This window comes from Marmota flaviventris, chromosome 7 (assembly GCF_047511675.1).
Source record: "Marmota flaviventris isolate mMarFla1 chromosome 7, mMarFla1.hap1, whole genome shotgun sequence".
Classification (NCBI taxonomy): Eukaryota; Metazoa; Chordata; class Mammalia; order Rodentia; family Sciuridae; genus Marmota; species Marmota flaviventris.
The window spans coordinates 54,803,097-54,875,185 of NC_092504.1; the positions used below are offsets into that span (position 1 = coordinate 54,803,097).

Sequence of the window (72,089 nt, forward strand, 5' to 3'; positions counted from 1 at the left end):
AGTAATCATGGGACAGGACCAAATCACAGTTGAGAAAAAGGAGATGTCTTATGATTTTCTACATCCAAACCTGGCTTGAGTATCAACTGGGAGAATGGAAAATGATCTCCAAAACAAACAACAGCAACAAACAAACAGACAAACGAAAAAAAAAAAAAAAAAAAAACATAAACTATAAAACCCCACATTAAGAGACTGATTTTACAAAATGAGAAAGAAAAAATGGTTAAAAATGGCCTATGTATGAGGTTTTGCCTTTCAAGCTCCAAACAGTAGCTTTCCTTACTCCTTCACTTTCTGCCAGATCTCTGTGTCTCCAAGGCTTATATCTGAAGTGTAAGCTACAGAGGCAATTGTCCAAAACCTGTTTGGGACCAAAGGGGGTTGGGGGGAAGTGTCACTTTTAAATTCAAGCTTCTGCAGGACCTAAATGGCTCTCTTATAGACTTTTGCACTCTGTGACTTTGCTGTCTTATGATCTCATATGTGCAAGCCTTCTTTACCATGAGAATCTTTACCTGAGGATTTTAGGGCTCTCACTTTCTTTAAATATTGGGACTGACTTTAATCTGACCCAAAAGTGCACTCTGATCTGATGAAGGTGCTTCACATGCTCCTTTACTAGAATAATTACAATCATGCCATTTTTTTAAGGACCCTGCTGTTCTTTTTTAAGTTTATGTATTTTTAAGCTCTAATGTCATCTGATTTTGTAAAATACCATTTTATTGACATAGCCTCTGTGTTTAGTACAGATACCTTTATTTCTATTACTTAGGGCTAGATGTTCATACTATCAAACACAGATTAAACCTGCCCATGTAAGAGGCTAAGAAGATTTGAAGTCCTAAATTGACTTAAAACAGATTTTGACTCTGATAGTCTCTTTTGATAGTAATCAAACTCTCCTCTATATTAATCCCTCCTTTATAGCCTCCAGACTTATTTACTCTGTCACAAGTGTACATCTTATGTTACACTAAAAGAACTATTATCTTTTTAAATGCCCAGGAATCACTGTGCTTTGGTTATAACTTTCTTGCCTGATGTTTACAATTAAGCTAGAAAAATTGATCTTGTTCCCACCTACTATTAGAAGTCAGCTGAGATTCCTCAGGGGGTAACTCTTGGGAACTTTGGAGAAGCCTCTCAGCTTTAGTAGTGCCATCTGCCAGGATAGATCAAGGTCTTGCTGATGATGTGGGGCTTCCCTAGAAAGCATTAGGGATATGCTACAATGACCTTCCTCATTGTAGCATGTGCACTGTTTGACTTTCTGGTCTCCATGTTCTCATTGATCCTCATGTTCAGAAGGTCATGTGGCCCACAATTGCAAAACCCTTAGAGAAGTTACCTCATTCCCTGGGTTTGAGCTAACCTCAGAAGACAAGAGCAAAACATTGGCTATTTTCTTTCTTTCCCCTTTCACTTCCTAATTTTAGTCTCTAAGTTCTGGTTTTAAACATCTGGAATGCCAGTTTTAGCATTCCTGACATAGGAGTACTGGGTTTTAACTTTAATTTCTATAATTTTATTGTTATTTACCCCTTCCATTTAGATGGGATTGGTATTAGAACTGGAAGTTAGCCTTATGTGTATGCTATAGGTAATGGCCTGTTATCTCAAATTTACTCAGGTTGTTATATTAGAATTTGTACTTATGTAGAGCACTAAAACACAACAGTTATAGAGTTTATCAGGAAAATGCAAAAATGTAATTAACAAAACCAGTAACATTTATTTTGTATAATAGCTATGAATGAAGAAATATAATTTTTAAAATCTCAAATCTTTAATTCAAACTTTAGTTTGAATAACTTTAGCTTGGTAAAATGTTCTTCTAAACCTTATATTTTAAAGACTTGTATACTTGGAAGTTTGAATACATTGAGTATACAAAGAAACCAGTAACAGCACCACAACTATACTGATGTTCTTATATAAACCACATTTCTCTTTTAAAGGAAAATTCAGAATACATAGTGTAGTATAATACTCTAACACTTGTTGTTTAGCCAGAGTTGTACAAATCTTACTTTCTTTAAGACTACTTTCTCTGAATAATAGAACTTAACAGACATGAGAAATTATTTTATTGGATAAGATTAGATTAATGTTTTAAGAAATTTTTGTTACTTTAACACACAGAGAATTAAACTTTTGTTTATATCCATACATTAATATTTGACCTTTGGAAAACCTGAAATGACTAACTTGTTGTTTTAATTATAGCCAACTTAGTCACAAACAAACTTTTTGAGATTTACCCTCCACAAACCATGTGTAACTTAGACATTCTACAACTTTTTTCTTTGCTATATAAAAGATTTTTCATCTAGAAACATTTCTTTTTCTTTCTACTTTTAATATTAAAATATATTTCCATACCTAGAACATGTTTATACCTCATTCCTAGTTATTGACTCCTTTCTTAAAATTTACATTCTGAAACAATCCTTATAAAATTTCTGAATTTAGATAATTTATGTCACTTTAATAAGATAAAATATTTTGTTTTTATAGTCCTTTAGCTAAAATTTACTGAAGGATTTTGACTCTTTGTAGGTAAAATTAATCTTGATAGAACTTATCTCTTACTAACCTTATTTTTAGTGAAGACAAAGAAATAAAGCAATCTCAAACTCTTTTCCATTTATACTTTAAAAATACATATTTAACTTTTAATATATTAACATGAAATTTAAGCAATCAAGAGTACTTAATTTTTATATTTAGCAGTTGATGTTTTAGCATTTTAACTTTGTAAGTTAACCATATGTCTTCTCTAACAAACACATTTGTGAAGATTAATCCCATTGGATAGTAATTCTAATTTTATTCATTTTTAACTGTAAAAACCCAGATAGAATAAAAGTGTAGTTAACAGTATTAGCCATCTCTTTCTTGTTGAATTAAAATCCTAGAAGCAATGACTACTACATTTTAGATATTTTATATAAACCAACATTGTATTGTTGACTACCTAGAAAAACTTGTGAGTTAGTCATTTAAAAGACATCTTTACTTTCATCGTTTACCTAATTAAAATGGAAATTTTTTTGAGTTACATGAACTAAAAGTTATTTGGATCCACTTTTTTATGCCAAATACCCATAACTCTCCAAAGACTTGGGGTTTTCCTTCCCTAGACATCACCAGAAGCAGCCATAACAAGTTGATGCCCAGATACTCCCAAATACTCTAGGGGTTCAGAGTCCTTGAAGGGTAAATATAAGGACAAATAGATGAAGTTGGTGGGAACATGAGGTTAAAAGAATAATTCCTCAAAATGATCTAATTTTTCTGCAGCCCCGCCTGACCTGAAAGGTCAGAAAATGTCGCATTCCTCAACAAACTGAGGGAGGGGCATGTAAAGAATAATAATAATAAGTAGAAAGAGAGACAGACAAGGTGCAGAGGTGAGGAAGGGGGCAGAGTGGCCCTTTGTCAAAGTGGCCATGTTTATTTATAATAATAGACTACATTATGTCAATAGTAACATAACCACATTATTGTTTAGAATATCAGTAAGGTTGCTTATTCTCCAGTTACATTCCGTAGTAACAATATGCAATGTTAGGAGCTTTGTACACTTCTCAAGAAGGTCCATTTTCTAAAGTTACTGTTAGGCAGGCAGCTCCAGGAGCACCAGAGCTTAGTGAAACATTGTAGTTACCAAGCAAGCAAGTTCCTTTATTCCCAGGAGCTATGTGCTTAAGATTAAGGTCAAAGCTGATAAGCCTCTACCATAGCAAAACTAAACATCCTATGCCTTTGCACAGAAACTTTCCCAGGCACAAAGCATGCCATAGCTATGAAGTCATCAGGGACCCCAATCCCAAACACAGAACCCCTACAGGAGTAGAAGGTTTGGCAGTCAGTATAGGTATTGAATGACAGGGAGTGAGAAATTGAGGACTGGTTATCAAAGAAATGACAATGAGTTGCTAACAGATAACCTTCAGGATCACACTTCCCAGCACAAGGAGTTGCTGACAATTACCCCTGTGCTGTCCTTCCTGCCCTTTGTACAGACATGGGAGAAGAAAGAGAAGGTGGGGGATTCTGAGTCTATAACAGAGAAACACCGACCCCTAAGGACACCCACCTAGGTAAAGGGGATGCAGTGAAAATCAAAATAAATGAGTCTTTGTTTTCATTTAAAAATGTTTATTGATTGACACATATCTAAGAAAAATTAAGCTAGTTGAATAAAATAGATAAGTTTTGGGAGGGAATTATTTAGGGTAGGAAAAGACTATTTTAAGTAAAATAAAATTTAAGCTGAAATTTGAAGGATTACCTGGAAAAGGCATCTCAGGGAAAGGAAATATGATATTAAAAGACCCTTAGAGTTAGTTGTTTTTCTGTCTGGTAGAACAGGGGTCCACTCATCAAGAGAGAGAGTAGTGGGTCAGATGGTCTAGATTAACCAGAGGTTTATCATGCAGAAGGTGCCTTAGGACACAAGATACTGAGTTAGACTATGTCCCTGAAGGGTTTGAAACTGAACAGGGACACATATGATTTAAGATTTAAAATATCACTCTAGTTGAGGACTATGGAAAGGATAGGGCTACTGTGGATGCCCACTTGAAAATTGGCAGTGGATGGAAAACATACTTCTGAAGAGAATCCAAAAGGATGTGATACTTATGGGCATGCAGTTGAAAAATTGAAGGAATGAATGGAAATGAAGGGTATGATGGAGTATTGATATTCGCTACTGAGTAAAAAGTACTATCATTTGGTGTGAAAATTTTAAAAAATGGAAATGTTGATGACCTGAATACTACACAGCAGAAAATCTAGAAATCATATTTTTGTTTCTATTATTGAATAAGCTTAACTCTCCAACAACTTAAGTATAATCCTTTCTTTACTGCTTATCATTACCAAGATATCAAAAATAATAAAGTATTAATGAAGATGTTGATAACTGGTAAGCATTTCATTGCTGGTGGGAACATAAAATAGTGCCACTGTGTAAACATTATGGAGGTTTCTCACATGTCTAAAAACACAATTACCATGTGATCCAGCGATCCTATCTGATCACTAATTTGAAAAACTGAAATCAGTATGCCATAGGTATTATTTGCACTCTCATATTCATTACAGCATTTTTCACAATAGTCAAGATATGACATTAAGCAAAATGTCCCCTGGTGAATGGATGAATAAGGAAATATGGTATATAATTAAAATAAAATACAATTCAGCTTTAAAAAAGAAGCAAATCTTGCCATGTGAAATAGTATGGATGAATTATAACAGTCTTATGCTTAGGGAAAAAGCAACTAGAGAAAAACAAATACCACACAGTTTCACTTAGGTGAGATATCTGAAATGGTCATACCCTGGACTCACATAAAGTCATTTGCCCAAAGGGTCCTTTACTGTCTCTCTCCTGATCCCTACCCTGCATAGACAAAGCAGTCATCAGCTTGTTACTAAGTTTTGGATGAGACTGGAAACTTGACCATAACTATGCTACTTCTCATGGCCATTGTTATAATAAAAATAGAAATATAACTGAACATTGACAATATTCTACTATTAAATTATGAAATATATATATGAATAGGCCTTAACAGTTCCAGAGAAATAAGTAAAGTTTCTTAGCTGACTTAGACTTTCATGGAAACTATTAACGCTTAAAGATAAACCTCAGTAAACCAGCATCTTAGCCTTATGGAGAAAGTCTTTAATAAAAGCAGAGAAAATATTCCAGGACCAGGTATGTATGCCTTGCATTATATGCACAGAGCCCAGGAATTGGTCTTTGATATAGTCCCATTCAGAAATGTCTCTGAAAGTTAACAGTGAAACAAAATCATTCCAACTGGCAGACTATGAAGCACCACATCTGGATAATGTTTGGGGTCCAGTGGGGAGAGCAACAATGGCTTGTTTGTGTTACAAATATATAGAGTCAGGGCAGTGACTCATGGGTTGACTAGTTGAGCAAAGACTTGATATAAAGTGGAAGGTTAATGATAAGAAAATCTAACATAGAATTATGTCAATACACCTCTTAGATTTGGCATAGGTAACTAGGATGTTCACATTCCATGCCACTTCCCACCAAAAGGCGTGAAATCCAGAAAACTGAATCAATAACAAGGTGGATTTATGACCTGTCCAATGGCTGTCGATTTCTTTTTCCTGACCTTCCAGAATTTGGTATAAAACTCATGTACAAATGAACAGTGGTAAACATTGATGTGGCTATGTCCCTGTAGTATGCTGTTTTTAAGTCCTTTGAGAGGGATAGCTGGATCAAATGGTGGTTCCATTCCTAGTTTTCCAAGAAATCTCCAAACTGCTTTCCATATTGGCTGCACCAATTTGCAGTCCCATCAGCAGTGTGTGAGTGTGACTTTTCCCCACATCCTCTCCAACACTTATTGTTGTTTGTATGCATAATATCTGCTATTCTGACTGGAGTGAGATGAAATCTTAAAGTGGTTTTAATTTGCATTTCTCTAATTTCTAGTGTGATCAATTTTTCATGTGTTTGTTGATTGATTGTTCATCATCTTCTGAGAAGTGTCTCTTCAGGTCCTTGGCCCGTTTATTGATTGGGTTATTTGTTTTTTTGGTGTTTAGCTTTTTGAGTTCTTTATATACCCTAGTGATAAGTGCTCTATCTGATGTGTGAAGTGTAAAGATTTGCTCCCAAGATGTAGGCTCTCTATTCACCTCCCAGATTGTTTCTTTTGCTGAGAAGAAACTTTTTAGTTTGAGTCCATCCCACTTATTGATTCTTGATTTTAATTCTTGTGCCACGTGTGTTTTATTAAGGAAATTGGAGCCTAATCCCACATGATGAAGATTAGGGCCTACTTACAATTCACAACAGCTAAACAGTGGAACCAATCTAGATGCCCTTTAATAGATGAATGGATAAAAAAAAATGTGGCATATATACACAATGGAATATTACTCAGCAATAAAAGAAAATAAAATCATGGCATTTGCAGGTAAATGGATAGAGTTACACAACATAATCCTACATGAAGTTAGCCAATCCCCAAAAAAAACAAATGCCAAATGTTTCTTTGATATAAGGAGGCTGATTCATAGTGTGATAGGGAGCGGGAGCATGGGAGGAATAGAGGAACTCTAGATAGGGCAGAGGGGTTGGAGGGGAAGGGATGGGGTATGGGGTTATTAATGATGGTGGAATATGATGATCATTGGCATCCAAAGTACATGTATGAAGACACAAATTGGTGTGAATATACTATGTATACAATCAGAGATATGAAAAAATGTGCTCTTTATATTAATAAGAATTATAATGCACTCTGCTGTCATATATAAATTTTAAAAATTACATTAAAAAAAGGAACAGTGGTGACTGGGATGGGGACTATACAGTAATGTCCAGCATGAATTTTCTCACTAAGGTCATCTGGCTACTGAAGCCGCCACATACTTTATCTGTTAATAGCAATTATCTCCCCATGGTTTCCTAAGAAGTCACTACTCCCTAGAGTTCTAACTAGCCACAAGTAATAGATTGTCCTGGTCATCTTTTAAATTAGAGGATGCATCAGAAGTACTTATAATTTACAAATAATGGATTTCTCTCCCTCAATGTAGCATTGCTGCCATGAAATTCTGTGGACATAAAGAAGTTTTAGTGAAAATCATGGTGATAATCTTAATGCTGAACATGACCAGGTAATGTAGTAATAGGAAAGGAAATTCAACAAAGTCCAATGTCTGCAAAATTTGCAGATTTTTATCAAGTTCTCATTACTTAATGACAATTGTTTGAGATTTTATTTAGGAGACCATACCTTAGTTATTTGAAATGATAAATTGAAGGATATTGTGTATGTTTTAAATCATAGCCTGATATTGATGTCTTTTTATTTTACTGTGAATACATGGGTCCAGAAGTCAAGAAGTTAATAATGAGAATGGGGCCTCTAAGAAGTAGTCTTTACTTTTTCTCTTAGAAAATTTTGTTTTTCACTTTTATAATCTGGAGCTAGAAAGTTGGGGGTATAATTTTAAGGAAAAAAATAAATGACCCAACCCAGGATTTTGGCCATAATTTACTTAGAGTGGAAAATATGAGTGTTCTGTTATTATTTTGAGTTTCCCTTTTCCAAATAGGAAAGACATTGCTGTCTTGTGTATTTGGTGACTGATCCAACTATGTTGCAGAAACACATTGGGACCAGGCAAAATTATGTCTAGTATAAAGCACATTACTTGGATACAACTTAATTATCTGATGTTCAGTAATAAAATACAGTAGAAAGTGTGAGAGACGTCAAGAAGCATGTTATCATATTGATTTGGAATTGATGAATTTTGCTTAATCCTGCCAGTTAACCTTGAGTACTGGAGAAGCTGCCAGAGGATACTCTTATCATATATATGGAATGTATGTGAACAGAATAAATTACCAACTTCAGCCTCTTCTGAATCTCCAAGTGCTATGGAACTTCCCTGGAGGAATTCTAACTGCAGAAAATAACCTGATCATGGAGCCAACATAAAAAACTCTTCTCAAAATACAGTAAAGTTGTAAAACTCAAAACACATCAATGTGAATCACCTTTTTAAAAAATTGTTAAAATTCATCAAATACATTTTCAGCCTTCACAAACAATTTATTTGCATTTTCTGTAATGCATATATTCACAAAGACATACATTGCCACATAGTTATTTTTTTAAATGGAGTAGTTTTCAATAAACTACATTAAAACAAATAAGACTAAGCCAATGAATGTCACTTATATCAATTATATATCAAATACTGAAATTAAAAGAATTATACACACCATTAAGTTTATAAATGTTATTAATTCAAAGATGATTCAAATAGTATTATTTGCCTTAAATAATAAATATTTATTTTAACATGTTCTTATTCAAGCTGGTAGACTCATGTATCTTTAGCATAAGAATTAATAGGTGAATTTAAACTTATAGAAACTGGAAACAGCAATCTTAAATTCTTAGTAAATATTTTTTGGCAGAAAATTAAACTTGATTATAAATAGTGATCATAAATTATGAATATTAGTGATTTAAAATATATGGATTAGCACTTATTAATAGTACCATTACTTAAAAATTTTATAAAATTACTAATTTTGTTCTTTTTCTAATTATATTCTCTAAAAATGATCATTTCGTCTTTAACATATTACTGACTCTGAAAAAAATAATTCATGTCTTCCCTTTCTGGAGACAGTATCCAAATCCTTACAGTAGAGGACAAACAAGAATATTTGTTGAAGAAAAGCAGGAAAAAGACCATGATTATCTAAATGTGTTCAATGAAAATGTTGTAGACCCACCATGATATACCGTCACAGTTATAAATTCATGCTGTAATCACTGTAACAATGGAGAAGCAGAGGAGTGTTTTTTTTTTTCCTTAATTTAAAAATAAAATTGTTAACTAATTTCCTGTGGTGGTTATTTGATTTGTGTGGTCTTTGGGGACTTGTGAATTTGACTCCTGATTTCCTTACAACCATCAAATTCCATTTAAACTTTGTGCTTTCCCTAGGATTTGGTATATTTTTAGTCAGTGCATAAATTGATTTTTAAAAATTTAAAATTACATTATGAAAAGAACATATTTAGACTTTGTAGTGCCCCTGTGTCAGGAAAGTGAGAGGAAGAAAGGAAGAGTGGGAAAGAAAGAATGGAACATACTCACTAGTTAATGGTCATGTTGAGACCTAGGCTTTTCTCTAGACTAAGTCAGAATAATGGGATTTTTGTTTTTCTTTTTTGTGGCACTGGGAATTGAACCCAGTGCATGCTAGGCAAGCACTCTACCAACTGAGCTATACCCCCAGCCCAGAAGGGGATATCTGAAAACAGAAAGCAGAGATGGATTTTCAGTAAGCTTTTTGTGTCTAGAATCAATAGGATTTCACAATTCTGGACTTTGCCAAACTTAGAAAGGTCTGTTTCCTCTTTTCTTGACCTATTCCCTTTTTTTCTTCTTTCCTGTCTTTCCAATTTTTTTACAAGAAAACAAACAACATTTTGTGACCATGAATATAACAGTTGTCACACAGGCCAGCAAGAATCCAATCACATCTAAAGAGTGGTACTGAAACCAGGTGAGGTCATGGGAGGCTGGCCGTAGGTGCTTGGCTCCTTTGTGGCGCATGACAAACTCGATCCAGAAGACAGCTCGGTCCAGGGGCTTTACAGGCTGATCATGATGAATTCTTGATAACCTCATGGCATTTTCTTTATAACTAAAAGGCAAATACATAAAAGTTAGTTTTTATTTTTGTTTTTTACTAAAGGTAAGATCAATATTATACAAGTTAAAACCCATAGATATGTTGAGAAAAAGTTTATCTTGCATGAACTTAGCCAGTTGACCAGGATTTTAAGTCATAAAAGTGTATATGTGGAAGAGATAAATTCTTAACACAACATAGTTTTTAGATATAGAAATGTATATGTAGAAAGAAATAAAATATTCAGTTGTAAATAGATAGCCTAATTTTTCAATGAAAAAAAATTGATATTATGTGAGCTATAGTGTTCAGGACTGTTTTAAGATGAAGATGAGAATAACCCAATATTATTAGATAATATTATTTAAAACATCAATATGCACGGCCACTAACATCTGAACAGATCAAATGACAAACACGGGGAGTTAGTCATCAACTTTGATGACTCATTTTACAGTGTTGAGATCATTGCAGTGTGGTAATTATTCCTTTGCACACATTTGCATATTTGTGGTGAAAATGACAATGTCTTTCTTGGCAATGTCAGGACTGAATGAAAACACTGAGAATTGGCAAATCCAAGTGCATGGAGTTCTTGAAAGAAATAAAACTCTCCCTAGAATTAGAGCCCCCCTAATCAACATGGCACCACAATAGCAAGAATTATTGTTAATAGCTCTAATTGTTTCTCAAACAACACTGGGTAAAAGTCTATGTATTTAAAAGGTAAGATATGTCTTCATTCTGGTAGTTTAGCCAGACTAGTAGGTTCCAGGTTGGTTTGTGCTAGCAGGACATTGTTAGGATTGGGGAAAGGGAATGTGGTCATCATTCACAGGTGAATATGACCTAGAGACAGCAGCATGAGATTATCAACATGCATTCTTTGTGTATAGTGAAGAAGAGCCATCCTGCCATTCACCTGTAAGGTCAAGATAGTAATCACACACACATGTTCATTCTATTGCACTTTAGACAAAAGTGTATATGCTGTAAAAACTTTTTTCTGCAAATCAGATTTTTGTTAAGATTTTCACTTTTTATAGATAAAGATTTAAAATTTTGAATATAAATAAATTTTATAGATAAATGTATACATAGGAATACAGGTAAACTGTTTAATGAATAAGAATAATCAAGGATCATGTTCATAAATGTATTATTTCATATTTTTATGAACTGTTTTATGACAATGATAAAATATTTTGAATAATTAAAATTACTATGATTTATATATTACTATGTAATCTTTTGTGCTTCTTAATTGCTTTTGGGAATAAGATAATGGGATACATGTAAATACATCTATATTCTCTACACTATACCACCCTGTGTTTTCAGAAAATCTCAGAGGCAGTATTAGGTTGAGGATTAGTGTGAATATATTTTAATTAGACAAATTTTAGTATTTACTTGGAAATTTCTGAGTATCTATGATTCTGTTTTCATGAATCAATCATTATAAAATTAAATTAAAATTTAATGGACATTCTATACATTAGAGGTAAAAAGAATTACAAAATCTATCAGCTTTCATGTTTAATAAAATGAACTAAATTATCAGTAATTAACATCCTGGTAAGAAAGAAATTGATTGAACTTCAAGAACAACATTTATAGGGAAAAAAAATCATATCATACTAAAAATTATTGAAGTTCCTAACCCCTAGCTACCTCATAAATTATGATGTCTAAAAGATCCTAAAGCTATTAATGATTCAGAAATAGCTATTAGCAGTGTTTAACAACACTGTTTGACAGTATTAGTAATTATTTTTGAATGTTTAATATTGGGACCATTATCACTTTCATTTTGCACTTAATAAATGGTCTATAATATTTAAATATTTTTATTCATGAAATTAAACAGATTATCCAGAAAAACAATGTAAGTGCTTCTATTATAATTGTGTTTATTTTGAAAAAATGTTAGTAGATTATTTGAAACCAGGTTTTTGTTGTCGTTGTTGCTGCTGTTATATTTTCATGTCAGGAAATCATTTTCACAGTTGGGAATGAAATAAAGGGTTTTACATTTGTCAAGCTATATTATTTGACAATAAACCCATTATGAAGGTTGAGGCAGTGGTACTTTTCTAGGATTACCAATAACATAATCAATGGCAGATAAGTCTTTAAAAGAAGCAGTACTCACGAAGGGTCATTAATGACTGTTCTCAGCACTGAGCAAATCCGCACTTGTCATTGTGTTGAAGTTCACCTCCACAGCTGCTCCTTTGGCCCTCATGTGAGCGATGTTATCAGGTTGATCAGCAAACATGGGGATTCCCACCATAGGGATCCCATGATAAATAGCTTCATAGATCCCATTAGTTCCACCATGAGTGATAAAAGCTTTGGTTTTAGGATGACCTAGTTTGGGGATGGAGGGAGAAGTGGGTATGGATTTCAAGCTAACACATTAGCAAAGTTCCAGAGATGGAAGCAACAAAAAGCTATAGTATATAAGTCACTGAAGAAGGCAACATTTTTTTTTTTTAACAAAAGCTAATCTCATTGAAGACAATGCTACCCTAAAAAACTGTGATCCCAGAAAGAGAATACATTTTTTCATTGTCTGGGAAGGCATTACTAAGGTGGTGTTATCTGAGCTGGGATTGAAATTTGAAATATGATGAGTCTTAACTGAGAATTAGGGGAAGCATGAATTTATGAATTTAATGGCCAATTGTTTAATTACAGCTGCTTTAAAAATGGAATCAAATATGAAAATGTTTAGTTATTAAATATTTTTAAAGTGCACTTGTTGATATTCAATAGCAAGATTATGTGACAACAAACTTACAAAGTAGTGACTTGACTTTTCTCTTATCCAATGATACAACTTTTCTTCCCCCACAGTCTTACCAAGAAGGTCATTCTGAGGTAGCCAATCAAAAATTCGAGTATTGGCTCCTAATGTGGCTGGTTTCTTTCCTTGGTATCTCCATAAGACCTGTGGAAGACAATGCTATCATATTTCAACTACACACAATGAAAGTGTGTTCAGTCTGTAGACTTATTTAGGAATCACATACCTCCATACTACCAGTGATAGCTGATTGAGGGGTACATAGAAGGAGTTTGCAGCTTGCAAATATTGAGGTACATACTGGGACTGTTCATGTATATCTTTAAAGACTTGTATTCAGATTCTATTAAGTATAGTATATTTTGAGGATTATTACTTAAAAATTGTTGGAAGTGATTCTTTAGAGAAATAGGATATAAATAGGACTAGTCTAATAAATCAGAAAATGGAGGTTAAAAACATTGAGAGAAACACAAATTCTGTGTAAACTATTTCATCCTACATGGTATGTTTCAAGTGTAATTTTTTTCAAAAATGTAATTAGCTTTATATTTTTGTTTTTTTTTTCTCTTTTCTTTTATTCTTCTTATTTATTTATTTATTTATTTTGGTGACAGTATTTTCTTCTCCATCTTCCTTCTCCTCTCCCTCCTTCCTCCTCTCCTTTCTCCCCTCCCTTCCTCCCTTTCTCCCCAGCACTCTCTCTAATTTCTTCTTTTTTTTGAGGAAGGATTAGATAACAATTTATATTCTACTTTTCAATAAAGTATTTTATTAGGATATTAACTATTTTTGTACATATTTGTCTTTTGCTAGAAAGGCAAATTTTCAGAGGTACTAGAGGTTGAACCCAGGGTCACTTGACCACTGAGCCACATCCCCAACCCTATTTTGTATTTTACTTAGAGACATGGTCTCATCCAGTTGCTTAGTCCCTCACTAAATTGCTGAGGCTGGCTTTGAACTAGCAATCCTTCTGCCTCCTCCTCCCCAGTCTCTGGGATTATAGGAATGCACCACCACACCCTCCAGAAAAGGCAAAATTGACCCCAGACAAGTATAGAAATGGAAACTGGAAGTTCTATTATGCCAAATTAGCATAGTTACCTTTGTACTTTTCTATGTAGTTTAACTAATATATAAATATAAAAAGTACCAGGATACTTCATAAATAGGATTATATAGAAAATATAAATATAAACTTATAAATATAAACTTAGAATGATATAAATATAAACATATAATGATAAAAATCAAGGTTAATTGAATAACAAATTAAAAATGAATATTGTTTGAAAATAATGTTACAATTTTAATTGCTTTTATCCAGTTTGGAAAAAATAAGTGAATCTAATCTTTTACTTCTAAAGCAATTACACTTTGGTAGAGTTTTTAAAAAACTCAGAAATTCAGAATACACTTTTTAGCATGATTTTTCTGTACCATGTATATAGTCGTCTCTTTTCCTGGACTGTCACAAGCCAGCCATGGGTTGTGTGTGTGAGCTATGCCACATTGGAGTACATGAGGGGTCTGGACTGACATTGCTGCTCTGACTGACGATATGTGTCCTTCTCACTTACTCTGCCTATGATCCCCACACAGCACTTGAGATGGGTGTGGCCTTCCAAGATGTCAGCCAATCTGCTGACCACAAGACATCACCAAGCTATCCCTGAAACCTAATCCCTTGCCTTATTTGGGTGGAACTTTCTCAACTATCTTCCCCCCAATAAATAGGGTTTCAGGCCTGCTCTCTCTCTCTCTTTTGCCTGCCTCTGTTGTCTCCTTAGTGGGAGGTGAGGTCAAGGAGGTATCACTGAACCACAAAAATAAAAGGTATTTTCTGTCTTCAGAAAATTTTCTGTCTACAGAAAATTCTGTACTTCAGAACTGGGAGTAGTCGATGGAAGCCAAAATGTTACAAAAGGCCTAATATTTACACCTCTATTCTGTTAAAATTAAGTAATTACAAAAGTGAGTTCTGATAGTAATGCCAAGGTTCTGTTAGGCAAATGGTCAAATGTGCCTAAGTTCAACATTTTAATATTATACAAATTTTTACCTAAAGCTGGTGTCAGTTATGCTTAGTGTTAATGAGTTTCAACATCCATCTGCAAAGAGTGTGATTAACTATACCGTCTGTCCCATTACTAAGAAGTTACTGACAAGAGTGGCAGGTCATACTGACCTTTTGTGGAATCTGGGCAAGGGCCGAGGCAATGAGATTGGCCTTTTCTTCTGTGAGGTTTTTGACCATTGACCCCAGAGAAAATGCAACAACACCATCTTCCCCTGAGCTCTGGACAAAGTCTTCCATTTCCTGTGGACATACATTTTTTTTTTCTTTTTTAAAGTGCAGCATCATAAAGAAAAAAATGTTCACCTATACTTCTAAGTAGAAAAAGTAAAAACTAATGTCAGAGAAATTGTTAGGCTGATTCTATCTTTTGACATATAACTATCTAGTCTCTTTAAAAGGAAGTATATCCCTGAAACTTATGGCTAATATGTATTGTAAGTAATTGCAAGTACAAATATGAATCAAATCACTATAGAGAAAAATAGCCAATGATGGCAGCTCTTCTCATGGTTAGTGCAATTGTTATTCTCAAGGTATCATTTTACCAACCAACAGAATTATCTACAAACTGATAAAAATATTTCATAGCAGGAAGCCAAAGAAAGGATCCATATCTAGGCTTTTATATTATCAATATGCCTGTTATATCCAAAATGTACCTTTCTATGAGACAAACATTCAAGATAATTTTTTCACAAGGATTCACTTTTCTGATTAATAGGGCTAAGAATAAATTTGTTAAAAATGTTTATATATATATATATATATATATATATATATATGTATAATATAATATATTAATATATTTTGGAAGAAGATACCACAGTTTATCTTCTTATAAGAATAATGACTTTTATAAGATGGTGCATTTAATTTGAGCCTTAGAGCAGTAGTAAAGTACAGATTTCTATATAAATAAAATCCCCTGAGTCATTGCTCAGTTTTGCAAATTGGGCACTGCAAAGTTGAGGACTGGGCCCTTTTACATAATAACCTATGTGAATGCCATCCTCTAAAGTCAATTTATGGCTAGTAAACTTATCAGAGGAGGGCATTGTGTTGAATTAAAGTGCACTGTTTTTCCAGCTTGCTTAATGTCAGGAGAGTGTTTCTGAGGTCCTAATAACTGTTTTCTCTTAAACAGATGCTTACAAAGCAAATAAAGAAACAAACAAACACACACACACACACACACACACACACACACCATGCTGATCTGTATTTTTGACTTAACTGTGTCTATTTTTTTATTCTATTTATTTAGTGTCTAGCATAATTTATTCATCAACTGTAAAAGTTAAGATTGGTAATCATACTGCTCAAAGTCTATATCAATAGGTAATCTGAGATTGGAATTGAATCCAAATTGGAATCTTCTTTTAAAGCATTTCGCAAGTTATTTTTGAGAAATTATACATGTGAAAGGGAGAAAAGGATATATAAAATAGTGTGGTAGGGGTATTATCTAGTGATCATGGACGAGTTGTGTCTCTCTCTGTATATTTATTTAGTTATTGTTTTATTAACTCCTGTACTGACAGTACCTAGCATAACTTTTTTTGCAGCCATAAACTTGACTGTTAAGCATATTCAGAATCTTGAAGTGAAATTTTAAGCTTACATATGCTTTACTTAAGTTAAACAGAAATCAAAACTCTACTGGGCATTCCATTTGACCGGCAGCCTACTAACCAGATTTTCAAAGTTTTGTCTCTTCACTCACACCTATTAATAATTAACAATAATGTTCTTATCATGGTTATCTAATTTATTGTTGGTGTTGTTGTTTCTTAAAATTTATTTATGTCCAAAATTTCTGGCATTCCACGTTTTTTCTTTGAAAACTTTGGAATATGGCATACAATTTTATTTTTTTCTCAAAAAAACAAATACTGACATCATGCTTACAGAAAGCAATATTACATTTGAATTGGGGTGGGTTTCTACCCCATCCCATAACAACTGGCTTTATTTTGGTTTTTGGCCACATCAGGAAGGCCAACAGTCAGAGGGTAAATGTGCATCTCACCATGCAAATAAAAGAAAAAGTGACTGTATTTCCCTCTTTTCTCCCCACAGAACAATTCCCAAGATCGTGAGCATGATTGGTGGGGTATCCCACTCATGGGGAGTGGCTCTCTTCTCTGGTACGATTTCACATTCACTGGCAGAGGCATATTTTATACTTAAATTACTGCAAAGACATTATGACATGAAATTTTCTCCTTTATCCATTCTTCTCAGGCACAATGTTTGAGAAAACTTGACTTCTTATGTTTTCTCAATGCTTCTTCGCAATATCTTTCTTTAAGAGAATTCCATAAGGCCCCAGGCTGCCTCCCACATCTTCCAGGGACAGGGTTGAGACCCTTTTGGGTAGCTGGGAGGAAACCTTGGGGCAGCCACTGCCCAGGAACTGAGGTTCTGCTGTGTCTCGCCTGCTTGCTGAGGTATTTGAGGGACCAAGTGCTGCCTCAGCACATGGACTGGCCTGCAGGACCAAGAAGGAGGGAGAGATGGGGGCAACTCTTCAGCTGGTTGTACCCAGTAACTCATGGAGTGAAGGCTTCGGCCCCTGACTGTCCAGCACTGTGTTGGCAGACAGTCCAGGAAGTGAGGGCCTTAGGCTGAGGCTGGTTTTGAATTTGTGATCTTCCTGACTCAGCCCCAAGAGCTGCTGGGATTACAGGCATCACCCAGCGAGTCTTTCAGTTTAATTATTATTTCCGTATGCTGACAACTGTCAATCTATTTTTCATGCTTTCTACCAATACTGAGACCTTGTGCTACCCCAAATGTTTCCAGAAATCACGTGATAATCCATTTTGATCAAAAACTAAACTCATCATCAACTCTGTGGAGTTTTTTTTTTACCAGCTGTTTCCTATGATACTAAAGGTCACCTCCAGGCAATAATCCCCCGGATTAAAATCTAAGAATGCTACCTTATTCCATGTCTTCCCTTAATACTAATTTCTTCTTATTCATCAAATTCTGTGCAATTCACAAAGAATTCTCACGAAGGTATTTTTCTCAATCAACTGCTTTGGAAAATGTCCCTGGTGATCAGGTTTCACATTAATATCTTAATGTCTCCTTAGTGATTCCATGGCTCTCCTTTCTGTCCTTTTGCTCAGTATCCACACTAAAGATACAGGTATTTTTAGTACACTACTCGAATTATTTTATTCTTCAGCTAAATTCTCAAGTAAAATCCAAAAGACCAAATATCACTCAAAAAAGACCCCTATGATGAAGAAAATAACCTGGGAATGGTAGACTGAAAATATTCAACAACATATCTTTGTTATTGGAGCTGTGAACTTTAAAGGAAAATGGGACAATTTTATCACCATAGACATACCTTAGGTAAAGGTTTGGCAGGTTTACAGTGCAATCCTCCAACAAACTCAAAATTAGGTAAGTATGGACGAGGAAATTCAAAATCCCAATATGTCCGGATTAGCCAAATTTCAGCTTTGCCCATAGTCTCACATAATGTAGTGGGTCTTCCTGGATAAAATGAAGATTTGCATGGAGAAATTTAATACACATATTTGCCATATTTGCTAGGAAAAAACAAAAAATTCATCACTGATTACCTTATAAGCTATTAAGGAAAAGAATGAAAACCTCTAGAATGCTTATAATGATTATATGTTAAAAGGAAGGAAGAAAAGGAAGAAGGGGATAAGGGAGAGAGGAAAGAAGGGAAGAAAGAAGAGAAAACAAAAAAAAGGACTTGGGGGCAATGAAAAACGATTAATAGGTAAGTATAGATTCATAACAGTGAAGGAAACAAAACTTTAACTACAAATATTGAGAGATTTAGTACTTGTTCTTTCTCTTTAATTTAGTGCAGAAGATAAATTAACTCCATCACATAAGCCTCATTCAAGTCACCTCTCAAAAATTTCCCAGTTTTTATTCAGGAACAGGACTGTCTTACAGCTTGTATAGTCTCATTCAAACATATTGTTGAAGAACCCATATCTATTTCAATCCAACTTTTTTTCTGAATCAAATCTTATCACTTAAATTGATTTATCATCATGTTTTCAATAAACAGTTCCTGATTAATTCACACTCAATACCCCCCTTATATGTGCAATACAAATATAAATAGTATTAATATCATATACTTATTCTAGTGTTAACTTTAAATGATGTTTTTTGAAAGGGGCAGATTCTAAGTATTAACTTTAGGAGTTTTGTGGAAAAGAATGAGTATTTGTCAATAAAGTCAACCTTTTCTACATACAAGAAAATGTGTTTTGCAACTGAGAAAAGAAAATCTCAAATAAGAATATTTTATTGCTAAGAATTCTAATCATAATTGGTAAGTATATAATTCCTGGGATAGAAAGCCTCTTTGAATAGTCATTACTTAGTAGTATTTGAAGATATGTGTGAGTTCATGTAATCATTGTCTTAATTTGATAATGAAGAAAGATTGCCCAATGAAACTCAACTTGAAATTTTCAGAGATTGGATGAAAACTTCTCTCCACATCTTCTACATCAAAATGTTTGTGTCATAGAAGTGCCTTTATTTTGGGCTGAGGATGTAGCTCAGTGGTAGAGCCTAGCTGTACAAGGGCCTGGTTTTGATCCCTACACTTCAAGTAATAGATGCTTTATTTCATATGTGCCACATCCTGCCTTCATTATGAATTCCCTAGGTGAAGTTTAGGTTCATAAGTTCTAGAACAAATTTTTAGGAAGACCAAGCTTCTTCAGTAAAATTGTGTTTTTAAAGCAGTGATCACAATTATATACATAGAGTCAAAGAAAAATGAAAATAAATTTGAACAAATGCATACAAAATTGGCAAATAATTTCATAAAAAATTTTAAAAATTATACTGAAGAATTGTGAAATAAAAATACTGAATTAAAAATTACCATCAATTCTTTTATTGTAATTATATTATTTATATAAATAGTTATAAACATTGGGCAATTATGTGATATATAATTAATAAATTATAAAATATGAGCTGTCAAGTGAATATTGTTATTGATTGCATCTATTAATTTAAAACTAAGTCTAATGAGATGGCTTTTAATTTGAAGAACTCCTGTTAGTAACTTGAATTAATTACTACATGCCTGTCTGTAATTTATGTGGACAAGAGAAAAATTTAGTAGGTGGCATTTACCAATCTCTGAGGTGACATGTTAGCTAGACTGACATGTACAGATGATTTCTAGGCTATCTAGGTGTTTCTATTTCCAATGGAATGCGAAAAAATGTATATGCACATTTCTGGGTCACTTTTTAAAAAAAATTAAAAGTATATTCTCCATTTTACCTTTATTTTCTTTCAGGTCAGTATACAAATAACCTTGTCCAATTATTTGGGCAAAAACAGCATCACAAACTATTGTAAGAACTAAGATAATTAGTTCTTGATTCCTGGATGACTTTTTGAGTAGAACTTATTTTCTTCAGGTAGATAGTTACATGAGGGAGAAATAATTTCTGTGCATTTACGATGTTTTGTTGTATATTTTTACTGCAGCTCACACTGTGGAGTCCATTGTTTCATGATAGGCAACACATCATAGTAGCACAAACTAGAATATTGACAATGGATGATATGAGGCTGTCATATCTTACAAATACTTTGAGAACAGAATTGACAGGATCTCCATTCAGATTATTTATGTACTGTAAAAAAAGAGAGTTGGATGTACAATGATCCTAGTTATGTTTTTACCTGAGTCACTAGAAGAACTGAATTTAATTGAATAAAATGGGGAACCCTAACACCTATGATAAAGAGAAATAAAAAAGCAACGACAACACAAACCTCGAAGGTTTATATCTTTTTTACCACAGATGGATCCCAGGGGCACTTAACCACTGAGCTATATCCCCAGCACTTTTTATTGGAGGTAAACTCTTGCTAAGTTACTTGGAGCCTTGCTAACCTGCTGAGGCTGACATTGATCATTCTTGAACCTATGCCTTCTCATCAATGCCTGCCATGGTACCAAACTTCAAACTTTCTTTGTACTTAACTTTCTTACATCTTCCTTGCTAGATACTGAAAAAAAAAATAATACCCATTGTTTGGATTAATCATTAAATTGGTATCCACAGTTACTTACAAGGGAATTTATCAATTCCAAAAATTAAATTAGCAAACAGAAAAGCTTACTAAGCTGTGTATCCATCCAGTCCTGAGCTTTTCTGATCAAAATTCCAATGGCATTCCCCATAGAAATAGAAAAAGGAATCATAAAATTCACCTGAAAAAATAAGAGACCCAGAATAAGTAAAGTAATCCTTAGCAGGATGAGTGAAGCAGGTGGCATCACTATACTAGACCTCAAACTATACTACAGAGCAATAGTAACAAAGACAGCATCGTATTGACACCAAAATAGACTGGTAGACCAATGGACAGAATAGAGGACACAGAGAGTAACCCACAAAACTACAATTATCTTATATTAGACAAAGTTGCCAAAAACATGCATTGGAGAAAAGATAGCATCTTCAACAAATGGTGCTGGGAAAGCTGGAAATCCATATGCAACAAAATGAAATTAAACCCCTATCTCTCACCATGCACAAAACTCAACTCAAAGTGGATCAAGGACCTAGGAATTAAACCAGAGACTCTCTGTTAATAGAAGACAAAGCAGGCCCTAATCTTCATCATGTGGGATTAGTCTCCAACTTCCTTAATAAGATTCCTATAGCACAGGAATTAAAACCAAGAATCAATAAATGGTATGGAATCAAGCTAAAAAGTTTCTTCTCAACAAAAGAAACAATCTGTGAAGTTAACAGGGAGCCTACATCCTGGGAGCAAATTTCTACCACTCACACATCAGATAGAGCACTAATCTCTAGGGTATATAAAGAACTCAAAAAGCTAAGCATCTAAAAAACAAAAAACCAATCAACAAATGTTCCAAGGACCTGAGTAGACACTTCTCAAAAGTGGATATACAATCAATCAACAAATATATGAAAAAATGTTCATAATCTCTAGCAATTTGAGAAATGCAAATCAAAACTAAGATATCATCTCCCTCTAGTGAGAATGGCAGCTATTATGAAAACAAACAACAATAAGTGTTGGCAAGGATGTGGGGGGAAAAGGTACATTCATACATTTCTGGTGGGACGCAAATTGGTGCAGCCAATATGGAAAGCAATATGGAGATTCTTTGGAATACTGAGAATGGAACCACCATTTGACCCAGCTACCCCTCTCCTTGGTTTATACCCAAAAGCCTTAAAAACAGCATACTACAGAGACACAGCCACATCAATGTTTATAGCAGCACAATTCACAATAGCTAAACTGTGGAGCCAACCTAGATGCACTTCAATGGATGAATGGATAAAAAAATGTGGCATATATATATACAATGGAATATTATTCAGCAATAAAAGAGAAGAAAATCATGGCATTTACAGGTAAATGGATGGAGAAGATAATTCTAAGTGAAGTTAGCCAATCCCCAAAAAACAAATGCCGAATCTTTTCTCTGATAGAAGGAGGCTGACTCACAGTGGGATAGGGAGGAGAACATGGGAGGAATTGATGAATTCTAGATAGGGCAGAGGGGTGGAAGGGGAAAGGAGGGGATAGGGGATTAGCAAGGATGGTGGAATATGATAGACATCATCATCCAAAGTACATGTATGAAGACACGAATTGGTGTCAACATACTTTATATACAACCAGAGATATGAAAAATTGTGCTGCATATATGTAATAAGAATTGTAATGCATTCATTCCATTGTCATTTATTGGTTTTTAAATCAATTTTAAAAAAAGAAAAAAAAAAGAACTAGCTAAAGTTTTCAAGGCAAGCATTATATTGATCTTAGGATCATTCTGAACATTGATCTGAATCCTGTTTGTTAGTGGCTGCAGTCCAGAGAGTATGTCCACATATAAGTAGGAAGTCCACATAGAAAATTAAGAAATCAGGCAATTTGAAGAGGAAAAAGTAAATCACTTTTCTTCCACTCAATGTTCAAACAAAATAAAGTTTCCCAGTTTTTATGAGTACTTTCTGTCACTGAAGGGTCGTTTTCTTTATATAATAGAATAGTTTAATCCTTACTAAATATGCAGTTAGGCCCATCATTGTCTGTAGAGTGGTGGATATAGAAAATTTAATTGCTTACAGTGGATACTGAAGTGGAAAATATTTATTGTTTAATGGAACCCAAGTAAAATGGAAAACAATGTGTAAAAACATGACACAACAAGGTCAGTGTACAACTTGTGCCCATTACAAAATCTGAGCCTATAACCAGATATATTTAGAAACAAGAATGCCTACTATTTTATTTTAAATTGTTTACTGTTTTGACATTGATATAATCTAGTATCATTCATTATCTATGGACTACAGATTATAAATGAACCTCTTCATAAAGAATATCATGTTTTGTGGTGAGCCGCTTCTGCCGTTTCTGCAGACTATGGTCGCCATTACGAGATGGCGCTGGCTCCGCTGTGGTATGTGACAAACAACTCCTTATCTGAGAGAGTTGGCACATGATTTTCACCACCCTGTGAGAAAGCTCCACGCGGCAGCTTTGTATTGGGGCTTGGGATGCTTTATTAAGGCTGGGAGGGCATCCGGGGGAGAGAGAAGAGGAGAAGAAGAAAGAATAAGAAATATCAAGGGACCTGAATAAACTGCTGAGAGAAGATTCCTGAGTGTTGCTAAGAAATATCAAGGGACCTGAATAAACTGCTGAGAGAAGATTCCTGAGTGTTGCGTCTTCCTTGCGGGCAAGGGGTCGCGACAATGTTTTAACAGTCTTATTAAAAATATAAGATTAGTTAGGAGAAAAAGAGATAACTATTAGTAAGTCAGAAAAAAGTTGAAATTAGGAAATCAGAAGCAATAATCATATAGTGTTAAACACACACTATATCTTTTCACCAGGGTGAAAAGATAGGGATAGATATTCAGTCTCCTTAAGCCACATGAATGGAGAAAATGAAAGACAATTCCTTCTTTTTATCAGAGCAATTATTTGCTAACATTTTACTAAAACTTTGCTATCACAAGAGAGTCCCCAAACACAAAGATGTGTGACATTTTCAGTACATACTTTGCTTGATGAAGAATTCCCCTCATTTTAGTCTGCTAAAATAACATTTCTGTTTCTGCTTACCTTAAATATATGTGTTCCCAGAAGGCTTCATTCATAACCCTGTATACCAAAATTTTACAGTGATATATTCATGGTTCTATCTCTTCCATTTGTCTCTGAAGGTAGAATTAAAGCCAAGATCATGGTCTCATGTATCTTATTTCCAATATACTAGATGTTAAATTACTTACTCAGAAACTATTGCAGTATAAATTTAGTTTAAAACCTTGTCTAAAATCTAAGAATTTATAAATGGGGCAACTTTAGCATTAGTTCTATGAAACAATATATCTGTTAGAAAATCAGTGTAATATGCACAAATTGATAAATGTAATACACAACATAAAAAGAACAAAGGACAAAAACCACATGCTTATTTCAAAATGCAGAAAAGCACTCAACAAAATTTAACAAACCTTCATGATAAAAACTGAGAAAACTGTATTATTTACCTTGAAATAATAAAGGCTGTGCATGAAAAACCAGAAACTGATATCATACTGAATGGGAAAAAATGGAAAGTATTTTCCTTAAAATCAGGAAAAGAAAAGGATGTTCACTTTTACCACTCATATTCAATCTATTCCTTGAAATTTTATCCACAGGGATTAGGCAACATAAATAAATAAGTAACACAAAGAGAATAACATAAGTCAAATTATCCATATTTGCAGATAATATAATCCTCTTATACATAGGTGACCCTACAGGTTCCACCAGAATACTTCTAGAGCTATTAAACAAATTCATCATAGTAACAACATACAAAAATCAATAATGAATCTGCTTATAAAGAAATCAGGAAAGAAATCCCATTCACAAGAGCTTTAAAATTACATATCTTGGAATAAACTAACCAAGAAAGTTATGACCTCTATAATGAAAATTACAGTACACTGAAGAAATAAATTCAAGATGACTTTAGAAGATGGCAAGACTTGGAATATTCATGAATAGGCAGAATTAATAGCATTGAAATGGCCATATTGCTAAAAGCAATTAGCAGATTCAATGAAGTTTTCATCTAAATACCAAGGATATTCTTCACAGAACTAGAAACAATCATCCTAAATTTATGTGAAAGAACAAAAGACCCAGAATATCCCAAGCAATCTTAGGCAAAAAGAGCAATACATGAGGCATCACAAGACCCTATTTGAAAATACACTACAGAGTCATGGTACCCAAAATAGCATGGTACTGGCATAAAAACAGACAAACAGCATAGACCAACAGAACAGAATAGAAGACACAAAGAAAAACTCATACAGATACAGTCATGTGATCCTTGACAAAACTGGCAAAAATACATATTGGAGAAAAAAAAGCCTATTTAACAATTGGGCTGGGAGAACTGAATATCCACATATAGAAGAATGATACTAGATCCCTCTCTCTCACCATGTACAAAGGAGAACTCACAATGTATTAAAGATCTAAATATAAGAGCAAAAGCTTTAAAACTGTTTGGGAAAAACATTTCAACCTACAGATTTCTCTATGGCTTAGGAAATAAGAGCAAGGGTCAATAAATGGGATGGCATCAAATTAAAAAGCCTCTGCACAATAAGAGAAACAATGAACAGAGTGAAGAGAAAACTGACAGAATGGTAGAACATCTTTACCAGCTACTTCTTCAACAGACGATTAGTAACCAGAATATGCAAAGAATTAAAACAAAAACCAAACAAACAAACAAAAACTCAATCAATAAATTGGTGGGCAACAATTACATGAAAAACTATTCAACATCTTTGGCCATCAGGGAAATGCAAATCAAAACTACACTGAGATTTCATCAGAATGGCAGTCATCAATAATACAAATAACAATGAATGCTGATGAGGATGCCGGGAAAATAAATTCTTATGCACTCTTTGTGAGGATATAAATTGGGATAGCTACCACAGAAATCAGTGTGAATGTTCCTCAAAAAGTTTAAAATAAAAACGTCATATGATCCAGCTATAATACTCCTTAATTATCCGGAAGAATTAGAATCAGCATACTACAGTGATACATGAATTCTCATATTTATTGCAGCATAATTCACAATAGTCAAATTATGGGATCAGCTTAGGTGTCCATCATCAGATGAACATTTACTATGTTATTTGCTGGAAAACCGGTGGAACTACCAACCATAATTCTGAGTGAAATAAGTCAGATTCAGAGAGAAAAGTATTGTTTTCTGTCATATGTGGAAGCTGGAGTGAAAAGAAAATGGGAAAGAAGGAAGAGGGACTACCATGCATGTAGAAGACAGACCATGCATAGAGAAAGGGGATCCAGGAGAAAGAATAGGAGAGGGTGGGGGAGGTATTGGTGAGTAAAATTGATTAAATTACATTCTTATGTATATACAAATATGCCACAATGAAACATACCATTCTGTATAAAAAAAAAAGCATCAATGGGATGTATATATGAAAAAGAAAATGATGTGATGGACTCAGTTGTGTTTCCCCAAATTCCCTTGTTGAAACCTGACTCTATTTGTACAAGTGGTCTTTAGAGGTGAATAAGGTTAAGTGAATTAAAGGGTATGGTCCTAATCCAATATGACCAGTATCCTTTTGAAAGAGGAAGACACACCAGGACACACAGATGCAACAGAAAATGCCTTGTGCAGACATAAGAAGATAGGTTATCTGCAAGAGGGGAGAAGCCCCAAGAACATGCCACCCTGGCAGCCCTTGATGTCAGACTCCCAGCCTCCAGAACTGGAAAAAAATACATTTTTTTTAAGTCACCGGTCTCTGGTACTTAGTTATAGAAGCCCTAGCAAATTAACACAACTGGGGAGTTAAATTAGCTAGTGTTTTTAACATTCTTGTCATCATTTGTTTGGAAGTTGGTATTTCTTCATGATTCTCAAAAAAGAGTTGAAGGGCAAGGCTTCAATTGATGGATTCAGACGAAAATAACAAAGTAACATCATTCATTAGAAAAAGGTAAGCAACTAAATGTAAGTAGAATGAATATTACCATCTAAATAAAAGGTTCACTACATTTTTAAACTTTCAAGAAATAAACTTTTTTAGAGTTTTGTATTTAAGCTTTCAACTCTCTGTATTATACTCTCTGAAGTGTAAAGTATCCTAGGAAACTTTTCATTATGACCAACTCTGTGAAGCAGTTCACAGGACACACTGAAGTTTTCTACCTAATTTATGAGATACATACACTGACGTTTTCTACCTACTTTATGAGATACATGGAAATGGTAGGTATGCTGGTCCAAGAAGAGACTGGTATAAATTTGAGACTAATAAGAAGTTATTCTCAAAAATTTATGAAACAAAATTCAGATAAAGTCAATTTTATAATGAATTTGATTCCACTCCCCAAATAGCTCACATTTCAGTTTATTACTGGCATAATGAAAGATTTTCTTATTATAACAGACACTGCAATTTTTTTTCTTTTTCCCCCTCCTTAACCAATAAAAAGTCAAATGTCATAGTAAAAAGAAGTTCAATGTCCTGGAAGTATTTATTATCTTATATCTGACCAAAAAAAAAAAAAAAGTCTTCTTCCCTTGGACTAACAATTTTTTATTTTAACAATCTATTAAAATTCAAGGTATTTTACAAAACAGCCTAACACTTATAAAGAAGGAGTAACCAGCCAGGGTGGTCACACACACCTTTAATTCCTGCAGAGGCAGGGGGATCACAAGTTCAAGGACAGCCTCCATAATTTAGTAAGACCCTCAGAAAAAAAAAATTAAAATGAAATAAAAAGGAAAGGGTATATACCTCAGTAATAAGGTACCCCTAGGTTCAGTCCCAAGAGAAAAAACAAAAGAAGAAGAAGAAGAAGAGGAAGGAGGAGGAGGAGGAGGAGGAGGAGGAGAAGGAGGAGGAGGAGGAGGGGAAAAGGAATAACCCCTGGCAAAAAGAAAAGAAAAAGAAAAAATATTCTTGTCTTCTTGTCTTCCTTACCTAACTTGTTTAACAAACCAAATTTACAGAGTTTTATGTAGAAATCAGTGATTTTAAAAATGTATTTCTTACATTTCTCTGGGCTTTTCTTTGGCTTCCTTAAAGGTCTTTGGATACGAGTATACCATGAGCAGCAGAGTCTCTTACCTAATGCTTCACTGTAAAATTGATTCCAAAATTTAAAGTCATATTGCTGGAGCACAAAGTCAAAGAAGAATATAAACATCATATTTTTCACCCTTTCCAAAAAGGTCATTCTGTCTATTAGTCCTCCCATGGCAGCAGGCACATAGGAAGGTGGAACTGGAAGATGCCCACAGTATTTCTCCACAGTGTTGCCTATGGAGAGCCTTATCGTGTGCACAAAAGGGATCCCAAGCAACTCAGCCACCAACTCCCCACAGGGAATCACAGGGTCTATAAACATGACATCATACTTGGTTTCCCGGAGCTTCTCCATGAGGGACTGATTGTAAACTGCTTTCCGACAGAGTTCTTCAAAATATTCAGTTGCTTGAAGAAAGAAGTTTTGAAATAATTTTGCTGATTGCCAGAGTGACAATGATGGCATGATGTTCACAGCCAAATATAAGAACTCCTCTAGATTTTTCTCTGCACTTTCTCTGTCCTGTGACACAAAGATCACCTCGAAATTCAATCCAGAAGAGTTTTCATAGTCAACCAAGAGATTCTGTGAAGAAGTCAAAACTGTCACTTCATGTCCTCTCTGCAGGAGTTCCTCAAGAATGATCTTTTGGTTGAGCCAATGGCTCATATCACAGGGCCACACTAGGACCTTCCCACAGAATCCACAGCCGGCCCAGCAGAACTGCAAGAAAAGAATTGTCGAAACCCATTTCTCAAACATCATGACCATGTCTCCTCTGCACTGTTCTTTAGTGGTGGAGTGCTCACTGGGTTAAGTAAAAACTGTGGTAAGAAACAAGTCAAATATTAACTTCTAAAAGTAGGAAAGGACACATGTGCACAGAACTTTGCCCATCCTATTGCCTGGGTGCAGCACCTATATGACATTTGCTGAATGATAAGAACCTTTTAAACATTTGTGTAGAATTTATTCCAGCATTCTAATAATTCTGTATTAAATATGTTAAAATAGGCAAAAATTTGATACTTCAGATTAATAATTCAAAGTATAATAGAAGAATGCATTTAAGGAAGTTCAGTAAATAGTATGGTGATCTTATGGAAACTGATAAGTGATAATATGGGGAAATATAAAGATACAGGTCTTGCCTTAAAATTCGTTACATTCTAGTATGTAAAAGATATATTATATAATGAAAGGAGGTAAATACTAATTATCAAAAAACTATTATACTGTTTTAGAACTCCAGAGAAAGATGCCTCACTTTTATGTGAAAGGAATCAGAAAACCTTCTGAAACTGGAACAGGCATAGCATCTGTGCTTAGAAGCAAAATGGGCAGAAGATACTTACTCAAGAGGAAAGGAAGAATTCAAGATAAAGAATGATAATGCAGAAATTGTGGTCATTTTAGTCTAGTATGTATGGAGTGCAGGGTGACATAGAAAAAGTGTGGAAAAGGAATTTTTAAGAGTCTTTGGTGAGATTTAATGCTATTCTCTGGTTTCAGTTTTTAACTTTAATCTTGGTTTTTGGATGGAAAGTTTAGAATGAGAGTTCTTAGGACTGATGAGAAGTGAGAGGGGATCAACATTTATGTGAAAAGGAAAGGAAAGACTCATTTTTATAGTTGAGGAACAGAGAACAATGACTCAAAAAGACATGAAATACAAAGGTAGGAAAAAAAATTTTTGACTAGGGCAAAAATTTTTGACCTGCCACGTATGAGTTAGTGATTAGACATGTCAGTGGATATACATATATTTGACTTATAAATACTTGAATCTCAAGAGAGAGGTGAAAATTAGAAATATAGGTTTTTATATCCAGTTAGCCATCCATATTTTAATGTAACTTCAATTTCTCCCTTTTTCATAATATCATACATTTAACAATGTTTAGCACTTGATATTGTCAGTTTTATACAATGACAGGACACAAAGAGACCAGCACAATATAGTTCCAATTAAATATGAGTTCACATTTTATTTCAGCAATTGAGTCCCTTTTAACAACACTAACTCTACAAACATAAGAGAGGTGAATCTTAGAAGGTAGGAGAGAAAAATCCTTGGAGGAAGTTGTTCAGCTGAAAGAAGGCAATGATGAAATAATGCTTTAGTTAAGTCCTTAAGAATGGGTTGAAAGTATAATTTTGAAGAAAAAATACTGATGTAAGTGCATTCTATGAAGCATGATACTAATTGTATCAAGGGTTAAATTCAGTTATAATATTTGGTGAAAGAGGCAAATTATTGAAATTTCAATATCTTAAGTTTTGTTATTTTGCTAAAGTGAAGACCCAGAATAGATTTATTTATAAGATACAATAGTAAAGCTAGCACCAAAGATTAGGGAATTTTATTGCGTTGTATGACTAGAATTTGTAGCATTTCTGGTGGTAGCTGATAAAACACATTCCAGGAAAAAAAAACTCAGAAATATCGCCAAAGACATGGGTCATAAAAGTACTCTAAGAAAATACAGGTAACATTATAATCTGAGAAGGTAAGAGTCCTTTTTGTAAAAGATAATAGAGATACAATTAGGAGGGGGGAAAAATAAATTTATCTACACACTATGACAAAGTTCATGTTGTGCTATAAAATATTTTAAGCAAAGTCAAAGAAGAAATAATATATAACATACAAATATTACATTCAATTGTATATATTATTTGAGAAATATCTCTAAATTATTTTATTATCTGAGAAAACTTAAGATCTAGCTCTGGTTAATCTAAAAGAAATTTAAAGGAATGCAAATATTTTCTCTTATAGCAAACTGAAACATTTAAAAGATTGGATAAAATATAGAATTGATCTTATAAAATTTATTTTTGATTTGACAAAATTAAAATCAGCAGACTCTCAAAAACGAGTAAAAACAGGAATTCTGAAGCACAAGCTTTTACCAAAACTTCAGCTATTCTTGCAAAGGGTACACAGGGTGCTTCAGGGGTGTGAAACCCTAAAGGCTTGTGCAAGCTCCCTACTCTACACATACTGTCACTAATGCTGTACTCCCAAGATACACCCTCACTTTTACAGGTGAATACCAGTACACACAGGTTTATAGCAAGGAAAATTACCTATTTTGAGTTGGCATTGTGTGGAACAACAATATCCTCCCTGTGGTTTGTTAACACAAGCCACCCTGAGATGGATTTTCATTCAATTAAAATACAAGCAAGAAAAGAATTGATTCTGATATAACTTTCCTAGGTACATATATGAATACACCATAGTGAATCTCTACATCATGTACAATGACAAGACTGGGATCCTAATTAGAATAAGATGTACTCCATGATTGTATGAATAAGTCAAATTATATTCTGCTGTCATGTGTAACTAAAAAGAAGAGAGAGAGAGAGAGAGAGAGAGAGAGAGAGAGAGAGAGAGAGAGAGAGAGAATGATGTGGCTAAGCATGGTGATGCACATCTGTAACCCCAGGAGGTTGAGGCAGGAGGATCTTAAGTTCAAAACCAACCTCAGCAATTTAATGAAACCTTGTCTGAAAAAAATAAAATAAAATAACTCGGATGTGACACACTCCTGGGTTCAATGAAAAAAAAAAGAGGAAGAGGAATAAGAAGAAGCAGCAGAGGAAGCAACAACTTAGATCCTAGCTTCAAAGATTTATCACAGATAAAATTGCAAATTAAATGAGTAAGTACTATTTACTATGAAATAATTCTTAATATCTTAGGGTCAGCAAAAGCAAGAGACAGGTATAACACTCCTGCTTCAGCTTTCTGAGTAGCTAGGATTACAGGTGTGTGCCACTGTGCCTGGCTCAGCATTGTTTTTTAAAGCTAAACATCCATATTGTCTCTAACTTAACCATTCAACTAAAGAATAACCATTACAGATTGGTAATTAATTACATAGAAAATAATTATAGTACAGGGAAACAAGCTATTAATGTAAAACTTGGAAAGAATTCAGATGCCATTAAAAGAAGAAATAAATGAGTCATGTGGCACTTGACAGAGTGTGCACATCATATACTAGTGAAACTCCATGAACTAGCAACACATCTAAACAAATACATGAATCTTTATAACACTGTTCTGATAACATTATATATTTTTTAAAAATTATGAATGCAAAATTTAATGTAGTAGTAATAAGTGGATTTGAATAATGGAAAACAGGTTTATGGAAAGTATACATTGTATGTAAATCAAAATAAAATTCCCATTTAGTGTTGGATCATAAGTGACCAGATGTGTATGCTGACATTAAAATTAATATAAGAGGGTGGGGCACAGTGGCGCACACCTGAACTCCAGTGACTCAGGAGGCTGAGGCAGGAGGATCAAGAGTTCAAAGCTAGCCTCAGCAAAAGGGCAATGCTAAACAACTCAGTGAGACTCTGTCTCTAAATAAATACAAAATAGGACTGGAATGTGGCTACGTGGTCGAGTGCCCCTGAGTTCAATCTTCTTGTAGTGTTTGGCCAGTATTGGTAATATACTTTAAACCAAATATACTTTAAACACAATGAATAACCAGTTTTGCAATAGTTCATAAAATCGAGTAAATGATTATAACCAAAGAATATGGCATTATTTAAAATCTGGAAACTATGAAGCAATAAAGTAATAACAGATAATTCAGAATAGAAAACTATCTGCAAATATCTAAAACAACGATATGTTGTTCTGTGAGATAAATCACATATTTTAAAATTCTAAGCAATTATGTATATAAATGCACTATATGTGATGTTTTTCAAAGAACATGTCATTACATATGATATTGGATATACACATATAAATACCAAACATAAATAATTTGTGTGTATATATGTATATGTGTGTATGTGTGTGTATGCACACTTATGTGCATAACATACATACATAATATTTTAATAAGAATTCTGTTGTGGTATCCTTGCACAGCACGATAACTATAGATAATGAAAATGTACTGTATATTTCAAAGAGTTGGAAGAAAGGAGTTTAATAGTTTCACCATAAATGATAGTATTTGTGTGTGCAGAGCTTAGGGGGGCGGGGGGTACTGGGGACCAGACCCAGGGCCTCTATACCACTGAGCTGCATTCAGAGCCCTTTTTACTTTTTATTTTGAGACAGGGTCTCACTAAGTTGCTGAAGCTAGAATCAAAATTGTGATCCTGCTTCAGGCTCCCAAGTTGTTGGGGTTACAGGCATGTGTCCCTCATCCTGCTAAGAAATGATAAATGTTGAGGAGTTTGATATATTTAACTTGATTTAAACATTGCACAATGTATACATTTATCAAGTCACCCCAGCACACCTCACAAATATGAACAATTTTTATATTTTATACATTGGCAAAAAAGAAATTTAAATTAAAAAATAAAATTAAAAAGTAGAACATCCATATGTAACATATACAGTATATAACACATAATATATAATATTATCTTAAGTATATTATATTTATTTTAGAATCAGAACAATGTAAGAATGATAAATACAACACTGTGGATAGTTCAGTAAGACAGAACTTATTTCATAATCACAAAGGAATTTTCTGTGTAAAATACTATTCCCTTGATCTTAAATATATGAGTAAAATAAAAATTTCAAAAAACAGCATTGAAGTTATTTTACTTAAACTTAGTTCTTAGATTTAAATGTGACTTTAAATGTTTTAATGAGCATTTATCAACAGTTGCCACTGTAGTTATTTTTTTCTCTTAAAATTGTTGATAATTTTTTCTAGTATTCCATTTTGCAAAAATATAACATTCTTTTTTATTCTGAAAAGGAAAATCAGTTTTACCCGTCTCAATTTCAAATTAATTTTTACTTTTTATTGATTTATTTTTAAAAAGCAGATAGCTCAGGCTTGAGTTAATCATAAAACCACTGAGCCACTTGGCGATTGTAGTGAGATCAGTTATGTGGACTTTGGATGTAAATATACTTCCATTCACATACTCTGCAAAATGGTTTGTCATTTTGACAAATGTTTGTTAATGAGAGAGTTACATCATTTCTCTCAACTTTTATTTTATCATCCACAAAAATGGAATTAATGATACTATTTTGTTAACATATTGTGAAAAGTAGTAACAATGATCCATATGTATCCTGGCATTGATACTGAAAAATAGAGACCAGATTCCAAAACATAACAGAATTAAAAATGCTATTTTGAAAATCTATGTGATTATAAGATCCACAAAAACCAATAGAGAAGAAAAATATAATGTTGTACCATTAAACTGAAATATGTAAATCAAAATATCTCAGCAGCTTGTAATTAGTCATGGAAGGATTTATACTGCTATTTGGAAAATGCTGCCTTTTTTTTTCTTTTAGCACAGAGAACCAATTGTTACATATTTATAGGACACCATTAGATACAGAAATGTAGAAAATACAGTGATTATATAAAGATGAAAACAAAGCAGAGTTCTAGGATTGCTATATGGAACAATCAGGACTAGAAGTCATCAAGGAGTGTTCTTGCATCACAAACTAGCCAAATTCTTACTGTCTTAAAACAACTTTCTGTTTAGCTCATGATTCTGATTTAGGCAAGATGGAGCACTTCTAAGCTGGCCTTGCTCATCTCTGTGAGTGAGATTGTCCTAGGGGTCATCCCTGGCAAGTTTTACTGGTGGCTAGCTCCTACCTTTGTGGCTTCATATCATAGACCTATGTGCTTCTCACCATCCAGAAGATAGATTTAATCACAAACACAAGGTTTCCAGAACAATAAAAGTAGAACAATATTTTTTAAAAGGCTACTTATATTACATTCACTAAAGTTGCACTACTGTAACATAAAATAGAATTACAATCATATTGTAAGCAAGTGACTCAGTGAATTCAGTGAATTAAATATCAAAATAGACAATTCCCCCATAGGTAATTGTTGGTAAAGTTAAATAGTGCCAACATTTAACTTAATGAATGACGAAGAGAACAAAAATAAGCATTCCTGTTCATGTTCAGATTAATTAGGCCATCTTACCTAGAATACACGTTATGCAATACGGTTTTTTTAAAAAAGAATTTTCTGTATCTTTATCACTTTCAAAATGTAGTTGCTATATTTTTCACATAAACTAAAATTCAACAATATTATTATAAAGAAAAGATTCAGTGGTTATAAATTCCTAAGTATATATAATGAATATAATCATTCTTTTCATTTGTAGAACTATTTTCTAATTTAGCTTCCATTTTTGAGCTCATTTTCTAAAAGACAGAAAAGGTGATAAATATGTCTAATGGTTAATTTTCAAGATGCAAACAGAATAAACAAAATTCTAGTCTCTGAAAATGTAAAAACAGCATGCAATAAATTTAAAGATGTTAAGTCAATGTGACTTAAAGGACAAGATAGCTACTTTAGTAATAAAATATAAAAGATGATTTGATATCATAACAAAAGTAAAAACTAGTCTTCAAAAAAGTTATGTCTTATTCTATTTTCTACTGCTATTACAAAATACCTGAGGCCAAGTAATATTTAAAGAAAATGTATTTACTTAGCTTACAGTTTGGGAGACTAAAGCCCAAGATCAAGTCTAATGCCCACAGATTCTGATGATGGCCTTTTGGCTACATCACCAAATGGTGGATGGAATCATGGAAGAGTCACATGAAAGAAGGAAAGATCAATCACAGGGCAAGGCAGAGAGCAAGAGGGGCACAGGGACTAGATTTGTTCTTATTATATTGACTTGCTCTCACAGAAACTAACCTGGTTCCTCCAGAACTATATTACATAATGCAATGTCCCAGTCACTCAAGAACCTTCCACTAGTGGAAGAACCTTTCACTAGTCCCCATTTCTTAAGTAATCTATCAACTCAACACTGCCACACTGGAACTATGTTTCCAGCACATGAAATTTTGGAGGACATACTCAAGTCCTATCCAAACCACAGCAATTAAGGACCAAATTTATAGCACTAATGGTGTTACTATTAATTTTCAACTCTGAGATAAAGTCATTTTTCAAAATTTTTATGTTGGAAGGTTATCTACAAATAATACAGGAAACAGAAATATCCTTAATTCTCTTTACGTGCATGTAGCTATTTTGATAGGTTTAAGACAGTCTCTGTACAATTTCAGCCTTTTTTCATAGAACAGTGGTTACATTATAAGCTATGATAGTTTTGTTGCAAGGATATGTTTGCCTTTTTTTTTCATAGAGAATACATTTGAAAAACAATGAGAAATGAGAAATGTTTATACTATAGAAATAAAGAATATACACTAGATTTTGCTTTGTATTATGATGTTTACTTTCTCTTTTGTTAAGACATCTAGTAGAAAGAAGCCCCTTTTACTGAATGTCAAACAGTATATTACAGTACTAAAAATTTAGTCCTTTTGTCAAGGTAAAGGTAATTTTATAAAGGTAATTATTTTTAAAAAGATAATTTTGGTAATTTTATTGATATGTATCAATAAAAAATAAGAAAAAAAGGAAACTGGAAAAAAAGGCCTAATATGTAAGAGCAGTACCTGCAAAAATAACTGAGTAAAAAAATTGATCAGATATTCTTGGCGGATCACAAACTAAAAATATTTTAAATATTTTATCTTAGTATACTGCCAGGAAGAACTGGCAAAGTGGGAACTTCCAGTTGCCTTATCTTTTTAACCACTTTCACTTTGGTATCCAGGACTCAGCCTTTCTATAGCTTAGCAAAACTCATCCTCAAATACTATCCAAGTGGGCTGGGGATGTGGCTCAAGTGGTAGCGCACTCGCCTGGCATGCGTGTGGCCCCACATACAAACAAATGTTGTGTCCGCCGAAAACTAAAAAATAAATATTAAAATTCTCTCTCTCTCTCTCTCTCTCTCTCTCTCTCTCTCTCTCTCTCTCTTAAAAAAAAAAATACTATCCAAGTGAAATCTATCTATGTACTGTACAAAGACCTCTCAGAAGTTGATCTCTAAAGAGATCAGACAGTGCAATTTGAAGGTTTCACACCAGACACTTGGACTGAGGCAGATTTATTAATAGATTTGTAAGAAAAACTTAGATTCTTCCCTGGGTCTGCAAAGGTCTACTAGGTCATTAAAAGCAGGATAACAAGCTTGATCTATCTGACTCAATTTTGCCTGTCTTCTTTGCTCAGCATCACCTTGGATCCCAGGAGCAACAGTTCAGATCAAATACATATTACGATGAGGTGAAACCACCCCCAAGTAACAGTAACTTTCCTATTATTGACAAGGCCCCAGTTGACCAATCCTGAGATAATGGTCAACCTTACCAGTTTAGCCAAGACTGCTGCTTAATTATACATATTTCTGGCTCACCTTGTCTAAATAATAATTACCTCGGAAGCTCTTGTCAGTGCCTTGGAAGACAGGGCTAAGAACATGTGTACCCTCATCTTCCTGGTGAAGCTACACTGATTACAACTCCTTTCCTGTTTTTCACCATTACTTTTTTCACTTGGTTTTTGACAAAAGTGGCTGGACCTGATTTGTTGGCATCCCCACAATTGGGCCTCTCCCCTAGGACTTGGGTAACAGATTTACTTCTCGATATGGGTAGCAATGATTTTCACATTCCCTAATATTCCTTCTTCATTAGCTGTTTGAAGAATATTTGAAAACAGAGATTAATTTTATCACTTCATCCATAAGATTTATGATCTCCTAATACAGAAAAGAGGCTTCTGGATCAGTGTGGTTAGTTCTGTTCTTGCTACTTATCTCTCATCTTTAAGACATTTGCAATTATTATTTAGCATGGTTAAACATATCATTTTCCTTGTCTATTTTTCACACACAAAACTGAAAAACAACCATTGAAAGGAAAACTCCACAGAAACTTGACAAGTTAAATCCCCTGTGTTCAAACACAATAATATAAAATATAAGGTATCTTCACTCTTTCAGTATCAGTGTCTACTTACAGGATGTTGCTAATACTTCAACAATGAAATTGCGAAATAAGACAAAGTAGATTTTACTAGTTCTTCTTGGCAGTATACTAAAATAAAGTATTTAAGACAGTTATTGTTATTCAAATATTTTTGTAAGATGAGAAGCATAAGAGATTTACGTAAATAAGATATTTAATTTCTTAAAAGGTAGGATTTCTGAAATTAGATTATTATCCTTGTAAACATGAGAAGCTGGGAAGTTTTTCTTTTACAAAGGCTTTTTCACAGATTATATTATTTGTCTACGCTTCCTTTGAGAAAAAAAATATTTATTGCAAACTAGAGGCCATTTAGGTTTTGAAGGTATTTACTGACAATTTCCTATGTATAGAGCCCCATGGTAGTGTAATTAACATTTTGTTATTTAAAAGTCCCTGAGTAGTTTGGTAAAAAAAAAAAAAAAAGTATTCAATATAAGCATAATTCATTATAATTGACACAGTATTCCACACATATCATATTTAACTTCTTAAATAATACAGTAAAATTATTATCCCCATTTTGATAACGAGAAAGCACTTAAATTAGAAGTTAAGTAACTTGCTCATTAGACAGTAAGCAAGAGTAGCCAGAACCCAGAACCTCAGGGGCTTTCCAAGACCCTTCACCATCTTGATTTTGTAATCTTCTTATAAAGAAAGTGTTTTGTTATCTTCTTTAGTACCCCAATAGTCATTATGTGACATACGCATGGGCAGTGATAAGTATTACAGAACACATTCCAGATATCTTGAGAAATAATCAGGAGAATAACATCTTAATTTAAATCAAAATGTGTTTTTGTGGTATATAAAATTTAAAAGTCTCCCAAAATATAGTTGAAGAACATAAAATATATGATTTTACTTACAAAATTCTAATTGCTATCCCTCCAAAATCATAAGCAAATTTTAATTACTTTACACACATTTTATTTTATATGTGTGATATGTGCAATATCTTCTCTCTAGACAAATTCTATGGAAAACTTAAAAATTTTAAGTGATGATGATTGAAGAATATTCCAGAACTCTGTTTTACTTTTTTTTTTACTATATAGCATGTATACATATCTGACATCCTTTACATTTTATGTATTTATTTTATACTGTCTCCCCTCCTTACAATGTAAGCTCTATAGAGGTAGAGATTTTATCTACTTTGCTCATTGTTGTGTTTCTAATACCTAGAAAACTGACAGATAATATATTGTGGTTAAATAAATATTTTTTTCAAAAAAAAAATTCCACAAAAGAAAGAGGGAAGAAAAGGAGAAAGGAATGGAGGAAGGTAGGGAGTGAGAGCAAAAGGAGCAGAAAAGGATATGGTTGTGTACATTATATTAGTAAGAAAGTACAACTGGTAGCTTAAACTGTTAATCTCTGCTACTAAGTAATGTCCCTGGGTAATACTGACAGATATGGAGTAAAAATCATTTAGAATAAAATAAATTTTTAAAAAATTAAGGAAGGAAAGCTCATGAGAGAAAGAAAAGTGATATAAAAAAAACACCATAACTATTTCAACAATTGACATTATTTTATTTGATTCTTATAAGAAATCTATGAAGTAAGGAAACCTGAGGCTTGCTATAGGATACAGAAAGATTATTTTGAGAGCTCACTAGCCCACATAAACCAATAACCCTAATGATGGATACTGAGAGGCAGAGTAGAGTATTAAGTCAGGTTCTTTAATATCTAATTTTAAGTTTTTTTGAGTTTTTTTTCTACAAAGTAAAGACTGAAGACTAAAGAAGAGAAAGTAAATTATTTATTACCTCAAAATATTTTTCAGACCACTTTGGGGGCAATGTCATATTTTTTGCTAGTAAATATACTTATATATTTGAAGTTTTATTAATACACTGTGAAACTGTTATCTTAAAACACACAACATTATTTCCATTAAGAGATATCAGCAGTTAGGTACAGTGGCACATGCCTGCAATCCTAGCTATTCAGGGGCCAAAGCAGGAGGACTACAAGGTCAAGGCCAGTCCTGGCAATTTAGGAAGAACCTGTCTAAAAATAAAAAAGTAAAAATTTGAAGGGGTAAGGATGTAGCTCAGTGAAGTGCCCTGGGTTTAATCCCCAGTATCCAAGGGTTGGGGGAGAGAGAGAGAGAGAGAGAGAGAGAGAGAGAGAGAGAGAGAGAGAGAGAGAGAGAGAGAGAGAGAGAGAATAGCATACAACTTAATACCACCATCTCATTTTATTTTTGGAATTTATCCAAAGACAATAGGGAATTTTATAGAGATATAATAAGTCCAATTACTTCTGCTTATGCATCCAAGGATGGAAAACTTTTGCTGTGTGGACAATAAAAATGAAAGATATCTGGAGTCATTAATGAGAGATAATTTTAGAGACTTACCTAGTACTTTGCTGTAGTATGAATTCCATTCTCCCCAGTAGGATTGAAATATATAGTCTTGTAGATAATAAGATAATGTATTTCTAACCCTTTCACCAAAGGTCATCTGGTCAGTGAGCTCTGACAAGGCTGCAGGAACATAGGACACTGGTGCAGGGATTTTCCCACAGTTTCTCTCCACTGTTGAGGCTGGAGAAAACCTTAATGTGTACATAAATGGGATTCCTAATTTGAGAGCAACAAGGTCACCACAGATTGTAACTGGGTCTGCTACCAACACATCAAAACCACCGTTCTGAAGTCTTGCCATTAATGAAGGGTTGTTTAATACACCATCACAGATTTGTATATTAATTTGGAAAAAAGTATCTAGGAGTTTTCCTAGTTCTTTGTAGAAAGTCCACATTGTGAAAGGAGTTGGTCTGTGGTTTATCCACAGCATTATCATATGTTCAATTATGGAGTCTAGATTTCTTGTCTTATAAGAAACAGGTATCTCTTCAAACTTCACAGGAAAATTAGGACTGGAGTTGATGAGCAGAGTTTCTGATGAAGCCAGTACGGTGACACTGTGATTTCTTTGAATCAACTCTTCTATTATAATCTTAATATTTAACCAATGGCTACAATCTGTAGGCCAAATTAGCACGTTCCCACTTAGAACAATTTCAGTCAAAGTAAGATTTAAAATCAGCAGCTGGACAAACTTCTTAGACATGGTGATATTCACTAGGGAAATCATTCTACTGAAGATCTTTTAAGATGAAAAGAAACCTTCCATGTATATTTAGGTAGATTTTTTTTTTCAAATAAAACAATGGTTAATGTGATGAATATACTCATTCACAGGTCAATTGATCTATAGGTCAAAAGGAAAACAATATAATTCAAATTCTTATATGTATAAAATGATTTTTCCAATAATAAAAATGAAATCTACTCCTATTTTGAGAAAAAGAATCAAGGAGGAGATAAGCCTAGTATACGTGTACTCTGAGATAATAACTATTATTTGTAAAATGTATCTTTAATATAGATTTCCCAAATTTAGATTGAAAAAATTTTAGAATCCTTTATTATATAAGCCATTGTGACAAAAATGATGGTTGTCTACATTATAAGGCATCTTTACATGTATTATCTTATTTAGTTTTTTTTTCACAATCTTGTATGGCAGAAATTATTTGTTTCATTTTGTGGGTAACAAAGTCAAAGGTTGAGTTCCATATCCGAAAGTGTATGATAAAGTAGTACAACTGGAGCTATAATCTAGCATTTTATTTTATTAATTGCTGAACCAACATTATTGTCACTTCCCCATAGTTCATATTTTTGGAGAAAAATAAAAATAACATCCTTCACTTAAAGGATGTTTGCTCAAACATTTCAAGATATTTTAGATCGACTCATGATGGAGTAAATTTCTAAACATTTGATAGAAAACAGTTTTCTGCTCTAAAAGAAATTATCATTGTATCCTATTCACTTCTTACAAAAGATGTTTCACTTTCTCTATAAGACATCTTCATACACATTTTTTTTTAAAGGGAGACACAGCCTTTTTAATTTAAAGCTGTGGAGTAGATTAATTTAGGAGGATTCTTAAGTACAGTACCCTGTACCCCTAGGTTTAAAACTATTCTTTTACAAGCTATCAGACTAGAGAATTACCTCAACATTTTCAGCTTAAACTTGCTCAAGAATAAATGAGAGATAATAACACCAATTTGTTGAATTACTTTGTAAATTGGCAATCATATCTGCAAAGCTACTTTGAAAACTCTTTGGTTCAGAGCAAGGGTATAGACATGTCAGAGTTTAGTATATTTTCCTGAAAATTAGGAACTCAAAAACATTGATCAGCCAGGCATAGTGCCACATGCCTGTAATCCCAGAGGCTCTTGAGGCTGAGGCAGGAGAATCGCAAATTCAAAGCCAGCCACAGCAAAGAGCAAGGCACTAAGCAACTCAGTGAGAGGCTGGTAGATAAGTTGCTCAGTGGTTAAACACTTCTGGGTTTAATTCCTGGTACCAAAAAAAAAAAAAAAAAAAAAGAATCACATTTGATCATTAAATCAGTAATTCTAGCATATAACAACTGACTAGACATGTATATAGAGATATCAATTTCAATCCTTTGTGAATCCCAAACTGAACAAGTATATAACAATTCCATTTTAAAATTATTAGAGGCTGTCATTAAAAAGAGAAATGAGAACACAGTGATTTTAAAGGATAAAAACAGAAATTAAGAATGTAACTCAAATGTTGGGCTTTCCATTTAAATTTGGCTACTCTTAAATTGTGTAATTTTAGGCCCTTGGGTAACAAAAGGACCCAGAAGACAGATAAAGGGAAAAGGAAAAAGAGAAGTATACTTTCAGAATTAAATCTGTGTCCTCTGAAGAGTCAGCCTCGGTGGACTTCCAATAAAAAATACTGTATCATATAAGGCAAAATCAAAAGTCTTTTCCATTGAATGACTGATATCTATATGAGTAAAATATAATTATTAATTTAGAATTTTACTAACAAAAGCTTATCAAAATACCTATCAGAACTTCAAATGCATTGTAACTACCCCTAAATTATTTGGAATCTAAAATAATGTAAGATTTCAAAAAGTGAATAAGCTACTTTTAAGTGTTCTCTGTGGGACAATAAAATAATTGTCTAGTTTAGTAAAGAGTTTTAGGTACTATAATCGGTTAATAGTGAATTTATATGTTTTAAATTTGAAATTACACTTGAATGTTAAAGGGTTTAATTGGTATTAACATAGATGTCTCTTATATTTATTATCTGGTTTACTATATATCTAAAATGTTTCATAATTTCAAATAAAAAATAAGTCACTTTTGAAGACATATGTGTAATTTTAGAGACTTAAATATCCATATGTAGAAAAATAATAACATGTAAAATATGTTTGATTCCATGACAAAATGAAACAGTAATTTAATATTATTATGCTTGTTAACTCTATGGTTTCACTAATAGCTATTCTGAATAAGGTATGAGTAAGTGAGTTACAGGGATACTGTTTTGGAGAGAGTTTAGGTCCAACTTATGGAACACTATCATTTGCAAGAAGTAGGTCAAGAGAAGTTTAAATGACCTCAGAATCACATGGCTAGAAGGGGTAAATTAGATGATTATGTTATTATTTTGGTTCTGTCCAATGTTCTTCAGTGTTTTACTTTTAAAATCAAATAGTTGAGATATATTTCATAACAGTAAAAATACCGCATTTCACAATTGTGGCTACTTGAGAATGGAACACCTTAAATATAACTGAAGATTCCAGGAAACAACTAATAATTTTAAAATGTCTGTGAACTATCAATGTAAAAGTGCCACAAGTGAACAAGCCATAGAAAAATTATTCCAATTACACTATTGTCCTTGTATTCTATATTAAGTAGCCATTTTCATTCTAACATCTATATACTTTGAAAGAGAGGACTATGAAAGGTAATAAAACAGAATCACTTTTCTCAGAATCACATTTAATAAGATTGTGTATATAAACAGTTTCTAGTGAATGCTTAGTTCATCTGCTTGAAATTAGGATAAAAGTTTCTTAAAATGGGTGTGATGTTATTTAAACTGAGAATTCTTCAAATAACGTTTGTATAAAGTTTCTTCTTAAAAAAAAAATCCCTGCAAAGATACTTTCTTGCCTGATAAAAGTTTTCTTGCGTTACCTGAGCATTACACTGGCTAAGATTTACCTACGCTGATTCTTGTTTTCATTGTCTCCCAAATTTTAGAGACGGTCACTGAGGCCACAAAACCTGGAAACGAGCCTTCATGCTGTTTAAGAACAGGCATAATCAATGCTTCATCACCTTAACTTTTATCCTCCCAATGTTACTGAAATGAAAGTCTGGCTACCCAGTGCTTGAATGTCAATATTCAGGAGATGAGAGTTGAAAGGAAGAATTCAGGATTTTTGTTTATTTTGGCTGTACTGGGAATTGAACCCAGGGGTGCTCTACCACTGAGCTACATCCGCAGTCCTTTTTATTTGTTATTTTGAGGCACGGTCTTGCAAAATTGACCAGGCTGGCCTCACACCTGTGATCCACCTGTCTCAGCCTCCCAAGTAGCTAGGATCACAGGCAGGCGCACCATAATGAACCAAAAGGCAGCATCTTGAGATAAAGGGCCAGTATCTTTAGAAGATTCAGGGAATAACTCAAAACTCCATCTCTGAGTGGGAATATGCCTGAGGCATAAAGGGCTTTTATAGAAAGGGAAGGAGGAGCAGGTCAGGAAGGAGTGGAGTCCTGGTCATCAAGGCCTTGTCTTCTTTTTACTTATCATAGTGGACCTTGACTTCCTGGTACTAGCTCCTATATCTATTTTGAATTTTTCTTTTGCAAAACTGAGATTCAACATAGGGGTGCTCTACTACTGAGATGCATTCCCAGTATCCCCCCACATTTTCTTTTTTTTTCTTTTTCTTTTTCTTCTTTTTTTTTTAGACAGGGTCTTGCTAAATTGCCCAAGCTGGCCTCAAAATTGTGATCCTTCTGTCTCAGCCTCCTCAGTGCTGGAATTGCTGTCATGTGCTACCTAGCCCAGTCAGGTGGGTCTTCTCTTTAGAACTTAAAATGCCCAGACAAAAGGGGGTAGACTTAGACTATGCAAAAAAGATTAGGAAGAAGAGCTCTGACAAGGAAAGTTTCCCAGAGGGGCTTCCCAGTTCCACCATCAGGGCTTCAGTTTAATTGGAGTTCCTTGCTTAGTGTTTACTTAACTTTTGAAAGCTTAAATTTAAATTTACTTTTTTTTAAAAGAATTGTGTATAGAAACTGATTTTTTCCAATATTTCTTTTTAGTCTAGATCCTGAACTCAAATGATTCTCTACTTTCTGGATTGCAGCCTCAGCCTTTCTGGATAGCCTCCTCATTTGCAAACCCATGAGGACAATGAAACCTATTTCTTATAGTTGTGAGAAATGAGCGAAATAATGCATGCAAATTATTTAGAGTAACATTTGTGCTCAATAGATATTTGCTGTATATAATTCTGTGGTGGAAACAATTTTACTTTTAAAATGATAAAATAAATCAGATCTTATCACCTTGACCTACCATCTCTCCCTCTTCCTACAATGGCACACTGAAATATCTGAAATTTCCCGAATAATGCAAGTCAGTCATGTTCAGTCTGCAGGCACATAACAAATAATGTGATATCAATAAAGTGACAAGCACCAAAGGTCACAAATGATTTACCTTAAGAAACATGCACATGAGTATACTCATAAAAATGATCATTTTCCTTTCATTCTGAAATACTTTCATAAATAGGAACAATGCTACCATAACAATGCTTTCATAAATGCTATCTCTGGAAACTATGAATGTCTGACAGCCAGTTCCATCTCTAATGCAGTACCTCTGTCGTCCAGCTCATGGGTCACTGCCAGAGAGTATTTGAAAGATTCTAACCAAGCAATATTAATGTAAATAAAAAATAAAGAAAGGAAGGAAGGAAGGAAGGAAGGAGAGAAGCAAGGAAAAGATTAGGAAGAAGGAAAAATAGGGAAAAGAAAATAGCTCAAATAGAAATGCATAACCTTTCAGGGAAAGGACTATAATATACTTTTTTTCCTTTAAAATTTACTTCTAGAAACCAAGGACCACAGAGACATAAGCACTCAATATATTTATTTTCCAGGACTTTATTTTACATTGACCACTTCTGCTAAATTATTTCCTAGTTTCACTCAAATATCTTAAGAGCATCATCCTTCTTTCTAAAGATTGTCTATAGTTATAACAGATGGCATTAAATCTTAAAGGCTATTCATCCAGCTTTCATATGTAATACTATATTATGGCATTGTATGCATAATATATGAATCTAATAAGTAAAGAATATTCTTTTCAAATCCTGCATTTTTAAAGTGCCAAAGGGTTAAACTGCAGATAGCAATATACTGTGCTTATAGATTATATTTTCACTGTCATACAATTATTATATTCTTCTCTCCTTAAATGTGAACACAACTTTGGTGACTTTTTACTGATATTATGAAAAAAAAGAAATTTACCTGGTTCAATTTTAAACAAATGTTTGAAATCTGTAGAGGCTTGTCTTACTCTCAGAAGCTGCTTATGAAGCTCTTTAAGAGCAGGAAAGAATATTCTCAAACAACACACCTAAGGCAACAGAATCACATGGAGACCTACACCTTAAGGAATACTGAGTTACGTAGTGATAACATGCCCAATTAAACTCTGTTCATCAAATTAAGAACAGGCAAGACATGGAATGAATAGTTGACTCCAGATACTAAATACATTACAAGGAAAAAAATCCAAGAAAGTTTACACCAAAAATACTCTGAATAATTGATGATGTCAACTTGAAATTTAAATTAAGAGAGAGAGAGAGAGAGAGAGAGAGAGAGAGAGAGAGAGAGAAGCTTTGAGACTTAGGAAGGTGCAGACACTCAGATACTTTGGTATGAGAAAGACCTTAATGTGAATACTGTCTTTTCAAACTAGTAGCTAAATAATCTTATTTTTCTCTTCTTGATATTTTGAAGCCTCAAAATTCTCATGTGTGTGATATTTTTTTATTATAATGATGCAACAAATTCAATGAAAGAATTTGGAGAGCTAATATATATAAAGCCCTTATCACAGTGTCTAGTACATAGGAAGAGATCAATAAATGCTAATTACTATTACTGTTAGAATTTCCATGAGTTTGGGCCAAATACTCATGACTTGAAACAAAATGCAACATTGTGATATCTAATTCCTAGCAATTAACAGAGATTAAAGCTCCACTTTGAGACTCTCATTACATTCTTTTGCAAAGAGATAATCTTAGGGAAATTTGGTCTCTTTATTTACTCAGGTGTAAAAATTTGAGACCTGAGTGGATATAGGTTCATTATTGGTTTAAATTCTTTAATGAATTAGAGAAGTAGAAAATAAATTCAAATTACAATTTAGAAGGAAAATTTCCATGTATATCTACATCTACGATGGCTTGCATGAAAATAAGCTCCTCTATCATGTGAGTACTTTTACTTCTTACCTGGTCTGTCGAATGTGAGCGTTCATGTCTGTGGCATGAATGAGAATATGGTGTTTTAGTAAAAACAAACTTAAATAGTCATTCTAACTTGGAAGAGTATAATTCAACTAGAAACATGACACTGTATATCAAGATTAGAGCTGTACAAATCTATATTGCATTCCCATGAACAAATTAAGGAAGATTAGTATCATGTCTTAAGATGGGAGAATAGTGTGATATTATTACCAGCATTGCCTTACAGACAAAACACAATGGAACATGTGATTCTTAAATTCCAGCCTAAGGAAAGTAAACCAAGGATAACACAAATATGAATGAGTAGAATTTTATCTACATGAATTATAAATTAAAAGTTCAGGATGAATAGGTGATTAAAAACAGACATGATAGGATAAATAATAAACATCCAGCTTGACTCAAGAATATTCCACATACTGTTTTCTCTTCCATTAACTGAGATGCTACACATATTCAGGTATCTCTGTTAATTTACTACATGCACAAGGACATGAAGGAGATTTTTTTTAGGAACTTGAAAGCCTCATTGCTTCATAAATTTTCCATTTGTTCTTCACTTATCTTTATTTTTAATGACATTCAGTTTTAATGCTATGATGCAGACCATTTGTTTGTGTCTTCATAGGACACTGCAGGCTTCTATGTAATCATTGTACCTGTGCTTTGTTTTGTCTGAAGGTAAAGAGTTGGGTTTCCTTCATAACCAGGAGACAAACATCTGTTTTGTAAGCTGGGGGTAACTGGTTAACATATCCAGAGAAGGTGATGACTTTTGCTGATACAAATTGATTTTTAACTACAATGGGCTCACTAGTTTTTGATCCCATTCATTCACCTTTCGCATCTAACACTTGTATCCACATGCTGTCCCATGCATGTTTGTTTTGGTTCATATAGATCAATTTTACAATTATTTTATAACACAGAGGTTTGTAGAAAAGAAGCCAATGCATGTCAATAGCTATCACTGCATAGGAACTTCAAATTTTCTCTTCCTAACATTTACGTAAAATACTGTATACAACTTAACAAAAGCGAGAAACATTTTGATTAGGTCTGTGCTTACCAGGTTTATCATGAAATCAAAATAAAACAGTAAATATATAACATTAAGATTGTCCAAAGTATGAACTATAATTATGGAGTGTGAAATACCCATTGTTGGCTGAGAAGATTATCAGGTTTACAATAAACATGGTTAAGCCCAATGCTTGGCTTCAAATCATTTGAGTGTGGACAACTTCAGAAATGTGCTATGTATGAAAATAGAAAACTAGGAAGCAAACTTCACATTAACAGGAAAGTGGAAAACATGGCAACAAAGCTACCATTAGAGAGATAAAGTACATATGTACCATTCTTATACAGATAATACAGATAATTCTTATACAGATAATAATAAAATCTCTAACCCATTACATTTCCTCAGATTTCACCCCACCTAACAATTGCTTATTGGATTTCACCAAATATTCCCATAAGTATCACATGCACAACATTTATTTACATTTTTTTTAGTTGTTGTTAATCTAGGGATTGAACCTAGGTCTCACACAGATTAGGTAAACACTCCACCACTGGACTCCATTCCAGTGACAGAATCTCAGGGTCTCACTGAGACTGTCTCAGGGACCTGTTAAGTTGCCCAGGCTGGCCTTGAACCTGCAATCCTCCTACCTCAGCCTCCCCAGTTACTGAGATCATAAACATGCACCACTGTGCCCAGCAACATGTACAAAGTTAAATGTGTTATTTCTTTTCTTGAATTGTCTCTCTCCTATATTCACATCCTGAGTGATTTGCACCGTTTATCACTTACTGAAGTCAAAAATATTGAATCAATTTTAATTTCTTCTTCATCCCTCTTAACAATCCTCATTAAGTAGCCATTGGTTTTAATTAATTAGACCTAAAAAAAAGCTAACACTAATTGAATGGTTAGTATTTCTCAGATTTTATTCTAAAATTCCATCATGGATTAATTAATTTAGTCCTTTTAGAATTCTGTTAGAAATAAAATAAACCAAGCTGGGCATGATGGCACATGCTGGTAATCCCAGTGGCTAGGAAGGCATAATACACAGCCGAGTTCTAAAAGACCTTTAAAGAAGAGCTAATACCAATACTCTTTAATTTATTTTGGGAAACAGAAAAAAGAGGGATCACTTCAAAACTCATTTTATGAGGCCAATATCACCCTGATTCCAAAACCAGGCAAAGACACATCAAAGAAAGAAAACTTCAGACCAACATCTCTAATGAACATAGATGCAAAAATTCTCAATAAAATTCTGGCAAATTTAATACAAAAACATATCAAAAAGATCATGCACCATGATCAAGTAGGGTTCACCCCACGGATGCAAGTTTGGTGCAACATACAGAAATCAATAAATGTAATTCATCACATCAATTGACTTAAATATAAGAATGATATGATCATTTCAATTGATGCAGAAAAAGTGTTCGACAAATACAGCACTCCTTCATGTTCAAAACACTAGAAAAACTAGGGATAACAGGAACATATCTCAACATTGTAAAATCTATCTATGCTAAGCCCAAGGCCAACATCATTCTAAATAGAGAAAAATTAAAAGTATTCCCTCTAAAATCTGGAACAAGACAGGGTGCCCTCTTTTACCACTTCTATTTAACATAGTTCTGAAAAACTGGCCAGAATAATTAGACATACAAAATAAATTAAGGGGATACAAATAGGAAAAGAAGAACTAAAATTAGCACTATTTTTCAACAATATGAGATTCTGTACCTAGAAGACCCAAAACATTTCAAAGAAAACTTCTAGAACTAGTAAATGAATTTGCAAAGTAGCAGGATATAAAATCAACACCCATAAATCAAAGGCATTTCTGTGTATCTGTGAAAAAATAAAACAAAACAAACAAACAAGCAAAAAAAAATAACTTGGGAATCAACCTAACAAAAGAGGTAAAAGTCCTCTACAATGAAAACTACAGAACACTAAAGAAAGAAATTAAAGAAGACCTTAGAAGATCAAAAGATCTCCCTTGTTCTCAGATAGGCAGAATTAATATTATCAAAATGACCATACTACCAAAAGCATTATATAGATTTAATGCAATTCCAATCAAAATCCTGCTGACATTTCTCATAGAAATAGAAAAAGCAATCATGAAATTCATCTGGGAAAATAAGAGACCCTGAATAGCTAAAGCAATTCTTAGCAGGAAGAGTGAAGCAGGTGGCATCACCATACCATACCTTAAACTATACTACAGAGCAATAGTAACAAAAACATCATAGTATTGGCAACAATGGTATAGAATAGAGGACAAAGAGACTAACCCATGTAATTACAGTTATCTTATATTAGACAAAGATGCCAAAAAAAACATACATTGGAGAAAATATAGCCTTTTCAACAAATGGTGCTAGGAAAACTGGAAATCCACATGCAACAAAATGAAATTAAACCCTTATCTCTCACCATGCACAAACTCACATCAAAGTCAATCAAGGACCTAGGAATTAAACCAGAGACCCTGAGTCTAATAAAAGAAAAAGTAGGCCTAAATCTCCATCATATTGGATTGGGCCCCTACTTCCTTAATAAGACTCCTATAGCACACAAATTAAAATCGAGAATTAATAAATGGGATGGATTCAAACTAAAAAGATTCTCCTCAGCAAAAGAAATAATCAGTGAGGTGAATAGAGAGCCTACAGAATGGGAGCAAATTTTTACCACTTGCACATCAGATAGAGCACTAATCTCTAAGGTAAATACAGAACTCAAAATGCTAAACACCAAAAACCCAAATAATCCAATCCATAAATGGGCCAAGGAACTGAATAGAAACTTCTCAGAAGGTGATATACAATTAATCAACAAATATATGAAAAAATGTTGAACATCTCTAGCAATTAGAGAAATGCAAATCAAAACTACTCTAAGATTTCATCTCATTCCAGTCAGAATAGCAGCTATTAAGAATACAAACAACAAATCTTTACTCCTCACACTTCAGATAGAGCCCTAATATCCAGAGTATACAAAGAACTCAAAAAATTAGACAATAAGAGAACAAACAACCCAATCAACAAATGGGCCAAGGACCTGAACAGACACTTCTCAGAGGAGGACATACAATCAATCAACAAGTACATGAAAAAATGCTCACCATCTCTAGCAGTCAGAGAAATGCAAATCAAAACCACCCTAAGATACCATCTCACTCCGGTTAGATTGGCAGCCATTATGAAGTCAAACAACAAGTGCTGGCGAGGATGTGGGGAAAAGGGTACACTTGTACATTGCTGGTGGGACTGCAAATTGGTGCAGCCAATTTGGAAAGCAGTATGGAGATTTCTTGGAAAGCTGGGAATGGAGCCACCATTTGACCCAGCTATTCCCCTTCTCGGTCTATTCCCTAAAGACCTAAAAAGAGCATGCTACAGGGACACTGCTACATCGATGTTCATAGCAGCACAATTCACAATAGCTAGACTGTGGAACCAACCTAGATGCCCTTCAATGGATGAATGGATAAAAAAAAAATGTGGCATTTATACACAATGGAGTATTACTCTGCATTAAAAAATGACAAAATCATAGAATTTACAGGGAAATGGATGGCATTAGAGCAGATTATGCTAAGTGAAGCTAGCCAATCCCTAAAAAACAAATGCCAAATGTCTTCTTTGATATAAGGAGAGTAACTAAGAACAGAGTAGGGTCAAAGAGCATGAGAAGAAGATTAACATTAAACAGGGATGAGAGGTGGGAGGGAAAGGGAGAGAGAAGGGAAAATGCATGGAAATGGAAGGAGACCCTCAGAGTTATACAAAAGTACATACAAGAGGAAGTGAGGGGAAGGGGAAAAATAATACAAGGGGGACAAACGAATGTCAGTAGAGGGGGCAGAGAGAGAAGAGGGGAGGGGAGGGGGGATAGTAGAGGATAGGAAAGGCAGCAGAATACAACAGACACTAGTATGGCAATATGTAAATCAATGGATGTGTAACTGATGTGATTCTGCAATCTGTATATGGGGTAAAAATGGGAGCTCATAACCCACTTGAATCAAATTGTGAAATATGATATATCAAGAACTATGTAATGTTTTGAACAGCCAACAATAAAAAATTTAAAAAAAAAAAGAATACAAACAACAATAAGTGTTGGTGAGGATGGAAAGGTACACTCATACATTGTTGGTGGGACTGCAAAATGGTGCAGCATTGGAAAGCAGTATGGAGATTCCCTGGAAAACTAGGAATGAAACCACCATTTGACCCAGCTATCCCACTCCTTGGTCTATACCCAAAGGGCACAAAAAACAGCATACTACAGACACACAGCCACATCAATACTTATCACAGCACAATTCACAATAGCTATACTGTGGAAACAGCCTAGATGCCCTTCAGTATATGAATGGATAAACAAAAGTGGTATATATATACAATGGAATATTGCTCAGCAATAAAAGATAATAAAATCATGGTATTTGCAGGTAAATGGATGGAGCTGGAGAATATAATGCTAAGTGTTTTTAGCCCATCCCCAAAAAAACAAATACCAAATGTTTTCTATGATTTAAGGTTGCTGATTCATAATCTGGGGACAGGGAACATGGGAGGATTAGATGAATTTATAGATAGGGCAAAGGGAAAAGGGGAGGGAGGAGAAAGGAGAGGTTATGAGGGTAGAAAAGACGATGAAATGAGATGGACATCATTACACTAAGTTCATGTATGCAGACACGAATCGTGTGAATATACTTTGCATAGAACCATAAATGTGAAAATTGTGCTGCATATGTGGAATATGAGTTGTAATGCATTCTCCTGTCATATATAATAAATTAGAATAAAAAATAAAAAATAAATTTAAAAAGTAGACTCCTTCATAATTCTATGACTACAGTCTCATACCATGTTATTTTTCTCCATTTGTAAGTTATTTTTTTGTTTTATTTTTTAGAGGAAGAAAATTTTATTTGGGTCTCACAGTTTCAAAGGTTTCAGTCTGTATTCAGGCCAGTTCCATTGCTAGGGACCCAAGGTAAGGCAGGACATCATGGTAGAAGAATATGATGGAGAAAAGCAAGTTAAGACTTGGCCACCAAGAAGCAGAAAGAGAATAAACTCAGCTCACAAAATATATACCCCAAAGACATGCCCCCAGTAATCTACCTCCTCCAGCCACAACCTAGTGCTTACAGGAAACACCTAATTACTCTATATCTGAGGATTAATGCACTGATTAGGTTAAGGCTCTCATAACCCAATCATTTCACCTCTAAACTTTGTCTTTCTTTGTCTCACACATGACCTTTTGGGAGATACCTCATATCAAGGGCCATTTGTAGTAAGAAACCAAATAATAACAAGGGATAGTTATTTACTTAGTTTTTGTGGTGCTGGGAGTTGAACCCTGGACCTCATGCATCCTAGGTAAATGCTCTTCCACTATAAGTCACTTTCTTAACACATGCCCTCACTGTCTCTTTCCTGGGGTGATGCTATAACTTAGCCTCAAGTTCTCTATTCTGTCTCCATATCTGTACAGGTATTTTATATAAAATAAAAATATCATTTTAAACAGTTCCCAATTGCTTATTAGACACAAACAGAAGTACTAAGCATAATATAGAAGATACTTCAAAAATACTTATTGATTTTTTTTTATTTTTTGCATTACTGAGGATTGAACCCAGGGGCATTTTACCACTTAGCTACCTCCCCAGGCCTTTTTATTTTTCATTTGGAGACAGGGTCTCATGAAGTTGCCCACATTGGCTTTAAATTTGTGATCTGCCTGCCTCAGCTTCTTGAGGAACTGAGATTACAGGTATGCGCCATTGCACCCAACTAGTTCATTCTTTCTTGTGTTGATGTCATTAGCATGTTTTTGTTTTTTTTACATGTCTATCCACCTCACATTTTGACCTCAGAAATAGTAAATTATCAGTAATGCCCAATGCCATTTGAAGTCTCCAACACTGGGCACAGTTTCCTTCTCCACACATACTTTGCAGGAAAACTAATATTTATGGTCTAAAATTTTCTTTATGTATTGCATTATTAAGTTTTTCAGAATTTTATTCTCTCCCTGTCATATATTCTCTCCCTTCTCTTCCTTTTTTTCTGTATCATGTATATATTATCTACGTAATTGATGTTGCAAATATTTTTTTGTGTGTGTTGTACATGGTATGGAGGATTGAACCCAGAGGTGCTCTACATTGAGATACACTCCCAGCACTTATTATTTTTTATTCTGAGACAGGGTCTTGCTAAGTTGCTGAGGCAGGCCTTGAATTTATGATCCACCACCTGGGACTTTGTGTAGCTGAGATTATAGGCATGTGCCACCATGCCTGTGCAATGTCTTTTATCTTCTTTCCTGATATCAAGTGATAGTAATAGTACATCAGTATATAGAACTGTGAAACAATAGTATAGGGACATAAAGAAGAGTTGACTCAAGTCTCTGCTTGTTCACATTCAAATCTTAAAACAAAAAATTTTTACATACCTAAAGCATTACTATAGTAGGAATCCCATGATTTCCAAAGAGTTTCAAACATGTAGTCCTGTAGATGGTAGGAGATAAAATTCCTTACTCTGTCAGCAAAAGACATTCTGTCGGAGAGTTCTGATAAAATAGCAGGAACATAGGAAGGAGGGTATGGAACTTTACCACAGTGCTTTTCCACTGTTGAGGCTGGAGAAAACCTCAAAGAATAAATAAATGGAATTCCCAGTTTTAAAGCTACTATATCACCACAAGGAAATACTGGATCTGACACCAGAACTTCAAAATTGCCTTTCTTCAGCTTTTCCATCAGCTTTTCATTTTTAAGAACACCATCACAAATATCTCTGGACACCATATGGAAGTCCTCTATGACTTTGGTCATCTCCTGATAGAATCTCCAAAGGGTTGAAGGAGATGGTCTATGTTCCAGCCAAGTCAAAACAAAATTCTTGATCATTCCTTCTATAGTTTCTTTGCTGAAGGGTACTTTATACCTTTCAAATTTCAGAGATGGGCTAACTGATGGGGTGATGAAAAGTGCACCAGAGGCAACTAGAACAGTCACATTATGCTGTTTCGTAATTAGCTCATCTATGATTATCTTAATATTTAGCCAGTGACTACCTTCCATTGGCCAGATCAGAATGTTCCCGCCAAGCGTGGTTCCTAGGAGATTTATTTGAAGAGACAACAGCAGAATTTTGTTGAACATGATGTGGCTGATGCAGAAGACTTGAGGCAAATGAATTTATCTGATTTTCAAACAAAAGGGAAAGACAAAGATATTTCTCAATATTAATCCAACATTGATACCTATAAGAACAATCTCTCTGCTGAATGATATTAGAAGTATTAGCTCCATATTTTATGGCTATTACACGTTTGGGAGCAATGTGTCTTACCTTTCAAATGTTTGCTCTGGTTTGGGTTATAATTCCTGTTCTCTGATCCTTCTCTTGAACCTGATCCTTTGGCCCTTTTTTTGTACCTTATAATTGTTCATTTCTTCCCATTAAATGGAAGCCCTTGTATATCTTAACTCTATACTTGGGATTACTTACTGTCACCTCAGATAGGACCAGAATTCACTCAGACTTGAATGGATGCTAATGTTGTATGGGTTTTTAAAAAATATTTAATAGATCTTATAATTTCATTAGCAATAATTGAACATTATTATAATAGTATTAACAGGTACGATTATTATGAAGAATATTATAAAAATGTGAAGTACATATACTAAGTGTAATATTTGTTACTATTCTAATAATGTTTAAGAAATTATTTTGTTAATCACTGAGAAACATAATTAAATGAATAAAATATGTGCAAGTAATATATTCAGGAAACAATGGAATATGGTGCTAGTGAATGCAGTCTACCCAAAGAGAACTGGTGATGCAAGCACACTTTACCAAAAATGTTCTTCAAAAGCTAACTAGCCTACTGAGTGCAGTTATGCATGTCTATAATCTCAGTTATCCAGGAGGCTGAGGCCAGCCTGGGCAATTTAGCAAGGCCTTCTCTCAAAGTAAAAAATAAAAACAGGGGTGGGGATATGAATCAATGGTAGAGAACTCCCCAGTTCAATCCCAGGTACCAGAAAAAAATAAAGTTGGTCTGGGTGAATAACAACTATCTTGCATCTATACACAGCCTTTAATAATAGTGACAGTATTTATTAAGCCCTTTCTATGTGATAGACACTCTACAAAGTGTTTTGCATATGTTAATCTCATTCATTTCTTATTTTGAAAATATTCAATTCACTATGTGCTATAATTATTTCCATATCAAAGAAGGAGGAACAACTGCTCGAAGAGTTTGAGTAACTTGAAAAGTTCGTACGACATAAGAAAAGAATTAGATCAGCAGTAGCAACCTTAAGGATTTCTGGCTTTCAGAACCTGTTGTATTGACATGAGGATAGATTGCCCCATCAGAGTATACTATATCCTCTTATCAAGTATCAGGAATTTATACGAATTACAGACTGCCCAAAACATATAATTTTGTAACACACACGGAATAGCATAAGACCATGTTATCAAAGTAGAATGATCTCAATGAAAATTGTGCATATATATGCCTGTGTTTGTGGATAAACAGAGAGAGCAAGCCATAACCTTTGGCAAAGTATTGTTTAAAGTTTAGCAAAGTGATCATACAATTCCTGTGAATGGATTCCAACTTAAAGTTCTCTGCAAAAGATTGTATGGTGTTCCTGCTGATGTCTGCTTGCTCCATAGTCACATGACAGAAGACTTTGAAATAATGGTCATTGTCCACTAGAATGAACAATTGACTGGGATTCACTGTTACTGTTTTATTCATTTGACTTACTAGCAAAAAATCAATTCCAGTATTCAATTAAAATATAGTATAGTATTCAATTCCTATGTGCGTGTGTGTTGTTGTTGTTTTTTTTTTTTGTTTTGTTTTGTTTTTTGTTACTTACTACATACAACATTCCCTACAAAGTAGAAGATGAATATAATGGATCTTTCTCACATTTATTTTATGGTCTATCAATTCAACATAAGAGAAGGACATACATAACCATAACAAAAATCAACATAGTATATTTTAGTCAGCATATTATAAAAATAATTTATATTTTAGAATCAGTTAAGGTAAAGAACATAGCTTAATGTTATTCTTCATAACATTTATGAAACTTAGTGTTCTCATCTATAAGATAGTAATTTAAAAGACAATTTAAAAGACTGTAATATGTAACAACTAATATAATAATTAACAAATGCTATATTTAAATATACAAAACGTGTAACTATACAACAATAAGATCACAAATTACTATGTAAAATAATACATTCACCATATAATTATATATGTAAATAAATAAAATTATATTTATTAAGTAACAAATATAGTGCCTGAAATAAAGAGATATTTAAAATTGATTATCTTCCTCTGTAATTCCTTCAACTTGTTCTACATAGAGAAAGTGACAAGTGTCTTTAGATGAAATGACACAGGTAAAATATTCAGAGTTATATAGGATAGGGATTGCTGCCAGCTTTTCGGAGGGGAATATAGGAGGAGCAGAGGATAGAAACATCATGAGTAAAAAGAGTTTGATAATTATTTTGAAGTATGGAGCACCTGATTGTGTATACTGAGCAGAGTTCACAAAGGCAAGCCATATTATGCCCTACGAAAACTTTGATATTTGTTTAAACATCTCAGAAACATGATCAGTATTAACAAATTTCTCAAACTATGGCTGTTAAATTTTTTACATTGATGTGTATTCTTGAATTAGGTAGAAAACTAAATATTAAGTATTGAAATATTGAAAAATATTCTAAGAAGCTGTAAAATATTTTGTCACAAGTGAGGGTGTGAACTTGTGATCATGAAAAACTAATCTACTCTTTCCAGAAAATTTTTGAAAATTTGAAAAGGGTATGATTAAAAATATGACTCATGTGTTTATGAAACCTTATGAGTTCAGGAAGAAAGTTCAAATATTTGAGAGAAAGAGTATTCAAATATTTTTCTTATAGATAATGAAAATAAAAGATGTACTTTGCCTAATTGATCACAAAAGGAGCAAGAATGGTATTTATGTTATCAAAATTGGTTATTGTTTTTATAACAGAATTTTCTTTAGAAAAGCTTTGTTTCCTTTCCCTTTATTAAATAAACAAACTTGTCTTTAAAACTTACTTCATATATTATAAAGTACATGAATTCTTAAATAATATGAATATTAAAAATTCATTACACAATATTAAGGAAATGAAGTACCCTAAATGGCTGACATCTTGCATTCCCTTCTACAAGTATCTTCATAAAGATCATGGAGGTAATTTTTGAGACTCATCCTCCCTTTACCATATATCAGATTAAATTTTACTTGTTAATTAACTTTCTGTTACCTAATGAAGGAATAAATTAACTCTCCATTAGAAGGAACTAGGGGTTTAAGATGAATGTTTAAAGAAAAAGATGAGTTCACACTTGGACCAAGACTCTCAGTTTAATGCTTTATAATGCATTTCCCTTGACAACTAACAATTAATTTTGAGATATAAAACCTGGGTAGAAAACCCCCTGCAAATTGTTTCAGAATAGAACTTAAAAGTTTTTAAGTGGAAGCAATGAAATAAACCAAATATTAACCCAAAAGCTTATAATGATTGATATTTGTTTTAGAAGAAAAGATAGAATAAGTCCAAATGTACATTCTACATTGATTTTCATGAGGTTTACAAATTTCTTACCTTAGGTTTGCAGCAGGAACTTTAGTAGTTCTAATTTGTCATCAGGAAGAAATTCAACTTAAATAAATCCTAGCAGGACAAAAGTGATACGATGAGTAATGTGGTCCTCAATGAAGAAAAGATTAAACAGATTTTGTTTACACTTAGCAATGCTCCCAATTACAGTATGAAGCTTACTAATCTCTTGTTAAAGGTATATTCTTCTATTGGTTCTCTGGAAACTATTTGCATTGAATATTGCCTTTACTATCTATTATTGGTATATCTGAAATAATGGCTGACAATGATTATTAATATTGGAATCATTATTAAGACATATATTCTATAATCTCTCTAAATCATGCAATATAAAATTACTATTTTTTTATTCTTAACTATAAAATAATTTTAATGAAATGTGTTTATTCTAGGCATTTATCTGAACTCTATAATGACGAGAGTGAATGATTTTATTGATTTTTGTTTCATTTTAAAAGGTATTATTTTTATTTATTTACTTATTTGGTATCCAGGATTGAGCTCAAGGCTACTTAACCACTGAGCCACATCCCCAGCCTTTTTTGTATTTTGTTTAGAGACAAGGTCTTGCTGAGTTGCTTAGGGTCTCATTAAGTTGCTGAGGCTGGCTTTGAACTCAAGATCCTTTTGCCGCCTCCAGAGACACTGGATTACAGGTATGCACCACCATTCCCGACTTAAAAGATAGTATTTTAGATCATAAATAAATAATGTGTTAAGATTACACACTTTCATTTTGCAATATCCTTGGGAAAGAATTTACCATTTTTTTTGTAACATGTTTTATTTAATTTTGGGGTGCTTAACTAAGTCACATCCCCAGTGCTCCTCAACTATTGTGTTTTTAAATTTTGAGACAGGGTCTTGCTAAGTTGCTTGAGGCTGGCTTCAAACATGAATTCCTCCTGTCACAGCCTCCCAGTTGTTGGGAGTACAGACATGTGCCACCATGCCCAGCTTTGTGTTTTAATGCAAAATAGAATAAATTAAGTTCATATGTCTTTTGGCATAGGGTCCCAAATATGTCATGTTTAATTATAATTAAGTACTTGGGCAGTACATCAGTATTTATTGGTAAACAAATGTGACAATAAATGTCATACAGATCTAAATAGGAAGCAGTTTTTAGAAATACTCTTTGCATGGTGATCCTGGAGAGGATACTAAGGAGTCACCACACAGCTCTTCTAGTTAAAGTCTACTTGGATTGCACAAACCTGACTGCAAATATTTTTGTTGATTCATAGAGTGCAAGTTCAAACTAGACAAAAGAGAATTGATGCATGTTGCATAAAATGATCTATGTTATTCAATTGCTGGCATAATTTAATTATCAGTTAGTAGAATGGATCTTCAAGAAAATATTTCAATATGAGATGCCAGATTAAAACTTCTGAGTTTTTGGACAGTTTATAATAGATTTCTTTTGTCTTCATACCTGGAAAACAGCATGAGTGATAATTCGTTTCATCCCTATATTTTTCACTACAAATCTGTTAGATCATGCCCTATTATTTTTTATGATCTTTGTCACAAAATATAGCTTCAAAGTCAATGTTTTTCCTGCCAAAATGCCAGCATATGTGAGAGTATGTATGTATATTTGAATTACATTATTATTTTGAATCATTTTATCATAATGTGTCCAAGTAATAAACTCATTCAGTAATATGTATTCATTTTAACCCAACAGATTTTCTTTGGTAACTTTGATTTTTAAAATAGTTAGAGCTGGGAATATAGTTCAGTTGGTAGAGTGCTCACCTCACATGCACGAGGGCCTGTGGTTCAATCCCAGCACCACACAAAAAAAATAAATACATACATACTTACATAAATACCTGCATAATATATAATTAGTTTGGGGCTAGAATGTAGCACAATGGTAGAGCACTTGTATGTGATAGGCTCTGGATTAAATCCCAGAACCACAAGGGAAAAAAAAAAAAAATCAAAGGCAGGGTGGGGAAAAAAGCAGCAAATCTCAATTCAAATATAAAGACTATAATGTAAAAGACAGTTTGTTTTCTCATGGAGGAGTTTTATTTGCTATAAATAGTTAAATGTTCAACTTAGAATGATTCAAGACATTAATTTTGAAAACATTGAGTAGGGTGATGTCCAATTTGACAAGAGACTCCAAATAAGGAAAACATGATGAAAGTTGACACACTAGACCTAAAGACTCCCAATGATTCTAATAAGTTTCTATGGAAAAGGGAACTATTCTTCTGTAAAGAGCATCTGCCATAGACATGTTGGGACATGCTGGGACTCACTGAGTTGCTGGCCATAAAGAACAGCAACCATAGAGATGCTGGTTGCAATTGATAAGGAGTTGTAAGGGTCACTAGCCATAGGCATACTTAACAATGACTGGTTACAATCGATAGGAAGCACAGTTCCATGGACATGTGCAAAGAACATGCCCTATTGCAATTACATCATCTCACTGGACATAACCAATGGACATTGACTTTCACTGGGTGTAACCAATCACCAACTTGGTTATATTTAAATCGCTTGTCCACCACATCAAGAGGCTGCTTCTAGGACATCAGTGAGACTGGCCACCTTGATATCCATCCTCAGATGACTCCATCATTCCCTGTCGTCCAACCATTGGCTAGAGAGAACCACTGGACAATGACAACAACAACAACAATGTCTGCTCTTTGGCTAAGGGAAGTCACTTAACCTCTGTCAGGGAGCTTGGGATTGCCCTAGGATTGTGTGATTTGCTTGTAATGGTAATTAGTGTGCATTAAATGTTAGTTGGGGTGCTCCAGCACACCCAACACTTTTTGCATTAATTGTTTATGTTTGATGATTGGTGTGATCCAATATACGCTTGCATTAAAGAAAACCTGCCTCTGAGTAATTATTAACAGCGCAGCTTGTGACATCCTCCTACTCACACTCCCTCACAGATTTGTAGCAAAATTCACGTAATTATCTATTTAGCAAGAAAATTGTTGAAGTTGATGGAGTTTTCCATGGAAATGATCCATTTGACCCCTGTCCAATGACACAGCAATATTTATTGCTTATCATGAAGAGGCTAAAGTATCTCCAATATCAAGGTTTACAAATAAGCTGATTTACAAGACAGCAATATTGCTTATCAGTATTTAAAAAGCACTTGACAAATTCTTATCAAATATATTCTTATCATTTTAAGAGTTATGTTTTCCCATGTGTATAATTTATCACTATGAAAATTTCATCACAAAACTTAGTAACTTCAAACAACAATCATTTTACCGGCTACCAGTTTTGTGAGTCAACTAAGTACGCGCGCGCACACACACACACAAACACACCATGTTGGTTCTACATCTCTAGAAAATCCTAATTAGCTAGGTGAGGTGGCCCATGCCTATAATCCCAGTGACTTGCAAGGCTGAAGTAGGAAGGTCGAAAATTCAAAGCCAGCCTCAGCAACTTAGTGAGGCCCTGAACAACTTAGTGAGACCCTGTCTCAAAAATAAACAGCAGGCTGGGTTTGTGGGTTAAGCCCCCCTGAGTTCAATCCCTGGTATAAAGAGAGAGAAAGAGAGAGAGAGGTAAATAAAATCCTAACCAATTAACTCTACTTAGATTGTCTAAAATGTCATTGATAGTGTCTGCTGCTCACACTCTTGTAACAGTGTTCTGAGACTGTCCTGTGAAGAGCCGCCACGTAGCTTGGACCTTAGCACTAACCTAAGAGAGTGAGAGTGATATCTGCAAAGCTTCTTAGGGACTGTACTTTGAAGTCACATTTTACCTCTGTAGAGTTCTAGTAGGTCAAATAAGTTCACTAGCCCAGCTTAGAGTCAGAGCAGGAGCCATTATGACAACCATACTGCAGTCTATTGCACAATGCACTCTCAAGGAGCTCCTCTTATTTAACAGCCTCAGAACAATTGTCTTCTCCTATGATCAATTTCATACACTTTAATTTTTTCAATATGAATTTTCATTGCATTCCATGACACTTTTAGTTTTCTGTGCTTTAACATTTATGGAACACTTCCATGTGCTATTTTCAGTACTTTATGTAAATTAACTAATTTAATTTTACCACAGCTTTTCAATTAGGTAATATTATTATTTACATTTTCCCACAAAAACAATCTAGGACATAGAAAGTTTATCTACCTTACCCATGTGACTAAAAGATTTAATGATTCAGTTAGGATTTGGATGTAGGCTTTAAGACTACAACATCTACATGCTTAACCATAATGTGATTAAAGCATAATTTTTAAAACTTTATCTTATTTATTATTTTCTATGAATTTTGAATGCAAGAATAGATAATATTCTCACTGGTCAAATACAATAAGATCTATTAGACTATGACTGATAAATAACTGAAGAGAACATTGCCTTTGTCTTTTTCCTACTTGATGCTAGCAAATTCCTTTCACTCATCTTTCACTCCAAACAAAACAAACAAAAATGTAAAACCCCAAAGTAAAACAAAACAAACCTTAAGCCAACTATTAATAATATATTCCAAAACTATTGTTAAAAATATATTAAATTTAAGTTAGTATTCATTAACAGGAAATCCATTACTAAAATGTGTATACCAATAGGACTAAAAATAAATTTGTATATTTAATTCCATGGGGAAAAGGAAGTTGATGAAATCCAACATTCAATTCTATATTGAAAAATAGTGCATTCAATAAAAGAGAAATTAATTTTCTTCAAATGACTTATAAATCAGTTTTACAAGGAAATCTTAGAATCATTTCTATGAAATTTTAAAATAAGACAAAAATGGAATTATCTTCATTACAATTGTAAACATAATTTTAGAACTACAAACAATAAAATTAGACAAAGAGGGTAACTAGTCTTGTAAATATTGGAAAGGAAGACATAATTTATCTTTAGTTTTAGTTCATTTAAATGTATATTTGGAAGAATATTACAAAGTACAAGTGAATACATACAGGAAATTAAAAGATATAAAATTTAAATTGAGATATGAGTAGAACTTTATACAAATAGTGAATAGTAGACATACTATAAGAAAGTTAAGTTTTTCATAATACCAACACAAAAGATAACAGTACTAGGTTTTAATTTAACGAGATGTATACAAAACCTATAAAGAAACAATCGTAAACACCCAGAAACACATAAAGAGTCACTTTTATTAAATTAAATTATTGATTTTCTTTCCATCCTTTTCATATTCTGTTTCTCCCTGCTTTGCCATTTTCAGTCTCTTACTCTGAGTACTCATGCACTCAATATTGAGAAACAAGAGAAGATGATTGCCTATTTAATATAATTTACCAATACTGTCTAAAAGTGGAGAGGTGGTATAATGAATATGGTAGAGGAAAAATTAAAACCCAGGGTAACATTTGCATCTTGTAAAGCTTAGCAAAATATTCTTATATCAATTAATCTGCCTTCTTAGGGGGAAAATTACAAATATATTTTCCTTTTGATTGCAGGAGATTTTCATTGATTTTGTAAATAAAAAAGTAAACTTTCCTATCCAGACCTTCTCTAGAAACAACTACGCAGACACCAAACCAGGTAGGAATAAAGGGAAACTTGGTATTGAGGCTATCTTTATATTCAGCTACTTTGGAAAGCATTTCCTTGGCATTTTTAATTAATAAATTAATTTGTTTATTTTTATGGTACTGGGGATTGAATGCAGGGGCACTCTACCACTGAGCCACACCACTGGCCCTTTTCACTGTATTTAGAGACAAGTTCTCTTTACATTGTCCAGGCTAGCCTCCAACATGTAAATCCTCCTGTTTCAGTCTTCACAGTCACTGGGATTACAGGCATGCACCACCACACCCAGTGGGATACATGATTCTACATGTATTTTACATGATTTTTACATGTAATCTTCATGATTTTATGATGAGTCACACAAAACACTCAAAGGTGTTGAAAGTGTCAATAAGACAACATTAGAAGTTCCCCAAAACACATACCTATATCAATTTACATTTGAAATATAAATACTCTGTTAGCACAATTTAACAATTTCTAAAACTACTAGATCCCTAACAGGTCTGCTCTAGTATCTATGATATTGATTTCAACATAAGTACACAAAGGAAACAAACTCCCACTGAAAGACAAAAAACAAAAAATGAATGGTGGTGTGAAAAATATATGGAATAAAAAGATAAGAACATAGCACTGGGACAAAATAGGATCTTCAGAAATAGATAATAAAATTTAATGATTTGGAGATACACTTTATTTCTAAATTAATTCCATTTTTTGTGCAATAAATCTTATCCATGAATTTTCTCCAATAATATTCACAGATGTGACAACTGATCTTGGGAAAACAATAAGATTGGATAAAGACATTTCAATATGCTTGTACTAAGTAGCTGGCTGCTTAAAAAGCTTGCTGTTGAAAGTCATGTTTTAATAACATGGAAATATTTTATTTATAACACTTTCAATGATCACAAGTAATAAATGAGACATTTGTGCTGGTAGCTTACTAAAAACTACCTATTCTTAGGCCCATTTTTTCCTTCTTGCCTTTCTCAGTTGTCTGAAGAACTCTAGCAAAATAATTGGCTTCCCACATCTCTTTAATATCAAGTATTTGAAAGAGATTATATTAACTTCTTCTCTGTATATGAAAAGGAATATGTAATATGGAGTAGAGTGTTGTCTTGATTAAAGTGAAATGGGGCATATACTCAACTGTCAAAATCCTCAAAGGGTTTAACTTTTTCGATAGAACATAAGATCAATGGGAAAAGAGATTAAGTGGTGTGGGTAGGACAAGTTAGAACAGATCTCATGAGAACAGGGTGGAGTGAAATGAAATAGATATCATTTCCCTTTGGGAAGTGAGGGCCTAATTGTGCTCTGATGAAAAAAAAATCTTTAAGCTGTTCATTGAATTTTTTCTTGTTGTTGTTACTATGGATTGAACTCAGGAGGCACTTAACCACTCAGCCACATCTGCAGCCCTATTATTTATATTTTATTCCTGCACCACTTCACTTGGCTTTGTTGACTTCTTGAAAAACAACCCTTGACCTGATGAATGAGACTTGTCATGGATGAGGGAATAAGGAAAACATTGCTAGACATTTGTCCTTACTGTCCTTATGTCATGGTACATCAGTCAGGGGAAAAAAAAAAACAAAATAAAAAAAAAAAAAAAACATTAGAATGAGGTCAATGTAACTGTGTCTTATTTGGAAACTGAATAAGAAATAGAGATGAAAACATTGTTTTAGAAAAATTAATTTGGTGGCAATTTTTTGTAGGGTTTCAAAAGATATAAAGCACTTCTGAAACTAAAATCTAGTAGGAGTCTCACTGTATAGTGCTGAGAGTGAGCTTAAGAGTGAGGGAATCTGAATGGATGTTTGAATCATAGACTAAGAAATGAAGAAGAGGCAATAACCCACAAAAGAGTAAAGGAAAATCTAATTTTTTGTACTTTTCATTCAATGCACAGAAAAATATCTGGAGAATAGTTTAATCTTACAGTATTTTGTTGTTGCTGTTGAATCAAGTCCAGTGAGAAACTTATTCCAAAGAGGAAAACTAGGGAAAGTAGGAATTATTATATTCTGCTAGTGAAATTAGTTAGTGCAGCCAACCCATCACAAAGATTAAAGTCTAGTTCAGATTTTTTTCCCCAGTAACAGACTATAGTAGCAGAAGCCCATATGTATTCAGGCAACATTTACTCATTGTTAGTAAAGATAACAAATAAATAGACACATGATTGGCTTACTTTACTTCCTTCTTAAAAACAATATTCTACATAGCTGGTATTCATAACATGCGTAGACTTATAGAATTAACTCCTTCAAAATATGTTTCTAAAGAGCATGAACACAAGTTGCTTATCCTAAAATAATTTATAATATACACTGTAAATGTATAGAAGCAAATATTTCCAGAATCAGAGGCAATCATTTCTGGGGGATTTGCATTTAGTACTACATTATTCTTCTGCTGGGATTGAAAAGGAGTGTAGTTACAGGGTGAAGGAGTGTCTCAACTATTCCAGACTGAGAGTGTATATTTGCAAAACTGCAACCCACTGATATTTGTATTATGCCTCAGGGAGTCTAAAATGCATTTGAAGTTCCAACTCCTGGAACATGGAAAGGCCCAGCCCAGAGCACTCTAATGAGCTTCAGTTTAAGAACTGTGGCTTTGGATTTAATTTGGCACATGCTGATATGAACTTCAGATAAAAGTTTTTGCTGCACATGGATAGAGGCATAGCTACATGCATGGAAGAACCAGAGTTGAGATATGAATGTTCCCGGAAACGTCTATCGAGAGTCCAAGCACGTAGCCATAGTGTGGGATAGTAGGTAGGAGGGATCCTGGGTCAGGAGGGCAGAGTGAGACTCAGGCTAGTCTTCCTTGGACAGCAGACTGGGAAATTTTCAGTGGCAGCTATACCCTTATCTTGGGTGCTATTAGGGAATCCAAATCTATTCGGAGAAAGATCAAAGTGACCAGAGCACTGCAATGTGTGATCTATAGAAATTGAAAAGGGTTTCCTAAGAGAAGAGGACTGTCCACAGGAAGCAAGTCCTGGTGCTCACAGAGACAGTCTCTAAGAGACAACCTTCAGTCCCCAGGGAAGACCTTAGAGAGAACAATATAGGTCTTTGCCCTTTGGAGACCTGGACATTAAATAAGGTACAGAAAAAAAAAAATTATAGGATCTGGAACATGAACTGTGTTATCCAAATAGAGGAAGATGAGCTATGACTTCAGGAAGAGTTTGACACACCCGGTAAACAGCAGTGGAACACAGTGTCCTGGGTCAATAATTCATCAAAGGAAACCAGTCGAGGCAGGAAATATAGTGTCAGGTTACAAACAGCAGTCATAAGATAGGGAGATTGAAGAGGGTAAATACTGTCTTATCTGGTCTAATCTAGGAAAAGGCAGGATTAGCCTACAAAACAGGAATGATGGGCCTTGGCTTTGGGAATTAGGAAACTCAGAGGCAGAGGAACAAACTGAAGCCTGATTAATGATGCTGAAAAATTCAAAGTTTTAAAATATGCTTTTTCTTCCCTATAGTCATTTGATTGCTCAGCCAAGTCATAACTGCTTTCTTTCTAAAAACTATGGGTCATCTTCTGTTTCTTCAAGTTACAGTTTAAATCTCTGTGCGAAATTGAAGTGTAGTTCCAGATATTTCTTTTTTATAAAGGGCATCAAATTTCTCATTCTGGGCCGCTGTAAAGTAATTTTTCCAGTCACCAGTAATCCCTAAAAAATAAAAAAAGAAAACATATGAAAGATAAAAATATATCCATTATGAAGAAAAACCTAACATGTACCAAAGGAAAGATTAGAAACCTTAAGAAAAAACTTTGCTTGTATATGAAAACTTTAAAATGTCATTTCCTTAAAAAGTTGGACATTTTCTCTCATCTGTAAATGTGACTTATAACTAAACATACAGTCTAACATTTAAAAAGTTAGAAAGGCTGATTTTCTTATACAAATACATGGAAGTAAATTTTTTTCCTGAGAGAGATTCTTTTACTTTTTCTGACTGTTCTGGGTCATGGGGTTATCACTGAATCCTCTGGATCAATAGTGAGGGCATAGTATATTTCCTGAGTTACTTTGGGAAAATGTACAAAGAAGATTCATTAGCCCAAAAAACTATGAAACAGAAAGCTGATGAGTATAGTTTTCTAGTATTTATAAGTGAAAATGTAATGATATTTGGAAGATACTTGTTTTCATCAGGTTTGCACTTTTTTGCAGTTTTGGTAAAAATAATAATAATAAAATCACACATATAACATCCCTGAACATCTTTTCAAAAATTAAATGGGGGGGGGGGTATAAATTTACATTTAATTTCTCATACTTGGATGGTTATAAAAATTATTTTTTTAAATGAATGAACTGTTAATGTACAACAAATGTTCTTGGAATAATACTTTTACCATTTTATAAAATATTAATTATACCACATTGAATTACAAACTATGTTAATTCATGATACTTAAATAAAACTTCTAAGTTCTCTAAGTGAAAAAGTCTTTCTAACAAGGTTGTTTCCTTGGTTATTATACTTTATTTTATGTTCACCAGATGTCAGTAGCTCTTTGTAATGTACATGAAGATCAACACAGACATATTTGGGGTAGTGCATCTTCAAAGATGTCATTAAAAACAGAGAACACAAATTTAAGAAATAAAAAGTTGTACATTAAGCATTATAGGGGTCTTCTGATCTGTGAATAAATTATACAATATACACAAACACTTTGTAATAATTTTTTAAATAAACTAAACACTAACTAAAGGCCAGATATTTGTTTTGTTGCAATTTGGGACATTGGATATCATCTGTCCCCTCCCTATTATGGTGTCTGTTGTGCCACTAAATGAGGACATTGATTTTTCCATGAAGTAGCCTTCAAGACTGGGCATGACTAACTCCTGTGTCCTATACCCGTTTCAGCATTCAATTTTATGATTCTTATACCCCATCATTAGCTCTGTGAAGCAAATGTTTGTGTCATTTATCCCTAAATGGCCTAGATAATAGTGCTGCAAATAGGTATTCAAAAAGAGCTTTTCCTGTATGTGAATTTTTAAGTGAATACATGAAAGAATGAATGAATGAATCTTGAACTATGTAGACTCATAATATTTATTTATTTCTTTTTTGGTTGTAACTGGACACAATATCTTTATTTTATTTATTTATTTTTTATGTGGTGCTGAGGAGCAAACCCAGGGCCTCCCACAAACTAGGTGAGCACTCTATAGCTGAGCCACAATCACAGTCCCGACTCATAATATTTATTACTTCTTTATGTGTAGTTTAGAAAATGTCCTAAATGCTTTCATTTCATTTGCTACAATCTTCCCACAAAGCTTGAGCCATAGATGTTAATATTTTCCCCATTTTGTCAGTGAGGTAGGCATAGTTTTGGTGGAGGACTTGATGTATTAAATGTCATAGATTTTAGCAAATGCATAGCCTGGATATATGCTTTAGATCTATCTAACCACAAATGTTTGATCTGTGTCACCACTAGAGGAGATACAAAAACTGACCCATTATTAGACAGGCATACACTTTACTGTTGAAATTGGAGAAGTCATAGCATCCAAATAAAGAGCTGGTCTCCTCTACTTGTACATCTTATGAGATACCATAGGATGGCCTCTATTTTCATGTGATTGGAGGTAAAACTCTCCTGGAAATTACATAACTTTAACTCGTGGACAAAATTTGCATAGGGAAAAGCAACAAATAATTGATTTCCATCCTGTCAAAAACTACTATTATATTTATGTGTTTATTCCACACAAGACCAGTGTTCATCAAACGGAGTAACCAGTTACTGTTCCCAACTTTATGCTCAGGAACCTCAGCCCTGACACTAGCCAAAGTAACCAGTGGTCATAGAAAGAAGGAGGGTACAAAAATACTCTGATGTTTAATATTAATATATCTTCCTACAAATAGGCAATTCAAACATCATAAAAATAATCCAGGGACTGGCATGTCAGGCTGAGGACAGCCGTGTTGAAAGTCTTTGATATGCTCTCACATAATTGATTTTGTTACAGATGAGCTTGACTGATATTTATTGTTTCTCCCTCCACCAGCATGATAATGTTCCAGAAGTGGAGAAAAAAAAATGGACAATTTGTATTCATCTGTTCAGTCCTTTTCAAAATATGAATTTGATGTATTTTTCTAAACTTTGTGGTAAAGGATACATACTACCTTTAAAAATCCATTTTGAAGAAGGAAATATTAAATGCGACTCCTTGAGAAATGATTTTTTTTACACAATTTTCTTAAATGAGGTAAAACTGTATGTCAAAAACAAATGCTATATTCTTCGATGTTAAATTTGTACCCTATGTATCCTGTAATTCAGATAGTATCTATGGGGAGCAACAATTTCCCAAAGTGCTAAAAATTTTTAAAAAATGCTTTCTTTTGGTGAATCTCCTTTGTAAATTTATCACTATTGTCTAAATGAACTGGTGGCTGTAAAGAACAGAGTTCTGTAACTGAGTAAAATTCATATATCATTGAGGAATGGAAAGGGGCCTATACCAATGTAGACAAAGAATTAAAGAAGTAAGAATGACAAACTTGGAATTATATCACAATTGTCAAAAAATCACTCTCACTTAACAGAATAGTAAATAACAGGAGAAATATTCTTCAGATATTTAATGTTTTCTACAAAGAGCTTTCACACATTGCTTCATTTAATAATGTTGACTCTAATTGAGCAAATTTTGGTGCTAGGTAAATATCAGTGTCCTATTTTTACAGATGAAGAACTGAAGCCTAAAGAGGCTAAGTAATGCAGAAGAGGTCACAGAGATAATCCTCCACAAGAAAGTAAAACAGAAAATTAAAATGAACAAAGAATTTACCTTTACGCATGAAAGGGGATTTGCTGTGATCCAACATTGCAGTGGGCAGGTGTGTGTAATTCACCAGAGGATTGTCCTTCATCACTTCAAATGAGGTGTGATGGATGATCTTATCCAAGATCTCATCATTTAGGGTCTTCTCTAGAAATCTAGTAATCTTCTTG

General features: G+C 33.7%; 2 protein-coding genes across 6 annotated transcripts in view; both read right to left on the minus strand.

Annotated features, from left to right (window-relative positions):
- Positions 1-9,972: 9,972 nt before the first annotated feature.
- Positions 9,973-55,949, minus strand: LOC114104660 (UDP-glucuronosyltransferase 2A2). Its single transcript, XM_071614801.1, is given in 8 exon segments — positions 9,973-10,252; positions 12,396-12,422; positions 12,424-12,613; positions 13,109-13,196; positions 15,244-15,375; positions 18,500-18,648; positions 40,620-41,249; positions 55,235-55,949. Coding segments are annotated over 8 exon segments (2,211 nt in total).
- Positions 55,950-64,638: 8,689 nt separating this feature from the next.
- LOC114104691 (sulfotransferase 1B1) overlaps positions 64,639-72,089 on the minus strand; it is a 21,352-nt gene continuing 13,901 nt past the window's right edge. For all 5 annotated transcript variants that reach the window (XM_027950905.2, XM_027950904.2, XM_071614327.1 and 2 more), the window contains exons 7-8: positions 71,926-72,089; positions 64,639-68,763 (exon numbers count right to left, since the gene is read on the minus strand). The exon at positions 71,926-72,089 is cut by the window's right edge and continues 17 nt beyond it. In XM_027950905.2, coding sequence (XP_027806706.1) covers positions 68,651-68,763; positions 71,926-72,089 — 277 coding nt within the window. In that variant the 3' untranslated portion in view covers positions 64,639-68,650. The remainder of the gene's footprint in view (positions 68,764-71,925) is intronic.